General features: G+C 36.3%; 2 long non-coding RNA genes across 2 annotated transcripts; one reads left to right on the top strand and one right to left on the bottom strand.

Annotated features, from left to right (window-relative positions):
- Window positions 1-15508: 15508 nt before the first annotated feature.
- Window positions 15509-24843, bottom strand: LOC116666081. The gene is made up of 3 exons (XR_004322955.1): window positions 24834-24843; window positions 23374-23376; window positions 15509-15595 (listed from the first exon to the last, which is right to left on the bottom strand). It is a non-coding gene; the product is annotated as an uncharacterized LOC116666081 (long non-coding RNA).
- Window positions 24844-35338: 10495 nt separating this feature from the next.
- LOC116666080 lies at window positions 35339-51978 on the top strand. Its single transcript, XR_004322954.1, has 3 exons — window positions 35339-35417; window positions 40107-40113; window positions 51968-51978. It is a non-coding gene; the product is annotated as an uncharacterized LOC116666080 (long non-coding RNA).
- The last annotated feature ends 20111 nt before the right edge of the window (window positions 51979-72089 follow it).

Genomic DNA, 72089 nt, shown 5'->3' with positions numbered 1-72089 from the left:
CTGAGATTAGCTCCCCAGGAGACATCAAGTTTCCGACCTTTAAGAATCTAGCCTTCTGACAAAACACCATGTGAGCATCCTTAGACAACAGAATCTGAAGCCACATTCTTCATTTCCAAAAATCTTTGCTGTCTGGGCTCAGAAATCTGCACTTTTAAAGTGACATGTGGGATTCCAAGAATCAGTTGAGATGTGTTACTTTATTTTTAATTAAAAAATAATCTCAAGGGGGCTTATGCTGAGTTTTTTCCACTGGGGAGAGGGTACCTGAGACATCTTTTATATTTTCTCACAACTTTCCATGAATCAATAATTATTCTAAAACAGAAAGCTAAAAAAGCAACAAAACAGAAAGTTAAAACAAAATACTCATTTCAAAAAAAAAAACAATAATAAAGCAAAAAATATTAAAAACAAAACCTCCTTGTTATCTCCAAATTCCTTTGACTAGGCAACCATCTTAAATGATGACTACAGACAATGTCCAGATTGGACATAAATTAAACTATTATATGTATACCTATTTGTGCTATAATTTTGAAATCCCCAGTGCTGTTGACATCTTGTAGAACTCATATATTCATGTCACAGTCTGCTAATAACTATTCAACTCATACTAATGCTACAGAATAAAATTCGAAGGAAAAAAGTATGCAATTTATGACCCAGTCTTAGACAGATGGTCTGAATGATTATTCCCAAAAGGTTCAGCTCTGTGGCAAGATCAATTGCTGTAGCAAATATATATGGTGTTTCACACCTCACTCAACTCTACTGTGCAAAAATGAATATGGGGAAACCACCTAACACTGAATATGTTGCATGCTTGCCCCCATTAAAAATGGACCTCAACATTTAGTGATGCGAGTCTCTTCCTTGAATTCGGGAGGATAAAGAGAGCTTAATTAATGGCACAAGAGGTGTGAAAATATTGCTGTGTGATGGGAAGCACATGGAGTTTTCAACTGTGCAACCGAAGAATTGGCAGGGATTCCAATGTCCACTGCCAGCAGTTCTCTTCCTCTGTTCCTCCAGATTTTGCCAGCTGGAAAGCACAGGCTGTGCTGTCTTTCTGCTTTCCCCCAAGCAGGTGAAACTGGCTCTGCAGTTAGACACCCGTACAAATTCACACAAATAAACCTCGCCTGGGTTTCAAGAAATCAATAACTCAGCATGTTGAAAATGGTTAAAAGCAACATACAGAACTGAAGGAGTAAGAATTTGTTATTAATTCATTTAAGCATCTTTCCCTTGGTGGTTTGCTCACCAGGAAAACGGACCTACTCACCAGCCACAAAGAAGAGTTTCATAGTAGCAAGAGTTTTACTGCTTAGTGTTAATTTTTCTCAGTAATTTTGCCCTTAACAGTTAATCTTTCTGCATTACTTGTTACAGTTGCTTACTCTTTCTTCTTTATAAATGTTTTCTCCTCAGTAATAGCTTGTACTTAAAAAAATTTTTTTTTTTTTTTAGATTTTGTAGATTTGTACCTAACATACTGGAGTCCTCTGACCTCTTAAATAATTTTTCAAAATTTGCATACATCAAGGATCATTCTTTGTCCGGCAAATTTCTATAGGTTTTGATAAAAGCACTGTGTCATGTTTTCATTTATAACAGTATTATAAAGTAGTTTCACCACCCTAACAATCCCCTGTGCATCACAAATTCCACACCCTTCCACACTATCTCTGAAGTGCCACTTTTTCTTGACTATCATAAAAAACGGAATTTTTAAGTATGTAGCCTTTTCACACTGGCCTCTTCTACAATGGCAATATGTAATTAGGATTATCCATCTCTTCATATGGCTTGATAGCTCATTACTTTTAAATCACTGAATACTGTTCCATTGTTCCCTAACAACCCCCTGTGCACCAAAAGTTGTTGATCCATTCACCTATTAAAAGATTACCTTATTGCTTCCAGTTTTTGGTGATTAGAGAAAAAGCTGCCATAAATATTCACATGAAAATTTTGTGTTGACATAACTTTTCAAATAAGATGAGCTATGAGTGTCATTGCTGGTCTGTATTGAAAATCATGTTTAGTTTTGCAGGAGACTGCCACATTGTGTCCCAGAATTACTGTGCCATTTGGCATTTCCATCAGTAATGAATGAGAGTCCCAGTTGTTCACATCCTCAGCGATTGGTACTGCCAATTTTGAAAAAAATTAGTTATTTTAGTAGGTGTGTACTGGTATTCCACTGTTTCTTTAATCTGCATTTCTCTAATGAAATATGATACTAGGCCTCTTTTCATATGCTATTTGCCTTCTTTATATTTGCTTTGGTGTGGCGTACCTTCAGATTTTTCCAATATTTAATTTTTTTTAAATTGAAGTCTAGTTGGTCTATGATGTGTTAATTTCTGTTGCACAGCAAAGTGATTCAGTGTGATTCAGTGTGTATATATATGTATATATATATATATACATATATACACATAATATATATACATATATATACACACACACACATATATATATATATATATATATATATATATATATATATATTCCTCTTCATATTCTATTTCATTATAGGCTATTACAAGATATTGAATATAACTCCATGTGCTATACAGTAGGACCCTGTTATTTATCTATTTCATATATAGTAGTTAGTATCTGCAAATCCCAAATTTCTAGTTTATTCCACCACACTCTCTTTCCTCCTGGTAACCATAAGGTTGTTTTCTATGTCTATGAGTCTGTTTCTGTTTTGTAAATAAGTTCATTTGTGTCATTTTTTAAGATTCCACATATAAGTGATAGCACATGGTATTTTTCGTTCACTTTCTGGCTTACTGCACTTAGTATGACAATCTTCAAAATGGCTTAAAGACTTACTCATAAGGCAAGACACTATAAACCCTGTAGAAGAAAACATAGGCAAAATATTGTCGAACATAAATCCTAGCAATATTCTCTTAGGGCAGTCTACCCAGGCAATAGAAATAAAAGCAAAAATAAACAAACAGGACTAAATTAAACTTACAAGCTTTTGCACAGCAAAGGAAACTATAAACAAAACAAAAAGACAACCTATTGAATGGAAGAAAATATTTGCAAATGATGTGACTGACAAGGACTTAATTTCCAGAATATACAAACAGCTCATACAACTCAATAACAAAAAAAAAAGAAAAAAAAAAAAAGAAAAAAAAGAAAAGAAAAGCAAAGAAAGAAAAATCAAACGACCCAATCCAAAAAAAAAAATAAAAGGCAGAAGACTTAAACAAACATTTCTCCAGTGAAGACATACAAATGGCCAACAAGCATGTGAAAAAATGCTCAATGTCACTAATTTTCAGAGAAATGCGAATCAAAACTACAATGAGGTTATCAACTCACAACAGTCAGAATGCCCATCATTAAAAAATCCACAAACAATAAATGCTGAAGAGGGTATGGAGAAAAGATTTTTCCAGTATTTTAAACCTGGTGTTTATTTTCTTATTGTTGAGTTTTCAGAGTCCACTGCATTCATTAGAACCCTTACATTTTAAACAGTTTAAATTCCTCCTCTGATAACGTCAACAACTGTGTCATATCTGAGCCTGGTTCTGATTGCCTTGTCTCTTCAGATTTTATTTTCCCTTGCCTTTGGCCTATCTTTGAATATTTGTTGAAAACCGACATATTGTGTCAAGTAATTGCAATTGAAATACATAGACATTTTGTATTTTTATATTTATCTGGTTAAGAGTTGGGATGAGTGCAACATTTTTTTATTACTATAAGAGCCAGAGCCTTGAGCCTCCTCTAATGGCTTCATTGTTGTTTATTCTGTCTGCCTTATATACTTATCTCAAAGAAAGTGTATATGTTGCAGCTCTTTCCTCTGCAATCCACTGTTAACACACTGGATCCCTGCAGTAGTTGTCAGGTGCTGGGGATGGAGCATTCTCTAATTGTCCAAGCCAAGCTCCACCTTTTAGAGGACCTGTGGCTCAAGGCTGTGACCTTAACAGGTGCTTCTACATTGGTATAGCTCTTTCCTCCTGACCCGTATTCCCTTCCCTGGCTACAGCATTCCCGATTTATTTTCTTGACTTCCTTATCCCTATTAACATGTTTTCTTTCCCCTTTCTCTCTATACAGGAAAAGTAGCAGTGGCTGCAGTGGGAAAGGACAGCCCTTTCTCTCTAGCTTGGAAAAGGCTGTGGCGAAGTTTTGTTTGTTTGGTTCTTTCCCCCTTAACAGTAGGCCTTTGATATGAAGAAGGTTCCAGACATATTTCATAAAAACTTCTTTTTTCCATCTCCTTCTACCACTCCCCCACCTCCTCATCATAAGAGAGTCAGCAGGGGATGTTTCTCAGATCTTTACTGTGAAAAGGTGCGGGGAGGGGGTTCCTGGAGATAAAGGATATACAAGTGTGGAAGTCGCTAAGACTGTGGCCCCAGTAGCTTCTTACTTTCAGATTAGGCCACAGTCAGCCTGCAGAAATTCATCAAAAATTATGCTTTAATTTTGCCTACCAGTTTATGGCTCCAAAGGCTTCTGCCCAGGGAAAGCAGATCTCCACTGTGTCTCTCTGGATCCACCTATCCCTAGGTTTTGGTTTGGCAGTTTTCCCCTGTAACCTCAGTTCTCTGACGGGTACAAGAAAAGTTGTTGATTTTCAGTTTGTCCATCTTTTTCTTGCTGTAAGGATAGGAGTGACAACTTCCAAGTTCTTTACATGTTGGCACTGAAACTACAAATGTATTCTCTTTTTCTGGCTTTTTTTTTTTTTTTTTTTTTTTACTTCTCATTTTATGTATGTAACATTAAATGCACGGCATGCTTTCTCTCCTTATCATATACCATATCCAATCTAACAGGTTTAACTCTTTTACCTAATCCAGTGACTCCTATAGCTAAATCTTCATTATTTTCTACTAACTGCTCCACCCTGGCTCTGATTTTCAGTTACCTGATAAAGGATATACATGAGTGAAATCCTAGAGACATCTTTAATGTCCAAAGCTAGACTCTTCTCTTTCTATTTCTACTCAAAGCTATTATTCTTTCCAATGTTATCATTTGGATAAAACAGGATATATATTTTCCTGGACCCATGTTTTGATCCTCAGCATCAGTTCTGGATGTGTGTTACAAAAGGAAGAAGGGAGCCAACTTACAAGCCAGTTAGGGAAGCCTATACCATCATTTCTGCAACAGCTCTACAGGTATGGCTTTTCTACTTCTTTTTCTCAATTTCCTATTCCAATCCCCTATAATGTCTAGTTTTTAACTCTTAGGATAGCCCCAAATTAGCCCTTTGTCACCTTCAGTTTCTCTGACTTTCCTTCTCTCTCTTCTCCATGCTCTTGTCAGATTATTTGCATGGTATTGGAGACGATTGAGCATTTAGATGAGAAGAGGGAGTGACCATAAATGTGGAATCAAAGCTATCATTATAATGTTCAGAATCTCAGTCTTTTTTGACTCCCTTCCCTCTGCTGCCCATCAAGGATCTCATGCCTCAAGGCATTTAATTCACATAATACAAATTGCTTGATTTTTCATGGTTTCCATCCTCTCCTACCTTTATTAGTGCTGTCCCATCATGTGAGGTATGTCAACTCCCCCTTCATATACACAAACTCTAACCTTCTTTACCACTAAATTCAAATGCTTCTCTACACGAGAACTTTCCTGAGTATCCACTCATTAAATAATTTCTCTTTATGAAGATTTATATACTTCTTAAAGTATATATTGTTTTGTGACATATTTCTGTTACTAGTCTTTTTTTTCCTTTACTCAGGAAAGCCCCTTGAGATTAAGGATTATTTGTCTCATATCTGTATTATACACACATCTGTCTCAAATCTCTGTAGCATTCTTGGTGCTAGCACAGTTTCTTATATCTTATACATACTCAAAACAGTTTTGTTTAAATAAATTATAAAATAAAATTATACTTTTGTAAATTTAAAACTAAATTTGAAATTATATATTGTGCTGAATATTAAGTATGGCAGCTGAAATGAAGAAACAATAATAAGAACAAAAACAAAATAATGTAAAACCCAGAGGTTTTCCAGTCTACAAATGCTGTAACCAAATTGCCTAAACTTGTTATATTTACAATCCAACATTAAAAACACTTGGTCTTTTTAATATGTGATCAAAATAAGATATTAAAATTCTGAAGGTGTTTATGGTGACCATTTGTCTTCAAGTAGAATCAAGTGTCTGGGGGTCTACAGAAGGAAACATATATTTAGGGGTGGTGTTGCAGAGGAGAAACAGTGTTTATCCATAATTGGCCAAAACATGTTTAAAAACCCACAAAAAATAACTCTCAATATGAAAAATAAATGCAATTCTAGGGAATTCTTGGAGAACAACGACAAACTTATTTAAAAAACCTACCATGACAAAGACTACGTTCTGTGATTTTCTCATTAACTTGTCTCAATAACCTTGACTCCAGGAGAATATGTCAGTGAATTCTCCTCACCCGTTCTTCAGTACAAAAGTGAGAAAAAACCTTGGCCATATTCCAAAATAACTTTTAAGGAGATGCCAAGCTTTAATTTAGAATGAGTTAGAATTCGATCTATTCAAGTAAAGCTAATGAAACATGAGAGTATGTATGAGTCTGTCAAATGTGTACTATATAAATAATGGTAACTGGTTATTATCAGTGAATCAGTCTGCTGCTCTGATGTTAGCATATGTCTTAAAACTTTTTATCATGGTTAAATAAAATGGAATAATTAAATGTAGTTATAGAAAATTCAAATGGTGTAATCTGTAGAAACCATCTTCATGGCAATGACATTCTTCACATATAACTTAGATCTAAATTTGTATAAAAGGTAATTAGCTTGTCTAAAGAATTAATCTTTCAAAAGAAATATTCATATAAAAAATTAACATTTTTTTTTTTTACTATACCTGCAAAATAGTATCGTAATATGAAGAACTCAGGCAAAATTTCATACAACAGAGACTTTTACAAATTATATATTAAGGGCTCACAAAGCGCATCAGAAGCTTCTGAAGTGGGAAGTTGTGGGTCCTATGGCATAAGTTGGCACAAGGATAAACAAAGTTGAATATTCTTGTTCTCACAACTAAGGTGTAAAAGATGACTTCTGCTCGTTGCAGGGAGTGCCAGAGCCTGCCAAGGCAAATGCAGATATATGAGGCATTGTGAAATTGCACCCGTATATTTTTTCCATGCCTGTGATTATTTGCTGATTTACTGTTGTCAAACTCTGGTGTTCATTCATTTAATCACAAGTCCCTTCATGACATAATTTAAGGTGATCACTCATGAGAATCTGGGGTGTGCCAGGAGCCTAAGGAAATACTGTGAGTTAGTGCTCTTGTGAACTCCTTGAGGAGCAATGAATTTCACTCCTCAAATGGTTCCAAAAAAGTGAGATTAGTAGCCATGTATGCTTGCAGATTTTCAAACACTGGGACACATTTTGGTAGATTGTATAAGATTTCTTCTCAAGAGACTCCTGAAACTAGAATCAGCAGGTTGGTAAAACCCCAAACCCCAAAGTTTCTGATGGCCCATGGCCAGAGCATTGGCAGAGGCTATCCGTTTACCCATGTCAAGCAGCTTTGGGCATCAGATTCATATGCCCCTATCATGTTTCAAGAATGATTGAAAGTAGATTCTCATTTCCAAAGATAAGCCCCAACTGCTTGTGAGATTAAATTGATAGGCAACTTGTCATCAAAATATGTATGAGGTAGAGACCAGAGTTTTGTTTAAGACTTCTTAATCCTGTGTTTGTGGTTAGGCTTCTAAAACCTAAGATTGCAGAGTGTGGCATTTTAGTTATATTTTAAGGATCCATGGTGCTTATAATACTATATTTTCTAATCATTTTCATCTGAGGTCCATCCTCTCAACATTGTCAAAGTCTCATTATAAGCCATCGATCCAATGATATTCTACCCAGCATTTTTGGCAGATATTTTAAGAATTCTCACAAATTCCTTAGCCCATCACTTAAGAAAAAAAGTTTCACAGAATTTAAAATCCATGGGATATCTGAGATACACTGGATAAGTAAGGTTCAAGTATTTGTATAAGCTTCTCAGAATCATTAATATGGCAATATACTTTCTGAATGTCTAAGAGGAAAAGAATAAAGTATACTTAGAAATACTGCACATTATTCTGAGCTTGGAAGGATCAAGTGTTCAAGTCTTACAAGCCAAAGATATTAAGTCATAATTAATTTTTTTCAGCTTAATGAGCCATCAACTAATTAAATGAGATAATATATACAAATCACTTAATAAGTGCTCAGTAACTGTTAACCATTATTATATGATAAACCTCTCTCTATTTTTTTGTTTGTTTGTTTTCCAAAGACATGTTTAATCTTTCTGATTTCATTATAGGTAGCATAAAGTGTATAATCCTTAACTATGGTTTGGTCTCACCCTTCTGACCAGCTCCTTGTGCCTCCCCTCCCTTTCTATCTTCTTTCTATTTATATGGATTTCTTTGAGTCCTTATAATATTCCCAGTTCTTCCTGATTTAGGGCCTTTTTCCATCTAGAGCATCTTATAACCCCAGCTCCTCTTTTTGCCTGGTTAATCTCTATTCATATCTCCAGTCTCAACTCAGAGGCTATCTTCTTAGAGAACACTTCTCTAAATCTCAGCATGTGACCACAGGCATAAGGCACTTCTTCATATCATCATGCCAGTAAATACTAAATAAGTAATTATAATAGTCCTAACACACACACACACACACACACACACACATCATGTATGTGTGTGTATATATATATGTTTTATATATATATTTCCTTACAATCTTGGAAAAGGAAGACAAAATTGTGTTCTGTGCATCATTATATTTTTAATCCCAGCATAAGAGCTAACACATAGTAGCTGCTCTATAAACATTTGTTGAGTTAAAGAATAACTGCAAATAGAGGTAGGTTAACTGGTTAGCAGGAATGATCTAAAACAATTCTAACCCCTGATTAGAGAGAGAAAAACTCACAGACTCTCAAGGCTTGAGGGCTATGAAACCAATATTCCAAACAAACTTTTTTTATAAATAAAACAGTTTTCAAATGTGACAATATTTAAGAGACATTACTGCACTGTAAGTGCCTCTAGAATCTTTCATTTTAACTTCATTGAAAATCATCTTGGTTCTCGGATAGGTACTTTTTCCAATGCTTTCAATGTTTGGCACCTTAATGGGCATCTGCCTATATTTTTTTCAGTTCTGCTTGTCAGTCTGCAGGCCAATTCCTGATATATTCCATACATTTTACTTATATTAACATTTTCAAGTAAAATGTCTCCTTATTTGTGATGACTTTGACTCCTCATTTACTCTTCCAATTTTCTTGCAGAAATGCTCAGGGATATCTATATTTTCTATTTGAAAATGTATTTTATCCATTTAGATAAAAAAAATTTCTTTCCATATCTCCCACAGAAAGAGCCACATTTCCTTTTATTCTGCTTTTGAAGATTTTTTTTCCCCTTGAATCCTTTTGCCAAAAGAAGTATAAAGATTCATTTTATCTTGCTTGGGAAATGACAAAAGATATTCTTAAACCTTCTGAGGTCTGTTTCTGCTGAAATTTACCTGGACAACTTTTTGCTTCATAGGTGAAAAGAATTATGTTTGTCTGCATGTAGGCAATATAGCCTAAAGGGTCTCAGTCTGATTCACAAATTTACAGATTCAGTTTCCTCAGGGGAGTTGACAGTCAGGATCTGCATGTGGTATTTATATACACGAAAATGGGGAAACAGTTGAAAAGTTACTTGGAAGCCATATTGCATGGACACAGCCTCAGGTTCCTATAGTCTGTCCCTGCTGTACAGACCGGATTGCGCAAGTAATTACAGAGAAAATTTTAATAATGTTTTACCTTGGCCATATTCACTGGGAAACTGTCCCCTTGATGATTCTTGGTTCTCAGCATGAAACCACTGCAAGTTCTCCTACTGGCTGCTGACTAGTATTAAAAGCTTTGTAGACAATAATGAAGGGAAATACTTTGTATTTCACTAAAGACGTATTTTAGATTAAAGTTACTGTTTCTTGATTGTAGATAAAGTGGAAAATAAGCTTACATTTATTTACAAATAAAAATTAATAAGGGGAAAACAGTAATCATCCATAATTGATCAATCCACCCACACTGATTCATCAAAATAACTTTTAAACACAGAAGTGCATCTCCCTACACCACTCTCTCCCTTACCCCCTTCACAGGCCATCTTGCATATGTGGTTTTGCATCTTTTTCTTTTGAGAATTTTATCTTGTGAGCCTTTCCTTGTATCAAAAATCTCACAGAATTATGAAACAAAAATGTCCATAGAACTCCAAATCTCTTCAAGTACGATATCCCTATCCTTCACTTATTATGCCCCATTTTTGTTTGAACTAATTGTGAAATTTAGAAGACTTTCCCCATTATCTTTATCCCTACTAAAATTTTATGAAAAGAAAATGCTCACTGTTTATGAGCATTTTTTCCACAAATTTTGAAATAAATGGCATATCAAAGATAATTTGCAGTTTTTAAAAGTACAAAGTGACGATTAGCATTCAACATTTGCCCAGTGAAGACAGTTTTGGTATATGTAAGTATAAATAGTTATATCTTTCCAGTTTCCAGATATATTTCTAAAATGTTGAAGCCACCACTGTCCATATGAGCCACACATGAATTTCTAAATTTCTTAGTGTCTATGCATAAAAATTAAAAAGTAACAGTTTAAGTTCACTTTAATAATATTTAACCCAATACATGAAAAATCCTACATTTCAACATGTAATTTATATTAAAAATTATTAATGAGATTTTTTTGTTCTAAGTACTTGAAAACCAGTGTGTATTTTACTCTAATAACATCTCAGTTTGAACTAGACACATAATTCAATTGCTCGGTAGTCACATGTGGCTAGTGGCTACCATATCAGATGTTGCCTCTATAAATATTTTTCTTTGATGTGGAAAAAATCCAATGGGAATAAATCAGTTTCTAATTCAGAAATAAAAGTTGAGGTTCAAAAAATAAAACAGTTTTTGATGATTCCACCATTTTCTTCTAAGGGGTAGTCCTCTCTAATCTTTGATTTTAAATGTCATGGGTATCAAACAACAGTTGCCCTCCAAGTTGAGTTTGATAATTTTGGAGAAGGGTAATTTGTCTTTAATACATGCAAATCCACTGTAGTTTTTTTTCTTTATAGTACTGTTCTTTTAATTAATATTAAAAAGAGTTCACAATTACTAAAAGCATAGATTGCTGACCAATTTAGCAAATATTTTGTATTATTAAAACAATACAGCTCTATAAAGTAAAATGTCAAAGTTTTAATTTCAAAGACAATCTAGAATCACCATGTAGTTATGGAAGAAATGTTTAGATCTTTAGCAAAAACTAACTTGTCAAAACCAACCAAACAAACATCACCAAATACTGTCAGCTGTCTATGATTATTTTACTAGAATTTACGAAAGTAAAGACAAGAACTGGAGAAGGAAGTAAGTTTGTACTTTTTCTTTTTAATTAGGGAAAAAGAATTGAAACAGTTAATACTAAACTATATGAAGCGTTATTTATTATGTGTTCTTTAAGTCAACAACTAAACATATACATTATCTAACCCTTAAAATTTCTCTCATTCTCATTTTTCTTATCTACAATTTTGTTTGCATTTGCCAAGGTGACAAGGTAGCTGAGGAACAGCATACATAATAAGATGATGGATTATGTCACAGTTACTTGTTACATCACTAGCCACACTTCTCTGAGGCTCAGTTTCCTTCTCTGAAAGGAGGAGGATCATATTCTTTAATTAAGCATTTATTTGATGTCCATAACTTGAATCTTTTCTAGGTGCCTCTTAACATTTGATTAAAGCTTAAAGCTAATTTCGAAATGTCCCACCCTGGCTCCATTTTTTAACTTACGCTTCTTTCTAAAAATCAGGAGGCCTTACCCATTATCTTTATCTATATTTGAAATAAACAAAAGGAAAAAAAACAGGCACTTGGTCCTGATACAGGGCTAGATGCTATTTGGTATGAAGATTTCATGAGAAGATGCAATGGAAAACTCTTTTAGACACAAACAGTGTTGTGCAAATGTGAGGATTATTTTTGTGAAAAATGTGTTCTACCATTTGGAGACCAAGAAAATGTGTTTACTCTTCTGCCTTTATCCTTAGTTTGCCTTCCATCAGGCATCCTGAACCAGGAAGCAATGTGTATATTTCACAAAAAGAGTGAGAAAGTGATTCCATCTTCCCTGGGTGAGTTTTACGTTGTGCAGAGGCTAACACTAAACAAGTTGGTTGTACCACATGTCTGTTCAAGCTGATCAGTGTTAAGGGCTGATTATACCAAAATTTCTTGTTGCTGAAATAACATGTCGGTTTCTGCCTTTCTGGGAAAAAAATGTATGCAGGGAATTATAGTATCCCCTTTAAAGCAAATGTGAAATTCCTTTTTGGAAAGAGAAATTGATCAGCTTGGAAGGGAGGGCTCAACTATGTTCTTTATGAAGTCGTGTCTATTTGCAAAGCTTGTTATTAATGCTACGGAGAGAACAAGGGGAAGCCTGAGCACTCATCTGTATATGTTTACAGTATCGAGTCAATTTGCATTAATAAAGATTTAAAACTAGCAAATTAATTTGCGAGGTGACTTGTTTGAGTGAAGGCCTTTAAACACCCTCGGGAGAGCTATTTTGAAATCACTAAACACAAGGCACTGTATTTAGAACATGTGTTGTGTCTCTGAAAATCTCAGCAGCTATAATGGGCCAATTTCTAAAGTGAGGGCTGCCTCCTTGTGGAATTCCATTGTGAAGAGAAGTGAGAAGGTCCCTGAGTGACAAGGGCATAGCATCAGAGGTAGATCAAAGAGCAGTTTTAACATGGTCTTCATGGTCAGGTCAAAGATCCCTTCATTTATTCTTTCAGTAAATATTTAATATGCATCTATTTTTGTGCTGGTCCATATGCTAGACTCTGGGAAGACAGTAGAGCAAAACAGATCATGTCCTATCCCCACGTAATTTGCATTCTGATAGGTTTTCAAATGAATTAAAAAAAATTCTATAGTGAGAATTACACACAAGGAAATCCACAAGTGGTGTAATAGAGTAACGAGGGAGATTTTACCTTTTATTTTATTGTGTTAAAAACACTTAACATGACATATACCTTAACAAAATTTCAAGTATGTAATAATACAGTATTGTTAACTATAGGCACAATGCTGTACAGCAGATTTCTAGAACTTATTCATCTTTCATAAATGAAACTTCCTACCCACTGAACAGCAACTCTGCCTCCCCCTCCCCCTAACCCCTAGAAACCACCATCTCCTCTCTGTTTCTATGAGTCCCTACTTTTTTTTTTTTTTTTTTTTTAGTAGTCAGTCATCCTGTTTAGGTTAGGTGTGCAGGCCCTGGTCTACTTCGTGGTCTGTGGTTCCAATGACACTTTAGTTTCAGAGCCTTTGTAGTATTGTTTTGGTCTGCTTGGTTTAACTGGTGCTACTGGTCCCTGCTGGTGCTTTCTGAGGGGGCAGAGACGCTTCCCCAGGCTGGGCCATCTGTGTAGCTTTCCTTCATCACTTACTGTCAGTGCGATGCCCGATCCATCCCCCTTGCCAGTGCTGCTCGATTTATCTGGTTTGCTGGTGAGATCTGGTTCAATCTGAGGCAAGAATGAGCCTATCTGGGCTGCCTTCTTCTTCTTCTTCTTCTTCTTTTTTTTATAAATGAGCCTGACTTTTTAAAAGATAGTTCACAGAAGTGGAAACATAGAGTATTTGTCCTTCTGTGACTGACTTATTTCACTGGAGGCTTTATGTTTTCGTAGGATTCGTCAATTAAGGTTTTGCTGAAGAAACCGGAGTGTTATTAAGAAATCAGGCCACCGAATGAGAACCCTGGGAAGAGTTTTACCATCAGAGGTCCTACGACCTCACTGAGGCTGGAAAGAACTTCATGTATTTGACAGTTGGATGACAGATGATCATTTTAGTCCATGTCTTGAAGTTTGAAATTTTAATGTGATTTGTCTGCAGAAACCAAAGTTATAGGTATTTTTCCTCCTTTAGAGCAGTTCCCTCAAAACGATGTTCATTTAGTCCAATGATACCACTTAAGAATACTTGGGAAATCTTTTATTGTTATTCCAGTTTATGAGCTTATTTTATGTGTTTATAATCTTATTGCATCTTCAAGCAAAGAAAAACCTCTTCACATTTTGATTAGCTACACTATTCATCCATATGACAGAGCAGGCTTTTTCCTGTTTCCCAAGGTTACTTCTGGTCATCAGAGAGGGTGTTCTTAGAATAGGGCACGGGACTCAAAAGGACTCAAAAAATCTTACACTGGTCCCTATCACAATCAGCTTGCTCACCTGTACAGTGGAGGTTTACACCGTATGGACCGTCAGCGGTCTTTCATGACTTATGTTCTAAGTTTCTAAAGCTCCTAAGAACATCCTCTGGGCGGGCAATTGTCTACCCTTCACTAATCATCTAGAGGAAACTTGAAAATTTCCAAAAGAAGTTTAAACATGCTTTGAGAGAAATACTGGAATAAGTATATACCAACAAATGGGAAACTTGGATATACTCATTCTGGAGTTTTATTTTTTTAAGGCCTTTATCTTATTATACTATTCATTAATTTTTTTTCATACGAAAAATTGTTATTACACACAGGCACTAAGGAGGAGAATCTTGAGGACTCCAATATTTACTGCAACTTCCTTGCTGCAACTCTTATTCTGAATATAATAGAATGTGCTCATAATTACTCCCCCTTGTTTAAAAAGAAAACAGCAAGTTCTGTTTCTATTATTATAAGCATTAGAGGCTTATACAAAGGATGCTTTAAAAAAAAATCACACCCAAATACAACAACTGACAGTCTGTGACAATCTAATTGCATTTCTGCCACCCCAGAGAAGCTATTTGTTGTCACTAATAACGATGCCGTAAATTAACAATCAACTGGAAAGAGACAGTTTTAAATCCCAACCTCTTCACAATTTAAAGCAGGTCTTGGGGACTAAACACATTACCAGGACAGCTCAGTATTCTTAGAAAGTAAATGTGTCTCTCCTCCTCATTTTGTACTACATGCTATAATCAAAAGGGGAATTGCAAGACCTCCTAAGAAACCCTAACAGTGGGGAAGTGATGGGTGGCATTATCTGCACGTTTTCCTTGTTGGTGAAAGGCCCCTCCGCCTCAGAGAGCCTGGGAAGAGTTATGAATGGAGCAACTCAGATATCACTCCCTTGTGTCTTTTAAGTGATGTGCTGCAAGGCAGCGATTAAAAACATGGACTTTTGAAGACATACTGGTTTGATTCCAATTGTTCACTTTCTAGAGCTGCAGGGTTCAATGGAGAAACCAGTAGTCATGTGTGGTTATTTCAAGTTAAATTAATTAAAATTAAATAAAAACTGTAAAGTAAGTTCCACAGTCGTGTTAGTCACAGTTCAAGGGTTTAAATATAGAATATATCCTTCGTGCCAGAAAGTTCTACTGACTAGTGCTATTCTACAGCTATCATTTTTTATTTTTTATTCCTAGTTAAACTCATCCTCATCGTCCATCTGTGCTAGAGCAATAGCCTCTCTCCTTTCTCTTTTGCCCCTGTGATTACTTCTTCGCTCAGAAATCACTGACATCATTTGAAAACTTAAGTCAGATGATACCATCCTCTTCCACAGTTTTGCTTTATATGAGAATACAAGCCAAGCTCATTACTATAGACTACAAATGTGTATAGCATTGTTATATACATATATATCTTTCTTACATTATACCCTACCACTCCACATCCTACAACTCCGTATCTCCCACCCCTTCCCCACCACCCCTTATGTCTTTCAGGCCACAGTGACTTCTTTCTGGTCTTTGAATGCTCCAAGCATACTATTTGCCTACATATTACCCTCACTAGAAATGGTCTTCCCCTTTATTGCCATATGATTTACCACTTCTGTTCAATCAAATTTCAAATTAAGGTTAATCCCCCTGGAAGACCTTGCATGACACTTGCATATATTCTATCATCTTCGTTTTTTAAAATTACCTGCTAATTTTGATTATTCACCTACTTCTTATTTACTGTTTATCTTTATCTGCTATAATATAATATCCATAAAGCAGGGTTCTTGTATCTTCTATTCTATCCTGAACTCTTGTTTGCTAGCCAATTGTCTGACACAGATGAGTGCTCAATAAATAATCTTAAATGATCAATGTGAAATAAGAATACGACTCTGAGCCCCTGAAAATTTTAGGTGCATTAGATTATGTAATTCTCATAATTTCCTTCTGAAAGAGGTAATAATAATAATAATACCTCTTTGTCCAGATGAAGAAAGTGATTAGGCAACATTTAGCATTCCTTATGTGTTTAATAAATGGTAGCATACACTGATTTCTCTGGAATCCCTAGCTAATGCAGCGGGTGCAAACTCTGTGAAACATAAAATCTGGTAATTGCTAAGGAAGCAGAAGTGAAGTGAATGAACACCAGGTAATAGCTCCTTAACATGAATTACCCACTCTTAGCATCTACCTTATCTGTCTAATGCCTAAATTATATCTACATGATCCCTCATGTCACATACTTACCCCAGATGTTACCTGAGCTGAACAGTCCAAGCCCAGCCACATTGATAATGGAGCTTATTCATAACAGAAAGTTGAATTTTCAAGGTCCAGATCAGAACTCTTAAGTAAACCACACTGTAGGGATAATGGTAAGGGGTGAGATATTGGACCAAATTCTCTAAAGGACTCACTCCTTATAAATGTCTAATCCTCTGTGATTATGCATAGGTGGTCTGATTGGTAAGTTAGGTAAGTAATTCCATCTCTTTGAGTTGCTGACAGTTTCATGTGTGTTAGCTTGTATACACAACTGTGAGATAACCAAGCCTATTAGATAGACTACAAGACATATCTATTTTCGGTCCCCAAAGTAATCCATGTTTCACTATTTACATTTATGAGACAGCAAGGAGATCCAAATGTTTTATAAAGATATGTCAGAGATTAGATGTATGGATCTGCATAATACAAAGACCCAACCACCCAAGCTCATGAATGCTTAGTTTTCATTTTCTGCTGATTTTGTGCATGGAGGGGTTGATTTTGCACCATCTCCTTGATTTATTAAACAAGCCATCCTTCCTCAAGGAATGTACATTCTAAAGAGGAAAGAACAAATCCACTGGTCCATCCAACCCTAACAAGAAAGAAGATGAAAATAAACACATTTGAGGGAACCTGAAGAGGGTCTTTATTGTAAGATCACCAAGGCAGAGCCTCTACTTTGTGCAATATGTAAGGCCCAGAGAAGGGCAGCCACAGACAGTAATCCAGTGATGGTGAGAAAACACGTACCGGAGAAGCAATTAAGGGGCTGTTGGTTGAAAAAAAAAATATATGCAGATTAGTAGATCAAAGGATCACGACTAATAGAACATTATATCCAGAAAAGACATGGGTACCAATAAACCAATTTCTACTTAGAATTGAGTCTCAGATAACAGAAGTGATCTGTCCAAACTCAGAAACCTTAAGGTGATAGAAATTCAGCCAGATTCATGTCTCATGAATACTAATCCTGAACTTAAAAAAAAATTATTAAGCATTGCAACTGTAAAAGTAAAAACAAATCTATATGAGATAGATTTAAAATGCATAAAAAATATATTATTTTTCATTTAGGCATAAGAATTTTAAGGAAACTTACTATTTAACTCCTAAAGCAAGACACCAAGGCAAGGATAAAAATCGATCACATCACAGATGACATTTTTTGTACAGTGAAGAGGCTGGATTTCTTCCACGTCTTTTAATTTTTATAATCTCTTTCCCTGATGCTGTACTATCATCAAAAGGAAATAAGATACTTATATTTTTATGTTTTTATTTTTACTTTTAGTTAGGAGATGTGTTTTTTTTAATCATCACAAACTCTCTTCCTCAATCTGTCTTTATCTCATGAGTTTATATTTGGCTTAATTCTGCCTGATCCCAAACCCCTCTCCCCCCAAACTGCAAACCTACAATCAACTCATCATTTCCTAAGTATATTATACACTTTCCCATTTTTTACTTTACCCAGATGAAACTTTCTGCTTGGGTTTTTCATTTCCATATTTATGGTTGAGGTGAGCCTAGGAGGTATGTCAGATTTCAACATTTAGAGAAGTGAAAGAGAGAGGTATTTTCTGTCCGGGAACATTTAAAATAAGTGACCCCTCCTCTAGCTTTCTCAGTAGTATGGTGACAGTCCTGTTTTGAGTACTTCCTTAACTCATTCAACAGCTGTCGAATGCCTACTATGTGCTAAACTAATGTTATTAAGCCTTACAGTTACCAATAAACTCTTTGTTTTACTCATAGGAACTTATGAAGGTCAAAGAGCACATCTTAGTCATTTTTTTTTATTGCCCACACCTACTAATGCCATTCCATAAATATATAAGGGGCTCAATGTATATTAAATAAACAAAAGCATGATCCATCAGCTTCAAAGTGATTCTTGAGCCAGAAGGAACTCAAAATACCACTTGACAGAAAATAAACAACTCAAATCTTCTGCAAACTCTGGCCAAAATACACGCCTCCCTTTCAGAACTATTGAGTCTGTGTCACATATATGGATAAATCTCAGGCATCAGGAAAGCGACTCACCGTCTTATATCTCTCCTGGAGGTGTCAGAGACAAATCGATTTGACTCCCTGGCCAAACAGAACCATTTCTGAGGGGTAGGAGGAGCTGAGGATTTTGAGAAGATTTGATCAGCACGAGACTCTCCCCAGGAATAGAAATGGGGAAGAGATGGTATTTGTTAGGCAGTTTATGGATGGACGGGTGGCCAAATAGCTTTATGGGGTAAGAAGACATAGTTCTAAGGTGCCCCTCCCCTTCCCCCAAATAAATTTTCCTATCCATATGACAGGACTGGGCTATTTTCCAGTAGCTTGGTTTATCAGACTTGGTGTGTCTTGATTCCTAAATGGAAAAGAAATGCTAAGACTGGAATTTCGCTCAATTTGCTGATGCAGTTATAAATGCAGATGTAGGCTGATACAGCTATTGTCTGATTATCTGTAGAATAGTGACCAGTATCCACTGGAGTGCGTCAGAATCACTTGTGGAGTTTTCAGTACAGATATCAACTGAAGAAACTGATATCTGAAGTTCATAAAATGAGCATTGCAAAGGAGCATCTCCTATAGTTACCATGAAAATTCTTGGAAGCCCTTGTAATAAGCATCTATTGAGGTGACTATAGTTCTCTTTTTTCCCATTTCTCTCCTAAAATAATATTTGCAACTAAATAAACCCTCTAAAAATAAACAAGTACTTCATCTTTTAGTATTTCATACATTTTTAGAGCATAAACATTGTAATTCATGTTGATTTTTACCCTTTATTATAAAACGGCAGTAAATGCTCTTATATATGCCTTGCATGTGGCAACCCAACCTCTTCCTACAGTATACATAAACTATATACGTAAACATTTAGTATAGATACTACGCAGTATAATATATAGTATACATATATACACACAAAAAAGCATATTTAGGTACTTCATTCATTTCCTTTGAAACCTCCAATTTATATGTATATGTAATACATACATATATAGATATAGATAGGTAAATATCTTGCTAAAATCTATCTCTAGACAACCTATGTCTATTGATTTTAATAATTCATTCTTTAATTTTATTTAAAAGAAGTAAAGTTTTTCTTTCATAAGATGGCACATAAAACGTTAACAGACAGCTCCCACCTCTGTATTACATATTTCTACTCTCCTCCAAACTACACATCCCCATTGCACCATGAAACAAAGGCTTTAACAAATAGGTTAAACCGCATGAAATTTCTAGTATTTGATGACCATTTTTAACTTACAAAGGCAACAATTTTATATGTTTCAAAATAATATTTATAACATGTGTAACCATTTTTTACATTCAAATACTAAAGGCAGGCTAAATACACTATGATTGCAAGATGCTCATTTTTTGTATAAAAGATTGTCTTAGAGCAATATACTACCACTGAGTAGGCTTAGAAGAATAGTAATATAATGTTTAAAAAGTATAGAATTAGATTGAAGAAGGAGTTGTTTACATGGAATGGAATGGCAGTCTAGAATGCTTAAGAAGAATACAAGTTTATCAGGGAGGCAGAAAAGGAATGACATTCTAGACAAAGTAAATTACACGAAGAAACGAATTGAAGTATAAGGCAAAGGGGTCAGTTCAGCAAACTAAAAGCAGTTTACTTTTGCTGGAGCATAAAGGTGTATGCGTATGTGTGTATGTGTGTGTGTGTGTGTGTGTGTTCCATTTAGAGCAGCGGAATATGAAGGTGAAGAGATAATCTAGGACCAGATTTTGTAATGTATTACATGCCATCTTATGGGGCCTTGATTTGATGGGGGCTATACCTTTTTAACTAAGGTAGAGATTTTACCCAACAGGTGTCTTAGAATAGTCTAATTGGCACCTCTTTGGGGTTGGTTAAAGAGTGGAGGAAGAGAAGGAGGACAAAATCATTAGAGAATTTTTCTATATAATTTACTTTTCTTTGTTTCTTTCTTGGGGGAGAAACATGCAGTGGAAAGATTAATTGATGGGTTTAAGTAATATGAGAAAGTAAAGTCAGCAGAACATGATGTGACTGGTTATCAGGAAAAAAATGGAAGAGAAGTCCTGTCCCAGTTTGAGTGACTCAGCAAAATGATGCTGTTTCATGCAATAAGGAATTCCCTGGTTGGGGGCATCAAGAGCCACTGGGTTGACAAAGTGATGACATCACAGTCTTTGTTATCAATATCCTGGGATTTTCTTCTTCATATCCTCAACTCTTCCACAAAGGAAATCATATTGGACAGAGCCATTCATTTAGATTTGAATCTTACAACTGCAGAGTTAGTAAATATGTCCATTTTGCATGGATAAAAGCAAACTATGTAGTGAAGTTAGGATTTATTTATAGATTTAAACAAGAAATGAATGCTAAAATAATCATCGTTGGGATAATCCTCATTCTTTTGAACTTTATACATTTGTACATGAGGATGACACTGTGACACTGATTCCTTTCTTATTAAGAGAAAAGACAGGCAAAAATAATATTTATTTTTACTTTGGATGCAGAGAATGAGAGGGTTAGGTCAGACTGTTAGAAGGATCACTGCAGATTCTGAAGAATGGAATATAAAAACATTTTAAGATCAAGGAATACTGAGATTTCAGGGAGAGAAGATGGAGAAGAACTAATATTCATTAGTCACCTACTACACACCTTCAACTTCACATAGAAAAACTGACATAAACTAAAAAAAATTGCTAAAACTTATATCCATTTTGCATGTTAGAACAGAACTGTAGAAAACCATTTTAAAAGTGTTTTTAGATTTCAAGTGACATTTATTGGGTATGTCTTATATGTTAAGTGTATTACGTGCCATGATAAGCAGGCCCTAAAATGGACCAATGGTCCCCATCTCCACGGAATTCATGCTCTTTTATCATTTCCTCCCCTTAAGTGGAACCTGGACTCAGTGACACTCGTAATGAATAGAATATGGTGGAAGTGACGGTATGTCACTTTTGAGACTGGGTTCTATATAAAGACCCTTGATCTGTCTAGTGTGCTCTATGCATGCCCATTCTCATTCTTGGGGCCCTTCTTCCTCTCCTGGAATATTCACTCTGGGAGAAGTGTGCAAGCTTGCTGTGAGTAACCAAATGAAGAAACCCACATGATGAGGAACTGGGGTTTCCTTCCAATACTCAGCAAGGAAATAAGTTTTGTCAACAGTCACACAAGTAATGTTGGAAGCAGATTATCTAGTTCCAGTCAAGCCTTCAGATGATTGTATCCATCACCTCAAGAATCACTTATCTAAGCCATTCCTGGATTTCCGACTCTCAGGAACTATGTGAGATAATAAATGTTTGTAGTGGTTTAAGCCGCTAATTTTGGAATAATCTGTTGTGCAGTAACAAATCTCTAATACACATAAATTAGTTTATTTTATCCTCATAAATGTCGGGTACAGATATTAACATCCCCATTTTACAGAAATCACTGAGTACTACAGAGGCAAAACTATTACTGAGATCTGAACTCCAAATTCTGTCCATTACACCCAAATGCCTTCTGGGAATTTAGGGCTCTCTAGAACTAACTATGGTAATTCTGATGTTTATGCAACATCTATTTTCTTGGTTTTATTTCTGGCCATTTTCTGATCATTCTTGCAGGGACAATCTAGTTACAACTAGGTGCTAATGTATTGTACAGCTGCTTCAAGCAACCTGCTGCTTTGGCTGCAGCTGGGAACAACTGACTTTCCCAGCAAGCTCTGATTAGCATTTTGATCTTGACAAGCACTTTTCTCTTTGAATGTCAATGCGGGAGTGATTGTTGTCACTACCACACCTTATGGCTTCTACTGTATGTATACTCTGTGGTTTGCCTTTGCTTACTGAAAACACACGCTCTGTTACTGACACACTCCAAATATGAGCCATTTCCCTTGATTTTCAGGCATGTGTGACCTTTGAGGGGAAACAATACCATGCAGATTCTGCTTGTTATTGATTTAGAAAATATCTGGGGTTGGAATTGGCATTATTTTATTCCCTTTAATATCCTTGGTACTTAGGATTTATTAGCTTAATACTGACATAACAAAGTATGTGAGGATTATTTTACTCCGGTCCCTCATTTTTTAAAAATCTATGAGGTGGAAATAGAAACTTGTCTGTGTTTATAGCTGATTGATGATCTAAATTTATCTGACTCACCTCTAAGGTAGAAATAATATCATCACTTATTTTTTTCCTGTGACCTATGAAATGTAGCACTGCACAACACTGTGACAACATACTGTGAATACTCACTGCATGCTTTATTTTTCTTCCTTCTTTCAAGAGGTGATAAGGAGTGGTCAACCTATTTGTCCCAGGAATGTAGATATCTTTTATAACTTACCTTCTCTCAAGGTCTTAGAAGTCCAAAAAAATAATAATTTCAACGAATGGCAATAGATTCTACTTGGTTATGAAGAGATCCGATTCACCTTTCCATAAATAAGTCTGTTCTACAGCTAAATGAGTCTGACCACAATGTGTATATGAGTTGCAGCATATTGTGTGATTGCTACAGGGGAAGCGGGCTGAGGAAAATTAGTTGAGGGGCTGTGATCCCAAGGCTGCCCTTTAAAACAGATCCCTCTTCTTATTGAGTGGTATAATAGCCATTATTTTTTGAGAACTCACCACATCCCAATTACTTTATCTCTTGTTCTCACACCAGCTCTTCCAGATAATGTATAGGTTCTCAGTCTACAAAATGGAGATGAGGATTTAGATAAATGCCCCAAGGTCATAGACCATCAGTAGTACTTAGGATATAAAACACTGTTGGTTTTTTCCCTTGATCCCCAACACAGAACTCTGTTCTCTATGTTCCTTTAGCTGCTGTTAGTAGTAGTAATAACAGCCATCAGAAAGGATGAAGTCATAATGGAAAAAGTAATTTAAAGAAAAAAAAAAAAAGAATGAAACAAGGAGAACATATTCCAATAAAGTGAAGGAATTAATTAATTGATTAATTAAATGTTGTGTTCATGAGTAAATTTGACAGAGGGGTTCCAGAAAAGTAAATTCTGCTACATAAAGTATAGGTAATAAAAATCATAATCATAAGTACTTACTATGTAGTGAGTATTTTTTCCATTAGGATTGTTGCAAGAATTGTAAGAGATAATCTATAGTAAGTATTGTCTTTTTGTCTATTCTGTATATGAAACATCTAAGGTTTAGAGAAAGTAAATAACTTGCCAAAGGCACCCAAAGAGAAAGCAAAGGGATACAGATTTGCCAAGTAGTCAGACTTCTAGGTCACCATCTTAATCTCTCAATAGTACTGTTTTGTGTCAAATGTTGATGTGTCTTACTAAGGAATGTTTTAAGGGAACAATGGTTGACATAGTATTTTATTCCAGGTGGAAACAAGGTCCCCAATAAATCTATAAGTTATGTTATAATTCTAAATTAATATATTTAATAAGTAATAATAATAAATTAATGAGCAACACAAGATAATGCTGGTTCAAGTTGGTTCCCAGGGTAGTCTGCCCCAAAATACGCCTCAATGACTTATTGATTATTTTGAATTAAACTTAATTGAAAAACAGGCAGTGGAGGAAAAATGTTAAAAAAAAAAAAAAAACCACTCTGACCTCCCCTTTTTACCTGTGAAAACGGAAAAAAACATCTCCCATGTGGAGGTATCCTTCCTATATCAGGAGGGGAGAAAGCATCTTTATCCCCAGAGTTAGGAAATTCAAGGCTAAGAAAGCTGTCTAAACAAACGTTGTTACTTCTTCATTAGTCTGCTACCCCAAGCATAAGTCCCTTTGTTTCCTTAAATCTTCACAAATAATTATTTCTTTGCCTAAAAATGACCTATAAACAGTCTGCTTTGATCACTTCAGGGGTCCCATTTCCATGAGACCTCAGTGAATATGAATTCTTTTTTTCTCCTGTTAATCTGCCTTGTGTCAGATTAGACCAGCCAAAGGAACTCATGAGGGGTAGGGAAGAAACTTGCCCTCCCCAATGAAGGGAATTGTTTTTTACTTAGATTTCAATATTTTTTAGTCGAGTTCTATACTAACTTAAATAACTGTATCAGTTAATGGCAATGGAGTACATAGAACATACACTCAGGCTGACAAGAGGTGGCAAATTGTGGCTTGGAGACATCACATTGGAAGAGGGCCTGCTCTGAATCTTTATGATTATTCTTCTTTGGATGAAGGAAGTATTGGTTAGGTAGCTATACCAATGGCTTCTACTTTACCAATTATGTAAATTATAGATATTGAGTTATTTTAACCTTGTAATTGGAATTGCTGTTGGCTTAAGGTTACCATTTCAAGCCAGTATGACACTATAGAAAGTATGTTGGATTTGAAATCAAAAGATATGCTTTTGAATCTTATAATTCAACCTTGATGGTATACATGGTTGCCAGATAATATACAGACTCCTAGTTAAATTTAAACCTTAGATAACATTAGATAGTATTTTTTATTTATTTCAATGTAAGAATATTCCAAATATGGTATGGGATTTGCTTACAGTAGAAATCACTCATTGTTTACTTAAAATTCAAATTTAAATGGGCATCTTCATTTTTTTTTTTTGCTAAATGTGAGTTTGAGAAAGTTCCTGGACTAAATTTTTTTCAACTGAATAGTGTAAATAAATAATTATTTCTTGCTTACTCACAGATATGTTGAGAGGATTAAGTAATAGATCAACTTCCACCATTCATGTCAGTGGCTGTGTCAACAACTTTTGAACTTATTTCAATAAAACTAATATCCCATTATATTAAATAACACATTAAGTAATCCTTACTCTTGACTATGACATTCTTTATCCCACTGATATAACCTTTCATTTAATTTAGATAAATGTTTCTATGTTGTTTATTTACATATTCTTAGATGCATCTAAGTGTGTAAAAGGATAAAAATTAGATTGGAAGGATATTGACCCTTTATGGATGGCACATGCCAGTGGATCTTAGGGATAATGGTAGTTCAAAATATCTCTACCTTTCAACAAAGTTCCCTGCACAGAAGGTGATGTGTAGTTTTACCAGTGAAAAATCAACTAACAGAGATTGCAGGAGATATCTGTTCAGTGATGTGGATGTTAGTCCAAGCCTATAGACAAAGTGAAAAATAGTGGTTCCTAAAACAGATATGCTGAATTAGCTCAATACTTCTATTAACAAACATATGGGCAAAAAATCAATCTGAGATCCATAGTCATCCAAAACCTAGCATATTGCTTACACATTTAGGTGTGAGGGAGCAAATTCAACTCAGCTTTGTGTGATGATTCAGTTGGTCCACATTTACATAAATAGAACCAATGGATGGTGCAGATGTCAGCAAATTTATTAAATGATCTCTGACATAGATTTCCACCTCAACTGTCATTGGAATCCTGGGACTATTTCCAATTCTAATTTCCAACAGTCACAATTAAATCCTTTAAAATTCTATCAGTCTGAACTGTTTTGCATGAACTTTAGATTTAATTTTAAAGATTATTTTTGTGTGTGGAAAAATGCTAAAGTCAATAGACATTTTAAATATTGAAGAGCAGTAAGAGCCAATTGGTAATAGGAGTTTAAGTTAGTTTTCCAGTGGACCTTGCAAAAATTTAAATAATTGAATTTTATTCTTCTTTGATCAGTGGCTTCCATGTCTCAAACATGCTTGTCAGCTGAAATTCATTTTCCAAGTAGGGCAAAAGACCAAAAAAATGTTATTCATTGCTAGAACCATTTGAACACTTTTCAAGCACATTTGTAAAAATACAGAGTTAATTCAATAATTTATTGAAATTATCATAAAAGTTCAGCAAATCATGCATTGTGTTCAGATCCTGATATATGCTAGATTTCCTGTTTTTACGAGTCAGCAGCTTTATAACTATAACCATTTGAATTTCAAATGATAAATTTATATCTACCATAGCCCTAGAATGCATAAAATATAAGAGGGCACCTTTTAGAGAAATTTAAAAAGAATTGTGCATTTTGTAATTTGATATATGTAACATAATCCATTATACACCAGGGCTTATATTGTGCCAGCAAATGTAAAAGGGAATGCAAACTCTCGTCTGTGCTCAGCACAAGGCAGCACAACAGAGACATGTTTCCTTGAGTTATGAGCCACTACCTCCATTGAATGCAATGATCTTTATCCTCTTTGGAAGGGGTGCATATGTAACACACTGAAGGGCTCTGTGGGCTTAATTACTACGTTAGAATTTGGCAGAATGAGAAAGAAGGGATGCCAAGGAAAGTGAGAAAAAGAACTCTGTAGTCGTCTCCACAGAGGTGGAGAATCCACAGAAATGTTATTCCACAGCCAGGGCAGAAGTCTATATTTTCTGTACTTTGGGATCTCTTCTTTCCATGTGTCTCTCTCACCAAGCCCATTTACCTACTACCTACTTGTATGCATCTTCACCCAAAGTAATTGCTATCTTACTTGAATTTTCATTGAACTCTCCCTGCTGAGAGTCAATAACAAAGACATGTACAAACAGCTACTGACAACAGGATGCTTTTCAGCTCTGCTACATATTAAATTTCTCAGGAATGGGGACTATATCTTATTAGCACAGTACTCCAAGTATTTTTAATTTTTATTAGCATAGTACTCCAGTATTTTTCCAATGACTAGAAAAAAAAATGGCAAGGGTCAATAATCATGTGAGAGTGACGTATGGGGCAACAAATATGGGGGTTTGAATCCCAGTGAACTACAAAACTTCATGTGGTCAGGTTAACTTGAGTTTCAGTATTCTTGTGTGTAAGAAATGTATGAAAAGGAAGACATTGGGAGGATTAGAGAAAAATAATACAATGAGAGCACATCATACACTTGTCAAATGTTAGTATTGTAAGATTTAACCCTCTATCTCCTGCCTCTCTTTTCTCACTTCCACAAATGTTATTGTTGTGATTGTTTACATAGACTCTTAACAGCATATAACAATAAACCCAAAATTCATGCTTTGAGAGTTTGAAGCTCTTGATTTTAGGCTATTAGTTCATCTTGGATTAAGTTATGTAATTCCGACTTATTTCATACATGAATGTGCAGCCCAGGTACATTAAGAGCTCTATCCATTGCCACCTAGTGAGTTAAGAACGAAATGGAATTTAGAACTCCGTCCTCGAGACACCACTTATTTTTTCTATATAGATGTTTGTTCTATGAAAAAATCTATATTCTATTCTAGCTCTTCTATCAGCTGATCGTTAAGCTAAATGCTTGGCATCATGAGCGGCAAAACTGCCTCACATCACTTTGTGAAGTTATAGGTACGTACATGACAAATTTAACCATTTAAAATATTTACTGAGGTGCTATGCAAACTCGTAGGTATTCTATATTGAATTTTATAATCAATTAATCACATGGAACAGTCTACATAACTCATCTGTGGTGCAGTACCAAAAGCTGAAGTCAAACAAATCAGATAATGTATATAAACACCTAGCACAGTGCTTCACAACTAATAGGTGTTCAATAGTTAATAGCCAGGTTGAGTCTTGGCTTTTCTTCCATCCTTGTTAAAAACTGCAATCACCAATCGAGCAATACAAAAAGAAACAAAAGGTAAAACATAAAAAAAATATATATCCTAAGAAAAGAGAAACCATCAAGATAAAAGTCTTCAGAAGTGGCAGCTGCTGTAACTAAACTGAACTGGAAAGGAAGGGCAGACCCTGACATTCTGTCTGTGCATGCACCAGTAATTCAGTGTCTGTGTGGGGCTAAAACACCATGCAGTCTGTTCCAGGGTTAAGGCATCCTGGGTAAGGAGGAATACTTCTGTCTCCTTCTGTTTTAGATCACTGGTGGTCTTACTTTATTTTTCTCACTTCAGAAATTCTTGTTCTCACCCACTCCCCAAAGAAGCCCACTAAGCATCAACAGGGAAAGAAATATTTTCCTAAATTCTGGAAGATCTGTATGAAATGAAAGGAATCACACTGCCTACTGATGCTGGAGAGAAGGAAAAAAGCATTTCCACATTAGTACAAGCACATAGTTGATAAAGATAAATCATGAAGAGCAGCCAAATGTAGACAGTTTGCTGTGATAGCATTCAAATCAAAGTCACCATTTGTTGCCCCCAGGGTTTGCCAAAATTTCCATCTTCCCCTTCACCTGCATTTGTTTCCCCTATAAATAGATTAGGTTGTAGGAGGTGAGATGATCACCTATTGAAACCGTCAACAGCTTTTTAAAATACATGCAAAAGACACAAGGTTTTCCTTAAGGAGACTGGCGTCACAGCTTAGAAGTGCAAAGAGGGCTAGCTGATTAGAGCACCTCATATCTCCCCTTCTGTAAAAACAAACAAACAAAAACAGGGGCCTCTGTTATGAATGTGCTTATTATGCCCTCAGCCAAAGGCACTAAGCATATCTGGGAATTGGCCGCCACAGTGTCCCCATCTGCTGCAGCCGTCACAGGCTAGCCCGTTGAGGCCACTGCCTGGCAAGCATCACGTGGGGCTGTCCGCTGGAACCTTCATTGGAACTGTCAGCTGGTAAGACACTCTGCAGTCACCTTTGACCTCTGTCCCTAATCCACCCGGACACATCCCAGGCTGTCGCATTGGATCATTCTATCTGGTTCATTGCACATCATTCGAGCCAACAATCGACATGTTCTTTTCCCCATCTGTGTGTTCCAGTTTAGGCTGGGTCAGGAGAGATGCCACTGTTTCTCTACTTTACTCCTGATCGCTCTCTGACTTTCAGCATTTAACTTTATAAACACTAACTTGCAAAAACCTGAAGTCAAGTGACAGCTATATTGGTAAATTCAGGCTTGTGAGAATATTTGTGTGTGTTTATTGGTTTAGCAGGGCACAAGAATGCCCTTTTAAACATGGTCTACCTCTATTTCATCTAACCACCTTTTCCACCTTTCTGAGCACTACAAATTACTGTTGTTATTATCATTATCTATTCTTCAAGGCTCATTTCCAACGCCACCTGCTTTGAAAAGCTATCCCCAATTGCCCCACAGCAAATGAAGATCAATCATTCCTGTATCATCTCTAAATACTCTGCATATCTCCTTTATGTAATCCTTCCAAATAAATATAAGGATTTTCTTACTTAGAATATTCTCTATTTCAGACATCTCACTAGGTACTGAGTTACTATACTGATGAACAAGTAGTCTGAGTGAACTCTCAGTCCAGTAGGAAACCCACATGATAATACATAATTTAAAAAGATGAGTATAAAGGGAATCAAATAGCTGTAAGGAAAGGATTATTAATTATTCCACAGAGGATCAGGAAAAGTCACATGGAAGGAAGGCAATAATTACAAATAAAAAGAGACTTGAGTTTGGTATCCCATTCCAACAGTTACTAAATGCTCAGTCTTGAACAAGATGTTTAATCTAGTTGCCCAGATGTATAGTCATCATCAAAATGGTGATGACAATAACTAACCAAGATGCACATCCTGAGGATTAAATGCCACAATTAAATGAGATACTGTGTATCAAGCATTTAACACCACAACTAAAACTTAAGATGGTATATCCTTCACTGGGGAAAAGAAGCTACAGCAAGATACAAGCCACACTGAAGAAATTATTAATAATTTTGGTGTAGCATGGACAGCCCATAAGTGTGTTAAGTCAATGGCACTGGCATTAGCAGGTCCAAAATGGATTAAATTAAATGGCCAAGATATTTAATAGTGTTGGAAGAACAGTCGTTGTCTGACTTAGTAGCCCTACGTTATTCGTCATTACTCTGAATGAAAGACCTTACTTCCACACCACAAGGAATCAGTGTGTGTGTAGTGAGAGGGCAGTAGTGGCGAGGGTTTATCACGCTAGCGAGAGCGACCAACATCCAAAGATGCTCCGTTGGGGAGTACAGGTGTGTGCGGTGGCGGAGGGTGGTGGGATATGCTCTAGATGATGCTGTTATGGCATCTATCATGAGGAGCTTTTCTCCCATTTTATTAGCCTTTTTTCCCCATAGTTTGGAATCATTTGTCTGCTAAAGAGCTACATTTTTTTTGTTTTAATGCTACCTGTAGGTGAGGAAGGAGCTAGTGAAATTATCATGCTGGCAAGAAAGAGGCAGTCCCCAAGGCAGCCCTTTCCCATGCCCAACTGGATTCACAATTGTGGGCCTGGAAGAAGTCAAAAGAATCTTGACTTCACCATGATACTGGTATTCGGCTAGAGTATGGCAGCCATGAGAAAGATGAATAAATATCTGGTCTATTTTTTCAACTAATTCAGACACATGGACTCATTCCCTCTTCCAGAATGATAGTTTGGGCTGTGAAGAAAAGCAAAATTCTTTTCTTACTTGTTTATTTTTTATTCCATTATGTGTATTTCAAAGCAAGGATTTAATCCTCTCCATATTCAGCCTAACTCGTATATTAAAACTGAATCATATAAGGGGAAATAATATTTGAGAGAATCCTAAGTCTAATGATTAGAAACCTTACAAAGTTAGAAAGGAAGCAGAGGGGACTTGGAACTAAGTTCTGACAGCAGACTTTTTTTTGTTTTGTTTTGTTTTACTGAAGTATAGTTGCTTTGCATCTCTTGGATCTAGCTGTCACTTCTGGCCAAACTGTTTAAACTCTTCATATCATATGTAATGCTACTTCCTTCACGGGTAAAAAAGGAACTAGCAGCACCTGCCTCATTGGTCTGAGGTTTAATGCTATGTTATGATGTCTGATCACAGTCAGAACTTACATATTTTGGTATCTTAGGTCTTTTTTTCTTGTTCCTTTCCTCTCAGATCAGTGCCAAATATGTATTCTTCAGGTAATCTGAGGCACAAAAGTATAGTATGATAGCATAGAAAGAGTGAGAAAGACCATGGAGCAATGAGTCAGAAGAAGTAGCGCTCCAACCTCGGAAAACACGTTGTTATCCTATATTGGGTGGCCCAAAGAGGCCTCACTGAGAAGTGATTTTTAAGCTGAGAACTAAGTAATATCTGGAGGCACAACATTCTAAGGATGGTAGAAAGCTGGTAAATTGGACTTACAGGAGAGCTTAGTATAAAGAAGACACAGAAGGCCAGCATGGTTAAAACTTGGAGAGGTAGAGTGACATCAACTCCAGCAAAGAAGCTACATCTTTAATAGCAGCCACAACTAGAACACCCAACTGATAACATTTAGGGTAATCCACCATCAGTTTCCAAGATGTACTGGTCTTCCACATAGGCCAAATGGCCATGGTGAATAGATGTGATGGATATTACTGGCCCTGGATGAGATCTTGGTTGTGGCTCTAATCTCTACAATTCATCCAAAAATGCAGGAGTGCTTTTACTTTACTTTTAACATAGAAAAAAAGCTGTGTATTTTTTGTTCTTGGAATTAACTACAATTGTTTTTAAAAAAAGGCTCATGAGAAAATGGATATCTAGTTAGGATCACATTTTCAGCCTGGTCTCAAGTGTTTATACATTTAAAATTTATTTAACAGGCAATCTATAGCTAGTTAATTAGATAGCATGCTTAATATCTCATTTTCTTTAGTTGTATGGGTAAATGCTAATTAAATTCCTGAGCATTCCTCACAAGTGTAATGTAATAAGAGGAACATCGTCTCACACTTATTGGTTCTGCAGATTTGAATTAATTATATTGCAAGTAGATTTATCTTTCATATATTTATACCTCAATAGGTGCTCTTCCCCGACAATCATGGGGGATTTAATTTCCATACCACCACCTTATTAATTCTAAATTAAATATGTTCAGTAGGAGTTTAATACTTGCTGAAGCTCCAGTTAGTGATACTTCTTCCCCACATCTGGATTTTGAAATTCATTTTGCCTTATGCTGCTACAAACAATAGGGGCAATTAGTAAGGTAATACCAAAGACTACAAAATGTAATCTGGAGACAAGCCAAGGAATCTACTACTGTGCTTCATCAGCATCTTGGGGGAAATTCTGGCAGTTTGGTCGACCATCATCCTTCTTTTCTACCTCTGGACATGAGATGATACTTTTACAAATAGCAAAATACATATTTGTGTCTTTCACTTTCATCCATTTTTTTCCATTGTCACTGATGCAGCTGCCTTAATTCCAACATGATCATCTCTCACCTGAATCAATTTAAAAGCCTTCTCCTCATACTCTACATGTCAAGTCTAGCCTTCTTCCATCCTTTCCACACACAGCCACCAGAGTGATCTTCCACATATCCAAATTATGAGCCTGTCATTCATCTCCTGAAATGCTTTATTTCTCCAATATAGCACAAATTCTTTATCAATGACAGGGAACATCTTCCTGATTCCCCTGCAATTTCTTTCTTCACCTGTGTTCCCATTACTCTCTAAACCAGACTGTTACACGAAATTTCCAGTGCACAAATGCTTCCAAGTGTCCACTTGGACTTTCCCTTCCCTTTCCTAGCTAACTCTCATCCATCACTCAAAACCCAGTTGTATGCTGATAGAGTGAAGAGTTAAATATTTGTGTTGACTTTGAATTATCTAATGCCGAATCTATTTTATTTTCCTGGGACCATGGCTTCCAGGATATAGATTGTGAAAAGAATGGGAAACTTATCCATTCTCTCATGATTATTTTCTCTTTAATGTGTTCCCAGAGAACTTCCCTCCAGCATAGGAATGACCACACATGTCCTGTTTCCTAATTTGTCACTCCCCTTGAATCCAGAGGCCATCTTATAAGAATTTCATACATTTATTCAATATTCATTTACTGAGTCCCTACTGAATACTAGGAACTATGCATGCTGACTGCTGGAGAAAACATGTATCACATTATAGAAAGGAAGCAATGAATAAACTGACAAACAAGAGGCATAAGATTAACTCCATACAAACCATTGGATAGTGCTTAAGAGTAAACACTGTAAAGTCAGAATGCTGAGCGAGTTCTTTAACAGTTCTGAGCCTAAACTCTTCATCACAAATAGGAGCAGGGAAGTGCTCAGTGGTTCTATGGGGAAATAAAATAACCCTGGTAAAGCGCCTGGAAGATCTACTCACCCAAGCTACTTCAGAAAGTGCCTACCTCAACCACCTGATGAGTTTGGGAAACATTAGATTTTAACAAAGGTAAGTGAGTGTACACGGTAGGTACCCATAAATGTGAGCTCTTATCATGATAAACAATTTTCTTAGACTATAAATGAAAAAACAAAATTCAATGTTTTCTTGCAAGGCAAATAGTGTATAACAAATAAAACAATGCTTGTCCTTTCATTTACTTATCAATAAATAATAAAGGCATAGGACATATAAATAAACAAGAAAAAAAATTATGTAGAGCCTGCAGTTTCATCAATAAATCATGCATTTCTCCCAGGTTGATAGAGAATTTACATTTTATTTGGTGATATTGATGATTGTGATAGCCTGAATATTTTGAAGAAAATTACAGTTAGGTATTTCAAAGGGAATTACTGTGAATGAAATGATAATAATTTATAAAAAGAGCTAGGAGAGGAAAAAAAGGAAGATTGCTTTCAGACTAGTTTTCCCCAATAAAGCTATACCTGGCCTTTCGCTATTGTAAAGTAACTTTTTCAAGGGTTATTGTACTTAACACTGAGGCCTAGTAAAAAGGTAAAGGCCTGCACTGTAATGAAAGAGGAAACAGAAACTTAAAGAGAAGGAAAAGGACTCACCAAAAGTCACAGAAATAGAGACAGAACTGGGGCTACCACTCTGTGCTTCTATTATTTAACTCAAGGCTATTTCCACTCCACCATTCCTATGCTTTCCACCCTCACAAGCTCTTTGGAAAGTATCCATTTCAGCCATCTGCTGAGTTTGGGAAACATTTGGGGCTTATGAATTTAAATAATTTAAATAGTAAGACTCTCCTGTCTTAGCTTTTACTAAAGACATTATTCAGAATTTAAAACAACAAAAAAGCCCCTGTTTATACTTAATAAGAAGATAACAGTGCTTTATGTCCTTTGATAAGTGATTTTTCATGTTGTTTGCTGACAGATTTGTTGTAGAGAGGAGATCCTGGCATTTGAGTATGGAATCACAGGGCTCACTGTTCTTCAACAACTGAAGGTCTCTTTAAGGTCAGGAAGACTCCTCCTCTCCTGGTCACTCTGTCTGCATCAATGATTTTAGATTATCAATTGTCTTCAGCGCTTCTCTGATTTCTTTTCCATCTTCCTGGAATCGGGCTAATGTCTGTATTCAATCTCTCCAAGATCCATTTCTTGGCTTGGTTTATTCAGTCCTCCCCCATCTCTAAATCATGTCTGGTTCACAGTATTTCACCTGAGGCCATCCTTGCCTTTACTCAGCTTCAGTTTCTCCCTGGTCTAAATTAGGCATCATCATTCTGTAAATCCAAAATGAGTCAAGAGTCTTTGTGGGAAACTTCAGATGCTTCATGTATTGAGAATGAGGGGAGAGGAGAAATAAAATCCTTTGTCCTGTCAGCCCTGTGACTAGAATCAATGGAATGCTTGAGGTATCAATCACATCCTTGATATTATCATTCTTCTTTTAATATATACTCTAAGATCCAGATAATATAAACTAGCATATGCGTTTAAGCCAGTGGTTCTCAAACTTTACCGTGCATCAGAATCATCTAGAGGATCTGTTAAAACACAGATTACTGGGCCCTTACTCCAAGGGGCTCTTATACAGTAGGTCTGGGTGGGACCTAAGAATTTGTATTTCTAAGAAGTTCTCAGGTGATGTGGATGCTGCTGGTCTAGTAGATCCTACTCTAAGAACCGCTTTACTCAAGATAACTTGATCTCTTTCAGCTCTATGACTTACGGTCCTCATCTGAGATATCTTTGAACTCTATCACCATCATGTCAAAGCAATCCATCCACTCAAACTCATTAAATACTGTCTCCACTCATAATTATTTACTGAACATGTATTAAGATCCTAGTATGTATTAGGCACTGAATTTGGTCTATGGCCACAGGAGGATTAGATTACAGACATTCTTAACCTCTCCTGCTAGAAAGGACTGATATCTTCTTCCTCACAGCTGAAACTACTGCCTTCTACTATGTTGTGACTCAAAGGATTGTCCTTAGACCTGTCATCACTTGGACCTTGACAGAAATGTAATCTCAGACCCTGCCTCAGAAGTACAAAATCAGAATCTGCATTTTTTTTACGACCCTCGTTGATTCATATGCAAATCTGAACTTGAGAAGTATTTATTAACTATACTATGAACTTCCATAGATCAGAATCCAGGTTGTATTCACTTGTGAATCTCCTAAAATAACCTAGCAAAATGTCACACCCTGTGATGAAGGAAAAAGAGAGAAGAAGCAGGCAAAGATCACTGCCACTTTGTCAAGATTTACTTAGTGTGTGTAAAGCTTTAGCACTGTGCCTGACACAAGCTCATTTAATCTTTACAACTGAAAATAACTAATGATGACTTGTTGTATTGAATCAAATTGACTTCACTAGAGTTTATTCTGGAATAAAGGCAAATTGCATATATCCCATTAAAATTGTAGACGCAGTAGAAGATATTTAAAATCCTTATACAAAAGACATTGCTTTCAAAATTACATTTTGTTCTCTTAAACAGCATAGTAGTTATTACTGGCAATAACCATCTTTTATTGAGCAGTTTGTTAATAACACTGTTAGGTGTTTTATTTGAGAGGGTTTTGTTATCATGGTTAATTGAGGAAATGGTATTATTTTCCCTGTTGTTTAATAATGAAAGTAAAAGGACAGACCCAAGATCATGCAACTTTAGGTGAGAAAACAAAATAATAAAATGACCAATATATGAATGCATCAAAGGAAATTTCATTTTCTTGGCTGATTAATATTCAGTGTCAAGGAACCTATGGAGGACCATTTAATTTTTACTATTCTATAAGATAATCTTTTATCTAAAATCCTGGTTATAGATACCCTCCCCATTGCATTCATTTCCTTAAGAATAAGCTTCATAAGACATATATATATGTAAGTCACTTGTGTCTCAAGTATCACATAGCTCAATAGTTATTAGTTCTTAATGAGGATGGGAGGATGGTGTTGGCCTCCTAGGGACATATGGCAATGTCTAGAGATATTTGTGGTTGTCACACTGAAGATGGTTGTTCTACTGGCATACAGAAGAAAGAGACCAGGGATGTTGTTAAACATTCTTCTATGCACAAGACACCTATTCTCAAAATGTCAATAGTTCTGAGGTGGGACACTATGATCTAACTTAATGCATTACACAGAATAGATATAAGACAGTATTTATTGAATCAAGTAATTTGACAGCAGAAAAGAGCTTCTGAAGGAATACAACATGAATAAATTAATAGAGAGTTTAAATGACTTGATCAAAGACACAGATAAGTGCTAGAGTCATAACTTAAATCTACCTTCTAGCTTAATGGCTTATGCCTTATCCATGATAGGACACACAAACACACAGTTCTAATAGACACTGATGTTATCTTTCATTATGATACATCACCTCTCTGAAACCACACTATAATGTATGGTTGTGATTAAACCAGGTATGTTTTGGAGTCAGATTATTTGAGTTTTAATCTTGATTCCACTACTTACTCATTTGATGACTGTCCAAATTCTCCTTTTCCTCCTCCTCTTCCTCTTTCTTGTTTTTCCCTCAGGATCATGACCTGTTAAATGGGGATACTAACAGTTCAGTCTTCAGAACACAATAAAACTCATAACATTGTTTCTGACACATAAAAGTAACAAATACTTATTGAGCACAAACTTTAGGCTATTTAATGTGACCAATGTACCAAATACTTCTTGTGCCCAGTGCGTATCTTCACTGTGAACTTTTCAATTCCAGCCTTGGCTATGGACAGTGGAATGCAACAGCATTAAGGTGCAAAGGATTTAAATAAACCTCGGATAGCCTTTGAGTAATAGAGCAGCAGCCAGTGGGTAAAACTCGTATTCGGTCTTTTGAGCTGACAATTCTGAAGCATATTCTGCTCAGCTCCTCAGAGCCCTAGCTGCAAACAATGTAGACCAACTTAATACCACATCTTTGAATTAGATTTTCCTCCTTCATTGACTGTTAATCCTTTTCTTCTACTATTATTCTTTGGAATCACTTCTCAAATAATAACCTACTGTACAAAAGCCCTTATCTCAGAAAAGCTTTATAGAAAAAAAAAGGGGGGGGTGGGCTAAGAAAGCAAGGCTGCACCTTTTTCTTTTTACCATATTAGAATTCAGACCTGATGACTTAAGCTTATTGAATGCTGCAGACAGCCATGAATCGGAAAAATGCTGTAACATGGCTGAGGGCAATAGCAGCAGCCCTCATGCTTATATTATGAAGCCTGTTTTGTTTTACTAAAGGAAGAAAACTTGGAGACACTGCAAATGCAGGTATTGATGAACACCCCTGTATTAAGTGTCACACAAAACTGTAAAAACACACACACATGCACACATTATTTCCCCACCTATTTAGCAGAAAGAATAATAGAAAATACCCATTTCTAGGAACAGAAGAAGACACTGTATAACAAAAAATATCAGGTGTGTGTAACTAGTACACAAGTAGTAAAACCCAAGTTTTCCATGCTTCAGTCACTTTTGTACGATTGTGTGCATAATATTTGTGTATTTTCCTCCTTACAATGGTGACTGGGGAGCATTTATTTGTCCATTTGCTGCGAGTTTTAGCCTAACAATACAAGTTTTTCCTTAGGTAGACTGAAAAGCAGCATAATTAATTCATAAAGGAACCCAGATTTTGTTTATGCTCACTGATTTTCAGGAAGTTCCAAGGTCATTGAGAACAAACATCTCTTCACACTCAGCCATAACTTAGGGAAATGGTATGGCCAGACCATCATCCCATGTCTGGCAAGAATGCGCTTAACCAGTGTCAAATAAAATAGATGTATCTTCTTGCAGAATATTGGTGGGAGGATAAAAATATTCAACATCAACAAAATCCAGACCTTGCAATTAATGTTAAGTTTTGGAAATGTGATTTTAAAAAGCTTCTTAAAATTATTTATTGTAAGAACATGTTTCAGAAATTATAATAAAAATCACAGACTTTGGTTTGATTTAGAAAAGTTTGACTTATGAGCACAAAACAGAAATACACCAATGGCAATACTCATCTGGTTCTTTACTGATCATTAATAAATATTTGGAAACTGAAAATCAGCTGTGTTTGAGCCTAAACTTTTTTAGAAGAATGTTGACTTTTGCAAAATTAAGGAAAGAAACTTATAAGATAAAATCAGACAGTTGATGAGTGCCTAGCCTGAAAGAAATCTGGAAGAATTATCTGGCCTGTTTATCTCATTTCATTTTACAGGTGAGAAAGCTGAGTCTACCAAATAAGAAAGTGACTTTCTTGAATTGACAAGAGATGGACTGGGACTAGTACTCAGGTCCTCAGTGTCCCACTTCAGTGTCTTTTCTGTTACACCAAACCTACTAGGTTAACCCGAGACACTAAGCAGGCAACTTTCCATCACCCTCTGCTGCTCCTTTACCCTAACTCCATCCTCACCCTTCCAGCTTTCCACCCAAATCTTCCCTACTACTCATACTGCTGTCCACTGCTGTGTAGAACACTTGCTTAAAGACCATTTCACAAACCCACTTACAGGAAATTGCAGGGCTGAATGTTTCAGAGATGCCTCAGGGATATATTTGGTTATTGAGGCTCTGAGAAGCATGGACTGCATTCTTTTGAAATGGACTAATGATGACAAGCTTTTACTGAAGAGGCATTTTCCTCCTTGAGAGCTTAACTGCAGGAGGTATGTGAAATACGGAAGGATTACTTCATTTGGTTTATTTATTTATTCAGTTTTTTTACAATCTGTGGCCATTGCCTCCTCTCATCAAACTCTGACCTACAGATTCAATTAGAGAGCTTTCCTGGAAGTTTGCTCTTTCTGGAGGTTCACCTGCAGGGTAAGAAAGAATATATGTTGGCCAGAAATCAGAGACAGTGCAAACATCCTCTGCTCAAATTACTTTGAGTCCATATTTCTATTAAATTTCCAGTAAAGTGTGCTCAATAAATCATAGCATTTGAAATTAATTGTTTCAATGAGGCATTTAATTTTGCACAATCCATTGCTCTGGGTGTATATTAGCTAAATATTTATGAGTTAGTTATTTCCAAAGCAGTCAGATTTGTTAAGGACAGAAGATAACCATCTCCCTGTATGATTTGCTAAAGATTCTTTTTTCTAAGTGATTACTAAAATGTCAAAATTGTAAAGAACATTTGTGCATTTTACACAAAATGAAGTATAATGTGTTAGATTTGCAATTAATGTTCCTGGTTGTTTCATAAAGCATGACAGTTTAACGCTATCTTAGACATCGCTATCCATCAAGTTCCTAGAGCTCAGCAATTAAGTGTGTCCTTCTGCAAGCAAAATGTTGATCGTAGGGACACAGTCAAACAAACTAAACCTGAAGTAGTAACCCCACTCAACACTCTGAACAAGCAACGAGGTGTACTTATCATAAAGTATTTCAAAAATAAAAGAAGTAAGGAAATAATTGTGCACAAATGTATCCTTTGCCAGCCATTGATAGTTGGTAGACATATAATAGAAAACATAAGGCAAAGTTAAAGGGTTCTTGGTAAATCTGGTATAAACTTCTGCTGGTAGCTCCTTCCTGAAATTACAGAGGTCATAGCTCTTTTCTCATTCCTTCTCTTTTCTCTCACTGTAAATTCGTCTAAGGTGATCAAAATGTTGTCTGTCCAACACTCTAATTTATATTGAGAAATATTTACTATCTGGACTTGAATACATGTTTAGGAATTGATGGTTGGGGGGTGTTTTAAAAGGGTGGATGGACAAAATCATGGAAAAAAGATAAAGGTAGATAGTGAATTAGAAATTGGTGGCAAAATCATCACAAAAATTTGGAAGGGGAAAAAAAAAGCATCTCTCATGTGCATAATTCAGACTGTCAATTCATAAAGGTGGACATAAAAATTTACCTAGAAAAGCAAATTTTAAAAGCCAATAATAGTGTTTAAGTTTCAGAATAAAAAACCTGACAAGAGCTAGAAAGGTTTCGAATTTCTTTTCTCTCTTCTGCAGAGTCAGAGATATTTGATCACCACTGACAAAATGGTTTGAAATATCTTACACATTCTTGAAAGATGAATGTGCACTTGTAAACATGATCTGAATGCCAGGATATTTTAACTTTTGACCTGTGCAGTTCTTTCTAATAGTGAGAGTTCCCACTACCACCTGTATAGAAACTCAAGGTACATTCTAACTTTCTCCTTCCTTTTATTAACCACATAAAAGTGATTATTAATTCATATCAAATTTATTTCCTAAAGTAATTTCCCATTTGCCCTCTCTTTATCCCACAAGTAGTACCATTGTTCAGATCTTTATTATTTTCTTGTGTCAATTTTTCACCCAGTCTTTTACAATACCCTCCTAACTAATCCCTTTATCACCTCATTTACCACTATTCCTCCATCTAGGCTACCCATGGTACCGGAATAGCCTTTCTAAAATGCCAGAATAATTTTCTCAAAACCTTCAACTGACTCCTCAAGGATAACAAAGTCACATGTGAAAAGTTTAGCATGATGTAAAAGAGCCTCTGAAATTGGCCCTACCTCTCTACCCTCCTCCCCCACCATTTATCTGCCCACTCTGTGTTTAAGGTAACAGAACTTGAGAAGTTTCTTAGCTCTCCCTTGATCCTATGCATTCATACCTTTTCAAAGTATAATTCCTCTGCCTTGAATTCCTTCTCCTCATTCTTGTTTACCTGGTGAGTTCCTTCTTAACCTTTTGGATTTATCTCATACATTACATTTGTCAGCTATGAAGTACTTACTGATCCTGAACACACTGTAATTCCTCTCTCTCCCTCTCCTCTCTGTCTCTCATTTATCTTGTCCCCTTTTGTACCTATCTTTATTGTCTTTATTGTGATACCCACACAGACCTCTATTTCTTATAAATTGTAAAACCACAAGCAAGTCACTTAATTCGTCTGAAAACCTTTTTTTTTAATCCATACATGCTACAATACATGACTTAAGTTGGTTACCTTATTTAAAGACCAGTGATCATGCATTAAAGCACTAAGTAAGGTGTCTGTGATATGAAGTAATCATTATTAGTGTTAACTTTGGTAAATAAAAGAAAAGCCATTATTATTAAATTCCTCTCAGTCTCCCTTGAAACTCATTTTTCTTTCAAAGTGAAATAAGTATTTAACTGTTCACATTTCCTAAAATAATATATATTTTAGGAAAGATATCATTTTAATATTTTGCATATCAGAAAAGATACATGGCCATCTCCTTGCTATAAATAGTAATGCTTATATGTTTAATAGTATTTAATCTATCATGACCTTTGAATATTATTCCATTTCTTAAAGGAAAAAATGGTATCTGTTGTTTAGTCTGATATCTGTAGTGATTAGAACTAAGCTACATATCTCACTCTACATAAGAATTTTTTTAATTCATTTCTTCATCCATTCATCCATCCACCCAACCATCTACTCACCTATATATTAATCAAAATACATTCATGTATTTGTGTAGGGCACAGTTTTTTGACTTTTAGATACATTAGAAAACATCTAAAATGTCCAGTCCATATTCTTGGCTACAAAGTGGGCATGATAATTAAAGTGAGAATGCATCTAAATTTCTTATTGCCCACATCATTTATTTAGAAATTGATCTCTCTTTAACTGCAGTTGTGTTTTCTTCCTTACTCAGCTAAAATCTTTATATATAAATATATTTATACCAGAGATATAATGAGCACTATAATATTTAAATTTAGTATGAGCTAATTATTAATTAACTCATTAAGCAAAACTTAATTTAATGACAATGATGTGGCTGACATCTTACTAGGTACTGAAGATTAAAAGCTGAATAATACACGGTCTCTTCCCTGAAGCATCTTCCAGGGAACTTTGGGAGGTAAATAGCTTGTTATACAATTGTTTAATTTAATTCAGTATGTTACATGAGAGGTATATATGTGGTGTATGTGTGGGTGAGGCAGTAATAAACTCTTCTTACAAGGGTTAGGGAAGTCCGTCCAGAAGGAAACATGTTTCATCTGGGTCATGCATCTGGATTTTGAATGAATGAGAGTTTTCCAGACAGGCAAAGTACCAGAAAAGGATATTACATATACGTTTATGGAACTTAGAACTTTAGAAATTTTAAAATTCTAAATTTTAGAATTTAAAAATTTTGTGGTACACATGTGGTACTATGAACAAAACATTATTTTTAAACTTATCAAAAATTCTTTAAAAAAATCACTTAGAAACCCATTAAAATATTTATATGCATCATCTAGCTTGGTATAATAGAGAAAGCATCTCTGCCTTCAATAATGATAACATGTATAAAAAGTTGAGAAACTTTCATGACCTATGTGAGTTACATTTCCCCCATCTAAGCCTTATTTTCAAAAATCTGATAAAAAAGCTTTATAGTGACACTTAACTTGCTTAACTTTCATCAGAATTAAATGAGGCAATCTACGGAAACCATTCATAAAGTGCAGCATCAAAGTGAGCATTAAATGAATGTCAGTCCCCTTCTCCTCACTGCTTACAAGCAATACCAAGTGGAATTCATTACTAAACAACCATTAAAGTATGTCCCCAGGAATGTTACTTGAAAATAACTGTTCTTCTTATTCACGTGTACTTCATACCTTTTATATCCTAGATTAAACTCACATTCAAGACCTCACATTTAGTTAAGGTCTTGGTAATTTTTGGTTGGAAGACAAACAGGTTATCTTAGACTTCAGTGGACCAATATGTCACCAATGATTTTAAGGAGGAGAGTAGCTGTAAATGCAATTGTGATGCTAATTTCCTCAGTGTTTAGCAGTATGAGGTATAAACTTATGGGTGGTTAATGAAGTTAGATTTCTGGATGGAAATTATAGGGTAGATAACCAAAGTAAAATATTCTGAATCATCAGTCAGGGAAAAATTAGTTTTATTGTCATCGTAATGTGAAAGGCAACTTTGGCCTTACAGGATCACAGCCCTCTAAGGAGAGGCTGACAGTTGTTTATCTCACAAACACACAGAGCTCACCCAGCCTTTCACCTTTCCACACTCTTTCTGTCAACAGCAGACATTTATTATCTGCAAGAAGAAAGAGATTACCTTAAGCATGCTTTTACTATGATTAATGTGAGAAATAATCATTGAAGGGTACAGTTTCACAAAGGAAACAAATGTCTGTCTTTATGGATTATTGAAAATCATAATGTTTCATCTTCTGTATGAAAATGAAACGATCAAATACCAGTTCGCAGTATTCAAAGGAAAATAGATACCATTTAGATATAGTCGGTGTTCATCCATAAAGCAGGCAAAGCATTATACAGTGTTCATGTGTGCATTAAGACTATTGAACAAGATGCATTGTGCTGTAGAGGACAGAATTGGAAGCAGAGTTGAGCAGACCTTCGAGGTCTCGATACGTCAGTAGACATAAAATGGCATGGTATTAAAGAAAAACCTTTATATTTATAAAGCCCTTCACACCCCTTATTTCATTTCACCCTCTTAAGGTTCAGATAAAAGTGGGTACTTTGCAGCACATCCATTTTATCACCTAGTCCTGGCTGCTGTCACTATCTTCAAGACATATCCTGAGTCCATCTACTCTGTGTCTCCATTAATACCACCTCAGCCAAAGACTCCAGCTCACCTGGAATACTACATTAGTCTTCTAACTAGTCTATTCAATTTGAATTGATGAAATCTATTCTCCACATGAAAGCTAGAGTAATACTTTTAGAGTGTAAACTATACCACAGCACTCCACTGTTTAGCTGGTGGCTTTGCACTGAACTTAGAATAAAACCTATATTCTTAATTAAGGTCTAATAATTTATCTGACTGGAGTCAATGCGCCCATGTCTTTGCACCTAGTATACAGCTCTTGATCCAGTGAATGATTTCTGCTCCATCCTAAGCCTTATAGAAGATCTTCAGGGTTCAACTAATAGTCATTTCTAGTCCCTGTATGTATTTTCTAACTGCTTCCTTAAGGTCCTTTCAGCTTGTACTTATCATCCAGGTTTCAAAGTATGTGTTTTAGTTTTTCTATGGTGACATCCTACTTTCAAGTACTAAAAATATCTGCCTGTTATCTAATGCTGTATAACAAATCACCACAAGATGCAGTGGCTTAAAACAGAAACAACAGAGACCAGGGAGGCTTCAAACATAGAAAGATCCTGAACTCATCTCCTCCCACAGACACAACAATCTGCAACTATGTATGGAATAGTTCCTTGCAAAGGGACTTGAAAACTGATGAATAGAGTTCCCACAACAACTGGTAAAAAGACAGCATTGAGATGTGAAGGACAGAGATTCTGATCTCAAGGGAAAACAAACAAACGCCCCAAGTATGATGATCCACAATTAGAAAGGATCACACAGGTACTTTTATTTTTTCTCAGGAGCAAGGGATTCAAGCTCCATATTAGGCACTCCAAACTCCTGCACATAGGGAGATGAGCCCCCAAATACCTGGCTTTGAAAACCAATAGGGAATATATCTTGGAAAACTATAGAACAACAGGGAGCAAAAAAAATCTCAAACAGCTTGCATGCAGATTCATTCAACCCCCAAACCAGTACAAAACTATCAGATTGAAAAGCACGTGGACCACAGGTGAAGGGACCTACATCCTAATCTTGAAGCATCTGCTGCTAGAGAGGCAGGAACTAGTTGGGATGCTCCCCAGGGACGAAAAAACTGGTGGGAGCCATTTTTGCCATCTCAGGCTACTTTGCTAATGCCAGCACTGGTGGGTGCCATTTTGGAGTTCTCCTTCTAACCCGTTAGCACCAATGGGTGTGCCCCACTGAGAACCCTGCCCACCCCTTCACCTCAGCCAGTCCTCATAGCTAGCTGGGTGATACATCTTCTAAATAAGGCCACTCCTTCAAGACTAGGAGAGGTGACTTTCCTAATACACAGAAACAAACACAGAGAATTAGGCAAAATGAGGAGATAGAGAAATATGTTTCAATCAAAAGAACAAGACAAAAACCTCAGAAAAAGAACTAAATTGAGAGGAGATAAACAATCTATGTGATAGAGTTCAAAGTAATGGTCATAAAAATGCTCACCAAACTCAGAAGAATGGATGAACACAGCAAGAACCTCAACAAAGACATAGAAAACATAAAAAAATACCAAAGAGAAGTTACAATTGAACAAAAAAATACACTCGATCAGTTCCCAACATAAGCTCCCCATTCTAAGTCTTTATGTGGACATAATTTTGTTTCTCTTGGATAAATACTTACATTAAAACAGATAGATCATATGGTAGACAACTGTTTAACAGTTTGAGAAACTGCCAAAATGTTCCTCAAAGTAGTTGTATCAGTTTACATTCCAACCAGCAGTGTATGAGGTTCAGTTCTTATTAACAGTTGACATGGTCCTTTTAATTTTAGCCATTTTAGATAGTACACAGTGATTTTTTTATTTGCATTTCTCTAATGACTAATTATTTTGCATGTAATTTCACATGCATTCCTATCCATATATTCTGGGTTCTTTTCTATCCATATAGTTATTTAAATGTTTCAACCACTTTTAATTGGATTGTTTGTCTTATTTGTTCTAAGTGTTTATACATTTAATGTGCAACTCTTTATGAATAAATATCTTTCAAATGTTATTTTTCCAGTCACTGTATCAAAACTGGAGAAGTAAGAAATGCTAGTTAGCATTTACTAAGATCCTGTGCTCAAGCATTGCACTAGCCATTTTATGTACATTATTGGCCTTATCTCTGATGACAAATTACAACCACCAGGAGAAAATGTACACCATACTGATGCTCAGTAGCCATTCAGTTCAATTTAGTCATAATCTCTGGAAACGGAACACATATCTAAGTCTTTTTTAAAAAAATTACCCAGGCATTTTTAATATACCCTCATGGTTCAATGCTGCCAGTAAGGATGGATGAGTTGTTGTTGGTTTTTTTTTTTTACAGATGAGGAAACTGAAATTCAGAGAAGTGATAAAAAAATTGACAGAGGTAAACAGAGAAGAGGAGAGGCTAGGATTCAAGTCAATGTCCATTTACAAAGACTTTGCTTTTATTAGATCTCACTACGCTTACAGTGGGGTAAAAGCTGCTCTGTGAAAGGAAGGAAACACATCTAAGGTCAGTATTAAGAATAGCAGGGGGCATTCAGATGTAGCTAAAAATGTTGCCCAAAGTTGGCCCACAGTAGTCCTTCAATAATTATTTGCTAAATACTGACAGAATGTGGGACGTGACTGTGTCAGGAAGCCTCATAAACAGCTTATCCCCACTCTAACAACATCTTTCCCTTGAAGATTTCCTGGCTGAAGCCTTTCTTGAGTTTAACAAGAAAATAGACTTTTCGCTGTTGTCTCTTCTAATCTGCCCATCACTTGTTCAATCTGTGGAACCCCCCTGACAGCTAGGGAGTCCCATTTGTAGGGCTGGCTGCATAATTCGTTTGAGAGAGAATCCTATTGTACATTAGATACAATTTATCATCTGCTTAAAAAGGTAATTTCAGCACACAGATCCACCTACCAAAAATGCCCCCTCTTCCCTGTCATCCAAATCCTGCCTGTATTTTCACATCCCTCTCCAATTCCATCTCCTTTTAAAAGACTTCTCTGACCCTCTTCAAATCCTGTTGTAATTATTGTCACTGCCACTCACATAGTAATCTATCAGGAGTTGCCTGATAATATCTCTTCTACTATTTTCTTCAACAGCTATTTTATATTCTGCATTATTTTTAATTGTCAGAATATTTATATATCACCCCTCCCTTAATCATTAGATGGAATCTACCCTTGCTGGGTGGTGAGGGCTTGGCCACATATCTATATGTGAGTAGAAAGGTCATGCATGCAAAAGGGGCTGACTTAAACATAACATCAGATCATGTATATCAGGGAACATTTTTAGGGGGAAAATATAGAAAACTGCCCCATGAAATAGATGATTTTAAAAATTTTCAAGGGAAGTTTAAGTTTAGTGACATTGGCTTGACAAATTGGTTGCTGGAGCATAAATTATATCACCATATCTAAGAAAAGAATGGGTCAAACAGATGAAGCATGGAGTTCCAGAGGAGTATATTGTCTAGTCCAGGTTTCAGACCTGTCTCTATTATGAAGATTTAGGGTATCATTTTGAGAGCCTGATGCAACCAACATCCCTTGCTCTGATGCCAGGCATACCAAAGCCCGGCTTCTGATAATGATATGGCTTCTCTTGCAGTTGGTCTATAGGTAGAAAGTCCACCCAAATAAATAACTTCAATGATCACACTATCTTTTTATCTGTTTCTTCAAATGACTTCTAAAACTGTTCATCATCTGTCCCCTATTTATGTCAAGCTTTACTCCCCATCACTTCTGTCATTATTCTATAGCACCACAAGGTCTCTTCTTATTGCCTGAAGATGTTCTGCAATTCACAAATCCAAGCTGTTACCTCAGTCTGAAACATACCTCTATAGTTTAGCTGTATTTCTAGACTATGAGATTACACAAAATGCACTCCTTGATTTTATCCTGAGTGGTGAAGTTCTCTGAGCAGTAAACAGAAGGCAGGCAGTGACAGGATGAGAAAGGATTGGAAGGCAGGGCAAATCCCAAGGGCCACTGTGCACTATAGGTGAGATTCTGTTTTTCCCCACTAAAAAGGGAAAGCCACTGAACAACTCTAGGCAAGGGAAGAATGCAAGTTAGAAGTTCTTTGACTTTCTGTAGAGCACTCTTGGTGTTGTCAACACTTGAGATAAGAAGTTAGTTACAAGGTTGTTGCCACAGCTGGGTGAAAAGTAACAGTAGGCTGAATGAAGACAGTGGTAATAGAGATAGAGAGCTGGTATGGATCTAAGAAATATTTATTAAGTGAACTCAGAGGCACTTAATAATTGAGTATATTCAGAATATCTGGGTTGGAGCTGATGCTGCACAGGACAAAAACAGACCCATTCTCTAACCTTTTACCTTGAAAAGAGAAATTGCACTATTCAAACGCTTGTGAGTCTTCACCAAATACAAACTCAAGTGTTATTTCTTACATTGGTTTCATCAAAGGGTAACAATAACAGTTTCTGATACATCTCTTTCTTTACCATTGTTAAATAAATAGGATGCCTTACATCATGCATCATGTAATCATTCTCACAGATCCTAATGTTCACATCCTTGAGATTTTTAAGTATTGGTTAAATATTTTAACTGTCTAAAGTAATTGGCTTCAAGAACTTGAGCATATCAATATTAATAGAGAAATTAGGCTTTGACGTTCCTTTACAGAAAGAATAATGATAAAAATAAATCCAAGGGGTATAGTGTAATGTGTGCTAACGAGAGAAAGAGTGATGGTCTGAGCCCCATGCTCACTCTACTGTGATGGCTGATTAATGGATGTGTGTGAGCTTTTGAATGAAATGCAGATTCAGGCGTGTCCCAGAAAATGAGATCTATGGTAAAGAAATACGAGGCTCACATGCTCTAATGGCTTGGGTTTCCTCTAGAACTAAGGACTATCAGAGTCTCTCTCCAGTACTCAGTGATTGGGGAGATCAGAGCCTGTCAATCACACTATAAAATGCACAAGAGATGGTTACAAGCATGTGGTTAATTACTCTGACGTGTGATTATACTAAGTCAACAATCAGAGGCCAACTATAGGATTTTGAGGGAAAACTGGTAAAATACTTAAGAATAAAATTTCAGAGGTAGAAAAAGCTTAGATATCATTTAGTTTATTTCTTTCTTTACCCAATAGAGAAATTGAGTCTCAGAGAAAATAAGACACTTACGTAAGATCAGATAAATCATTTAATTTTGAAGTTTAACCATGGTTCTGCCACAAATGCCAAAATATTTTCCTATCTCTTTGTGAAAAGAGCCTCCTTTTTCTGTCACATTGTATATGTGGAAATTAAAATAGAAGACATATTTAAAGGCTATATAAAGGGCTAGAGGCTCAATAAGTGATTATTTCTTCTTTAATCAATCTGATATTGAGGAAGTTATAAGCATTTAACAATGTCTGTTTCACAGTTATTTTTCCTCCAAAACCTCTAGGGAATTTTAATGGGAGGTCCCCTGATATCTGGCATTCCCTCTTTGTCTCATGATTTTACCTAGTTTACAGGACTCCATTCCATATCATTTTCTCCACATCTGTTTTCACTCTTTCTCAGAACCACTAACCCCTTTTACAAGGTGACCACAGGAAGCTCCTTACTGGGCTCTTTGCACCCACTCCTCCCCTTCTCCATAGTAGCTCCAGATAGCCCAGCAAAATGCAAATGTGATCATGACACAGCTGCAAAGTTTGAAATCCTTCAATGCCTCCTCAGTGCTTTACAATATACTCCAAAGTCTTGCTAGTGCACTCTTTCACTAGTTCCTTGCACTCATCTTGCCTTTTCCTTTGTGATTCATCTACTCTGGTCTTTTTGTTAGTTATCAACTCTACAATGCTGCTTACCACCACTAAGTTTCTGCCCTATCTTCTGTCTTCCTGAAATGTATCACCACCCCCACTTCCTTCCCAGTTACCTCCCGAACTTCTTCCTAGATTTTCTTACGTGACAATCCTTCAGTGTCCTATATAGCGTAGGCCAAGTCATTATGTCACATACTCTTACAGAAAAATTGTTTTCCTTTTTAGGAAATAATAATTATACTGTAATTTATTGCTCGTTTCCTTAAGTTCCATGAGTGCATGGACAATACATTTAATTGGGCTTACCGCAATGCTGAATCACGTAAGATACTCAACGTTCATTTGTGTGGCAAACTTTAGAACAAAATAATTTAGGTACAAGGGTCCTAAGATTCTTTTGGTTTGCACCTTAATTATAAGGATAAGAGAATCAAAGTCAAGAGGTATAAAGAGACGTGTCAGAAAGCCAGATATATGGGGACTGTATCTAGGTTTCCTCATCTAACGATGCTTCTCTAGTTCAAGTCCTTACACTTCTTATGTATGTTAGGTGATCTATGTGTTCCTAATAAATTGTCACTACTTTTTGTCTCTTTCCATGAACATTTAGTTAAAGATTATAAAAACAAGGAATGTGGGTGTCCAGTATCTCTTAATATAGAGTTTCTTGATCATATCAGCCAGGTTTCTATTAAAGCTCCCCAAGTAAAAGCCTGCCAGGGCATATTTCAAAGAAAATATTAAATAATATAAGAATGATTTCAGTTTGCAGGTATTTTTTGGTGTGACTCAGAATTCACTTTAGATATTATTATTCCTTACTCATTCCTTTATACCGGCATTTGAATAAGAAAATTAGAAATCATAATACTCCAGAGACAGCTGGGTACATTGGAAAGCAGTTTAGATTCCTTCTATCCTTCAGTTCTTCTTGGCCAGACTCTAACTAACTTCCTTAGCATCTTCATTTATATGTACAAGAAGGATTGGAAAGGTTCACATCTTTCCAATCAGAAGTGCTACATGGATCACTGACTTTGAAAGGGAAGTCAGGTACTCAACCTCTTTCTTCTCTGTCAGGGGAAGGAAAGCCTTTCAATTCCATTTCGAGTTATCTGGAAATTCTTCTCTGCAGCATGTTAACTGGCTGCTTCAAAGAACACTGGTTTAGGGGGGAAAAAAAAGAATAAATGTTCTAGCTGCTGACCATCTACACATTATCACCTTAAGTTTAACCTAATTAGACTGAGTCACTAGTCAGAAGTTTTGACCTCCAGAGAGAACATGTTACTGTCTTCAGTCAACCATATATATATTTCCTACAGAATATTAGATCTTAAGGTAAATTGTTCATACACAGCATGTAGCCTGTGAACACTCTTGACTCAGTCATTGAGGGTGGGGGAAATAATAATCTTTATATTAGTATTCTAATATCAATGCGCATTTTTCTGGTTCTTTAAAATTTACATAGTGTTTTCAAAAACATCATGAGGTCTAGTCAATTAGTAAGGCCTGAAGCCTCAATTTTCTCATTTTTAAAAAGGATAGGGCGACCTGACTATAGAAAGAAGAAGAAAAATGTACCATCTCAAACACTGCAATGCCACAGAAAGGTCAAGGAAGAGCAGAAACATGCACAAGACATAGCCTAAAACAGACAGGGGAATACTGAAGTTCTTTTATGTTATTCCCAAATACGTCACGGAGAAAATGACACCATTTTCCCAGGACAGTGGGTACCTTGTGGCTGGGGCTGTTTGAACAGAAGTTGGGCAAGTCCATGATAGGTTCTTGGAGAAGGAGAGTCTCAACAACTAAAGTAGACAGGGTAACTTCTAAAGCCCAGGCAGGGTTTGGGAAGGAAGTTCCTCCTGGAAATCCTGTCTAGGACGAAAGATCCATCCCCAGTGTTAAACAGGCTTCAGATCAGCCAGCTCTGCTTCCTACAGCTGAGCCTCCTTTACATCTACTCTTTCTCCGAGGGCTCCGTCATGCTTAGAAAACACTGGGTGAGAAAACAAGAGGATTAGAGGAATGGAAAACACTATCATCTGTTGAGTATCATGTCATGTTTTAAGCCAAGTGCAGAACAGATTAGTGCACAGTGCCTTGCACATAGCACACAATAAATGGTAATTATGTTGTTATTGTTGTTGTAATAATTATTATATCCTTCGGTGCCAGTGTTTCTGTAAGCATGGCCCTGCTTAGCCTGCACTGCTTGTTAGGAATGTAGATTCCCAGGGGCCAATCAAGACTTATTCAATCAGACTCTCACAGGGCAAAGCACAACAGTCTATTTTTAATAAATATGATCCTGATTGAAATGAACAGTGGAAAAGCAGCATTTTATATACTAGGCATTTTACAAATTTTGCTTCATTTAATTTCTGTAAAAAAATCTGATTTTACAGAAGAGAAAACAGAGGCCCAAATAGTTCTTGTAAATCCACATACAGTTGATATTCCAAAACAGTTCTGCTTGACCTCAGACCCTGTGTCCTTTCAACAATTTGAAGCAGTGAGTTGTGAAAAAAAAAAAAAAAAAAAAAAAGGTGCTCCTGGGAATGACATTTCTGGGAGGGTCTTGGGTATTTCTTTACCCTCATCACAAGGAGAGGGGGAGAGAAATTAGCAACATTGAGACTGCTCACTGCACTAGTGCTGAGGAAGACACTAATTCAGTGCTCATTAAGGAAGAAAATAATAGCTGGCTCTCTCAATCCCCCACATTTACATGGTAAGCCTTACTTCAAAGTCACCCTGGAAAATTACATGACAGTTTTATCACAGTCATTTTCAGACTGGGTCATTATCTTTAACTAAACATTTGTGCCACATTTTGAAAAGACACATGTATCAGGCAGGCAGTAGACTGAGCTAGCAAATTCAGGGGGAGATGTTTCCACAATCTTTTTGGGGTTGTCAGTCAAGAGATGATGGTGATAAAGGGAAAAGTGCAACCAACTGACAAGCCCAGTGAGCAACCCAAGGGGATTGAGACTGGGGACTGGAATTTCAGTGAAACAGGCTTTTCCTCTTGGTATAAATGGCTAATATTTAAGAGATAATTCTAAATGTCTATCCCAAACTGGAATCTCAGGTCTCAGTTGTATGACCTTGAGAAATTCACTCAATCTCTTAGTATCCCAGTTACTTAATGAGGACAGGACACAGCTAAGCTTATCTTTGGGCTATGTATATATTCTGCTCACTGGATTGAAAAAAATTTTTTTGCACAATTTGTCAATCAACTACCTAGTAGATGTCAAATGCTTGGCCTGGACCTTTGGCCTTCCTGGGCTTGACCTCCACCTACCTTGGTGAGTATCAATCAGATCTTTCTAGGCGAGGCTGACACCCAGCCCAGGATCTGCTTGCAATTCTAGTTTACACTGATACATTTATCAGAAGAGTTTAAAGCAAAAGATACTATAGGTAGAGCCAGAAGGTCTAATCTCAGAACTTGCTTTTACCCATTCTGCTCTGCGCTAGTTTAAGCAGGTTCTCTGAGTCTTTGTCTTCTCAAAGTAAAAGAGAACTAATAATATTGAAATGCAGGATTTTTGTACAGTTAATAATGGAATACCACAAAATTGTTGCTCAACATAGTGCCTGAAGTGTAAGATATGCTCAAACTGTCACGTGAGCATGCATCTGGCAGTTCTCTTCTAAAATAACAGTCCATAGTTACTCCCCAGAAGCAAAGACGTTTTAGTTTTTTATTAACTCAGGTGAAAACAAACCTCCTTTTCTGGCCTACCTGGTCTCTCCTAGCAGGGTTTCAGCACTTTTCATCTGTTTTTTTTTTCCTCTCCACTGGATATCGCTGCAACCTATTGCAGTGGTGACATTGTACAAATGATTCCAAGGTGGTAATTTATGGTGCACTGGGCACAATTTATCTTTAAATGTCCAATGAAACAAGGTTTCAACAGTTTATCAATATCAAACAAAGGGATATAGATCAAACTTTTAGGAAATGTAGCTGTGTATTCTTAAGGTGGACTCAAGTAGCAGTATGAAGAGTGTAGGAGATAGGGGGAGGGTATAGCTCCATGGTACAGTGCATGCTTAGCATGCATAAAGTCCTAGGTTCAATCCCCACTACCTCCACTAAAAAAATTAATAAGTAAACCCAATTACCTCCCCCCTCAAAAAATGGGATAAAGTAAAAAAAAAAAAAGTTAAAAAAAAGTGTGGTTGAATGGCAGAAGCCTAGAGAAGTTCTGTGACTACACACTGGGTTTCCATATTTCATACATAACTTGTTACTTCATTCAACAAGCATGTGATGATGTTTACTTCGGTCTGAGCAATAGCCTAGTGTTGTAGGCTAGGACTATAGATGGAACTATGACATGATCCCAAACATCAAGTAGATCATATTTTAGTAAAGCAGATAGGGTTGCGAGCAAACAATTGATTTGAGATTGAGTTCTAAATAGAGGAATGTATGAGGTAAATCAGATGAAAAGGAAGAAGGAAAGATGCTTGCTAGGCCTTATTACTGGTGCTAGAAGGACAATGATGGACACAAGGGTTATGTTAGTTACGCTTGCTGCTATCAAGGACTTTATCATTAGGAGTGAGACCTGGTATCAAACAAGTAAATACACAAATAACATGATTTCTAATCACTTGAAGTAAGTGAATAAAACACACATGGGTTGGAAGGATTAAATACTTTATATGGAGTGGTCATGGAAGGCTTCTTTGAGAACATGGAGACCATAAGAGGCTAAGGCTATAAGAGGTTTTCATTCAGTCTTCTTGCAGATTCAGAACAAAATTGCTTTTACTCATCCATTCTGTTAAAACAGATGAATGAACATGCCCTGATATCTTTTTCCCCCTTTCTCAAAGAAAAAGGCTAGCTAAGTAATTCTGGGTCCAGGTAGTTAGGTATAAGAGTGAGGAAGCCCAAGTTAATTAAAATGTCCACTTACACTCAATAGTTTATTTCATTGAGATTTATTAAAACAGATACTTGTCATTAATCAAAAGTCAATTGATTTCCCCAAAAACATTTATTGAGACTTAACAACTCAGTTACGTGTGTTGTGTGGTTGTTAAGATCTCAATAAATCTGTTTTTTCAAATCAATGTGAATTTAATTAAAATGCAAAAAAAAACCCCTTATCTGGTTTGCTTCAAATCCTTATTTTATACAATTAATAGAATGCTATTAAGAGCCTGATTTAGTGACTTTAGGGTTGGAAGATTTAGTGTCCATTAAAGCAGGCTGTGAGTGCCAGAGCAACAGGAGGAGAGGCTGGGAGAGAGAACCAGCAAGATGTCTGCTGAGGCAGTAGGGGTTAAACTAAAACATCACAAGGTTTTGACAGACCTTAAATTCCAATTAGTTAAGATACAGACATCCCAGTACAGACAGGTCACGTGATAGGTAGGTCACACTGACCTCATTCAAATCCTTGCTCTATTACTGTTCGAGTAACCACATAGATTGCATTGGCTTGAATAGTCTCCCCTCTTCCTCACATTTCTATTTGCCTAGAACCTGTGAAAGGACCTTATTTGGAAACAGGGTCTTTGCAGATATGATCAAGTTAAAATTAAGTCATACTGGATTAAGGTGGGCACCAATCCACGGACGGGTGTGCTTATAAGAAGAGGGAAATTTGGATATGAATACACAGAGGAGAAGGTCACATGAAGATGGGGGCAGAGACTGGGGTGATGCATTTACAAATCAAGGAACACAAGGGATAGTTAGACGCCAAGAAAAACTGGGAAGAGGCGAGGAAGGATTCTCCCCTAGAGCTTTCGCAGAGAGCATGACCCTGCCAACAACTTTATTTCAGACTGCTAGCTTGCAGAACTATGAGACAATAAATTTCTATTGTTTGTAGTAATTTGTAATAGCAGATGGAGAAAACTAATACAGGGGGTAAATAGATCTCTTGGAATAGAGACAGCCTTTATTATATACCTGCGACTTCAGTCATATGAGGAAACTCAAGAAATGTGAGCCCATGACTCCTCTATGTCTACCATCTGGAAGACCTTTGCCATCAAATCTTTATCACTACTTGCTGAACATTTAGTCTTAGAAGTCAGTGCCTCTTCTGCCTGTTCCATAAGGCATTCCCTATTGATTCATTCAGAAGGGATCTCTCCCTGTGAACTCCTGACTCAAAATGTCCTCTTTTAAAAGACAAGTTCATATAAACATTGTAATTTAGTCATGCCATCACTGACTATTTTAAAAATAGATCCTAAAGGCTGATTTGGGGCCTTCATGAATTCATTCAACAAAATGGTATGAGGTGTACACTGTATGTGAGATACTATGCTGGATATGTAAGGTTACCATAATAAATAAAACAGTCACTAAATGATCTAAAGCTTTTTATGCTTACATTATTCAGACTACCCGCAAACCACAGTTACACGCACATAGGAGGCACTAAATGATTATTTTTGCTCTAGCACTCAATTCTTTCTGCTTCTCCATGAGCATGAAAGTACAGCACAAGGAGTTAAGAGGCCTGTTCAAAACTAGGCTCTGCCAGATCACATTTTGTGACTGAGAGCATGATGCTTAACATTTCTGATTCTCATATCCCTGATTTCTAAAGCAGAGATCATAAAATCCACTTTGTGGGTTTGACGTGAGGATTTTCTGATTAACAATTGTAAAGCAATTCAACAAATATGAGTTGCCCTTCCGAGTTCCCAGGAGCAGTCAACCCTCAATCACTGAATGGCTTTTTCCTGCTTCCACTAACTCCATTTGACCCTGTCCCAGCAATAGAATTTTTTCTTATAAGAACATCCTAGAAAGCCGGTATCAGATACTGACTTAAAAAAAAGGTAGATAAGACAGGTGAAAGGGAAGGATGATCTTTTGAGCAAAGTCAGCTGCAGTCATTAGACTGGGTCACAGGAAAGCATTTAACTTCCAGTTGTTCTTAAGTGTATTGATTCCCCCCACCCTGGAGCTCCTATACCCAGGCCAATGGGCAGCTGACCTCCAGTGCCCTGCCAGAACAGTCTCTTCTGCAATTTAGTAACTGTCAATTTCTCACATTTTGCTCAAAGCATGAGTTTTGGGGATAGAGACTGAACACTGAAAAACTCTCCAACTCTTCCTTCTTAATAACCTAGCGTTGCCTCTGTAGAGGGAGCGCATGTGCACAGGAATCAATCAAAGAGGAACAAAGGGCATCGTAAATAATCCAGAGGGTCAAAAAGGGTGGGACTACCTGCCATCGTGCCTAATTAAGCTTTACAATGGAAGAAATCTGCAGTCATTACAACCATGCCTTCTTCCACAAATATACATTGAATTTATGAGTCTCCCCAAGGCCCTGCTTTGCGTCTTTGAGGTTCACATACAAGTTTTCTATTTTCTGGTGTTCATGTTCTTTATTAAATCATTTTTCTTCTTCTTATCTTTGCTTTCACATTCTGTTCATTTTAAGACAGACATAATAGGAAGAATAAGCAAGTTGGAATCTCCTTGATTGTGGTTGTAATTATGTTTCCGATCATTTGGAAACTCTGGGGTTTCCAACTGTTTTCAATAGTTTGTTGAACTTTTCCCTCTTTCAGTCATTCAATACTTAGTGCTGACTACATTTCAGGCACTGAGCTTTGTGTTGGACACAAAGAGATCAAAGTCCCTACCCTCAAGGAGCCACCAATCTGGTGGGAAAAGATTAAAGAAATCATTTTTGGAAAGTAGCATAAGAGTTTCACAGTAAAAATCATATTTATGCAGTTTTTCATCTTGTGTTAGGCATCCACTTTTTTTTTGGCCAATGGTCCTCTGAGGCAAGAGATTATTATCCCATTGTATAGATAAGGCACCAGAGACTCAGAGATGTTAAATAATACAGGTTGAGTACTGCAATTAAGAATGTGGACTTAAAGTCATATAACTCTGAGTGAATTTAAATCCTTCTGTACCTTTTATAAGCTGTAAGGCATTGACCAATTAATTTTCATTTATTTTCAGAAAGGAGTTAATTTTTCTCAGTTACAATGAAGGCACAGAATTTGAGGTCACTCTGTAAGCTCTCAATTTCCTTCTGGACATGTTTTCTTATCTCAGTTCCATCTTCACTGTCATCCTCCTCTCATCTATGAGTATCTCTGCGTATGGTCCACAGGCCAAGAATGGCCACTTGTACACTGGGTGTTTTGTAATGCCAAATAGGAGTCACTGTGCATAGCCTTTCAGACTTGGTCCCTGCTCTTCTGTCTGGAACTGAGACAACAGGACATCTTTAACCCACTAAAAATATAGGTGTGTGCATGAGGGTGATGGGTAGAATTGTGTTCCCCCAAAAGATACATTGACATCCTAACCACTGGTATCTATGAATGTGACTTCATTTTGGAAATGGGGGTCTTCAGACATGCATTCAAGATGAGGTCTTCTGGGTGGGCCCAAATGCAATATGACTGGTGTTCTAACAAGAAGAGGAAAATGCCATATGGACACAGACACACATAGGGAGAATGTCATGTGATGGCAGAGGCAGAGAATGGCATGATGCTGCTGTGAGCCAAGGAATGTCAAAGATCAGCTGTTATATCCAAAAGCTGGGAAGAGGCGCAATATGATTTGACCCTGAGTCTCAGAGGGAACATGACACTGTTGACACAATGACTCCAGACATGTCACCTCTGGAACTATGACGGAAGGAATTTCTGTTTTTTCAGCCACCTAGCTTGTGGTACTTTGTTAACAAGGACAGCTGGGGACTAATACTGGAGGTCTCAAAAATTTCTTCAGAAAATGCTCACTTGGACACAGATCCACTTCACACAACCACCATCGATGTTTCCTTGAGCCTTTTTGTGCTGCATATGATTTGCCAAGAAGCACTGTTACTACAGAATCATAAAATGGTTGAGCCAGAAGGAACACACTGGTCATCATCTAATGACTAATGACTAATTTGTCTTAGCTGTGAAGGAATTTTGGTCCTGAGGAAAGCAGTGACCACTCCAGGATCAAGGGTTGGGATATGAAAAGATTCCATTTCTTCCTTTCCTCCTGCCTGTGCTCTTTCCTTCATTAAGCTGTTTCTTTAGCTCTTCTAACCCCTCAAGTTTTTAAAATAGAAATCTGTGGGCAAAATCCAAACATAGCATTATACTGTCTTATTCTCCAAGTGTATAAAATGATTCTTGGGTAGTAATAGTTTTGATTCCAGGAAGGATAAATTTGGCAATTCTGCCTTTAAGTTAGAATACTTTTGAACAGAGAGATTTTTCAAATGTTTAGAACTGGTGAAACATCTGTACAAAAGCAGCAACAAAAAGAAACTTTAGATAATCACTAAAGCTATTAATAAATTCATAAAGCTATAATTCCAGATGCAATGAATATTCTTAATGTTTGTGTTAAAGACTTGTATAAACAATGTACTGAAATCCCATTTGAAATGGTAATTGACATGTACAATTCAGAAGATAAGAAATGAGTGCTTCACAAATGTATGGAAAACCTTATAAGAAAATAAATAAATGCAAATTAAATAACATGATCCTCATTCTTCTATCAGATCATTGCTTAAAACAGTAATATAAAAGTCTAGCAATTCTATAGCAAAAACAATTTTGTACATTATGATCAAGACTATACATTAGAAAATAATTTGTCATTATGAATGAAGAATATTAAAGTGTTCACATATTTGAACCTGTAATTCTAGCTCTAGGAATTTATGTCCAGGGAAAAAGTTTAAATATTATAATTCCTTGACCCCAAAATGTTTAAGTGATTAAGTATACATAAATATTCAGCAATAGGGGGATTTCTAGGTATTCTATATGATGGGATATTATGTGGCTATTAAAAACATTCACAAGATATTTTAATAGCATGGAATGCATTAAGTCATGGCACCAAGTATAGCAAGGAAGGGTAAAAATATAATAGTTAAACCATGAATATTTAAAGCCATTACAAAAAGATGCAAAAAAGTCAACTTTCCCAAAGACACTGCTGTACATTTGGTGTCATCCTCTTCCCAGATCATCACCTCACATGCATGCTCAATGAATATATATATATACATACATATAGGAATTGAAAAAAATAAATGTTGTGGCCCAGTTTCTTTTCTTCTCTCCATTCCAAATGCATGCTATTGTTAGAAAACAGAAGTTACCAAGCAGTGACAAAATAGAGAATTATGCAAGCACAGAAGAGAGAGAAGAGATCTAAGCTAGCCAGAAGAGCTGGGACATGAAAAAGTTATCTGTGTGGAGTGACACCCAGAGACGACACTGATGGATAAAAAGAGTGTTTCTCTTTGGGGTATAAACTCTACACTCTGTTCCTCACTGCTCACCCTCTCTTGGCTTTGGTAAACTGTTCCTCTCTCACTTCAACCAAAAGTTTTCAACTGGAGCTCCCACATTTTATAAAATCTTGATCTCCCCCATTGACAATTAATCTAGTAGTAATAGACACTGATCCAAATTTAAAAATAGAACTGTAGAAGAGAGTCCCCATTTCTAGTGACAGAAGCCTAAGACTGTGACGTTCTGCATGTTTTGGCAACTCTGCTTCTCAGTACAACACAGGGGAGAAGCCAGTGTTCAGTGAGACAGGATGATGCCAGCAGACAGTGGGAGGCAGAGACTCATTCCAGAAAGAGATCTGGCAGGATTCTCATCTCTGGGTAAGTTAGTATATTTGCCCTTTGTATGATTTAGTTATTGAATCTTCAATTCAGTCAGAAACTCTAGAATCTTTCTGATCGGAACCTCTGTCCCCTTAAACTAACTTGTCTTAGTTTCCTTTACAAAATAACAAAGGGCGGGGGGTTATAGCTCAAGTGGTAGAGTGCATGCTTAGCATACACAAGGTCCTGGCTTCAATCCCCAGTACTTCCTCTAAAAACGAACAAACAAACAACATAATAAAAGAGACAGGTTCCATGAAGAAACAGAACATTTGCAAAAGATAACCCTGTGTCCTGGAAAGAGCAGAGTACACATACCAGCTGTAGAGCAAGAGATGATGTTAATAGACAAAACTAGAGCTGGATCAGGACCAGATGTTACAGGGCTCTAACGGCCTTTCTTAAAAATGAGGAAGGGAGCCTATAACTAACACGGAAATCCCAGTGGACTTTCATCTGAGGACTGGCATGATCAATTTGTGTTCTCAGAAGCACCACTCCAGCAGAGGTGTGGAAGAATTATTGGTATATGGCAAAACCAAATGCAATGGTCCAATATGGACACTATTCCAGTTATTGTGACAGACAATGAAGGCTAGATGTGGTGAGGTACAATAAAAAATGTAGAAGAGGCAACTGGAAATAATAAATAACTTTGGCAGGCCATGTATATTTTTGAGTCTGATCCATGTATCCCCAGTGTCATATCTTAAGGGAACAATCCAGGGATATTCACTTCCCTTAAGTTGCATGTTTATTGCCATGTTTTAAAAAGTTTTCATTTCAGACACAGAACATAGATTCCTCTCCCCGACACACTCACAGTAAGTCTGCACAAAGCATGCCTGGGTCGATACATATGAAATAAATAATCATTTTTGAGGGGCTGATAATTAAGGAGGATTGTTACCCTTTATAAGCAGGAAAATTATGGAAACTACAAGAGAGCTTAAATATGGCTCTAAAGCAAATTAGAAAATAATGACAAGAGAAATCACATTCCTTTTGTGGCCCATCTTCCTCCACCTGCAGATAGCTCTAAATAACATTGCTGAAGGAATCACATTAGTTTCTAATTTAAAGGGACTTATTCTAGCAAAGTAATCACTAAACCTCCAGTAACACCTGTCTCCAACATCTTCCTAATTTTTCCAAGTGAGTAGGAGGGGCAGCATCAGCCAATGTGCCCTGGCTCTTGCCTGGCAATTCAGAGAATTGCATGATCTTTGTTCTTGAAGAGGAAATTGCAGTTTTTAAAAGCACATCTAAGAAAAGGGCTTGCTACTCACAGTGCAATCATACCTGCCAGGTCACTGCTGTTATCCATCTTTAATAGCATTGATTTCTTGGAAGAAATGACAATAACCAAGCAAAATGGTTGAGAAGACATTTTGCTATAACATAATATACCCAGCTGCACACATAATCTCTATTACTTATTTATCATTAGTAACTTCCTTCCTGTCACTTTCCGTGGATGTACTCAAGGCTATAAATGCCATAGAGACATTTATTTGGATTTCATATTTTCTCAGATATTTTTGAAACAAAGAAGAGTTTGTATCTTAAATGTTCATTAAAAACTAATAAACAACAAGAACAAAAGCAAACTTTTGCTAGCTTCCTGATTTTCTCTTTTAAAGTACTGATGTCTCAGGCAAAAGGCAACTGGATTCAGGAATCTACTTATGTGCATTTGAATAGCGATTGTGAGCAGCAGGATCTGGGATGACTTTTTTTCTGCGCCTGTTTTCTCCTCTGTAACAGTAGCATAATAATTGTGCCCATATCATAACATAATTGTGGGGATGCAATATGAGGTGGTAAGTGAAAATCATAAGCATTTTTCCTGCATTCTGGGATTGAAAATGGTTACTGGTATGGCATTCAGAGTTTCTATTGTTAACCACAGAATTGACACACAGTGGATTCTCATTACACCTTTGATAGAGGCCAGACTGGGGAGTTTGAATCTCATCTGGTAGGTAATGAAAAGACATCTTACCTCCTAAACATAGATATTTACACCAAAATGCCCATGATTGTTTCCAACTATAGTAGCAAAACCTGTCAACTGGAGGCTTAGGGACTGTCAACAAGGCGCTGTAGCAATAATTCAGGTAAACAGATTTGAAAGACCTGGAACAGTGATACAATTAGATATCAAAGGAAGAACAGACTTAAAAGATCATTTGATAGAGTTTCATAGGTTATTTCACAGAATCAAGGGAACTTAAAAATTAACTTCAGTATACCATTATGCCCTCAGCAACCCCCCTGGTGCCTGGTCTACGGCACCAGGAACTCAACTGCATGCTAAATTGTGCAAGTCCTCAACAGATGTTTGGTTGGGTGAGTCTTCAGCTGGAGAACTTTCTGAACAGTTCCTTTACAGTATATGTGGATTTCAGCAAGATGCCATTTCTACCTGCATTTGCTACTTTTCTTTTCTTAGAGGGGAACTTTAAAAAACCAGGAAGAAGATCTGCCTTCAGATAAGGTGATAATTTATTATCCAAGTTTTAATCAAATTAGATTTTTTTTTTTTTTAGACTGGAAATTTAATGTCAATCACAATAGATCTCAGCAAAGGAAGGTGGGGAAGAGAAGTCATACCATACAAGAAGCAATTCAGAGAGGATTTCCTGGAGATAAATATTTGTAATGTAATTATAGATCTGTCATCAACACCACTATAATTTACTGTCAATCACCACACTGATGATAGCATCTTATCTTCCAAGGTATAACTTTCGTTCACTGCAATTATCTCCAGGATGAATCTTCATACTCAAAGGCCCCCAACTTAGAATTATTTTGAAATGAGATTCACAAACTGGTATTTCCATGCCAATACCCAATGAAGGGGATTATCCAAAGGTCTCCAAATCTATTCCTTGTGTGGCTGAGGGTTAGTTGCAAATTGTTAGAGACAGACATTGGTGTTTTTACCACATTTTGCCTCTTCCTGACATAACTTGCTTAAATGACCAATTTGGGATAGAATTGGGGAATTTCAGTTAAAAGGTCCCACACAAGCCAAACTTTTAAAGGTTAATTAAAAACAATTTAATGTAAACATGCTGGGTACTGGATTTAAACCCCAAGTCCTTTCAATTTTCTCAACCCAATCTCTCTGTAAACTATCCTTTCTTTTTCATTCCCTTTTGCTGCTACTCATTATCTACCACCTGGGCTACTCAGCAGCTTCTGTAAATTACTTCTCTGCCCATAATGTTTATCCATCCACTTACTACCTTTTTGAGGGGGAAAGGATAGAATACAAAAAGTTGTCATGTCATTCATTTGTATAACAATTAGTCTTCACAGACTTGATGGGCACATTCTTAACCACCTCATCTGTTCTCCAGGCAATGGGGATTTAGGGAGGGGACAATGGGGGATTTTAGAGTAAGAGCTAAAGAGAGGGCTCTGTTTCCAAGGACTCTGCGGAAACCTAGAAAAGACATGCTCAGACCTTTGCAAACTGTGCACGAAGCAGACAGACCATCAGCGAGGCATGGTTAGCCTGTTCTTGGCCCCACTAGGTAGCACATCCGTCGAAGCCAAGAACTTCAGAGAATATGTTATGAAATTTTGACCTCCTGTCTCATCTTCAACATCATCTTTTTCATTTAGTTAACACTACTATGTTCCAGCAATTATGCTAAGACCTTTATAAGCACTATCTTATTGAATCCTCAAAATATTTCTAAAAGTTGACACTATTATTAACTCTATTTTATGCAGGACTAAGCTAAAGCCAAGTTTGACCCCATAGCCTATCTTTTGTTAAAAACTAATTTTATTATATTGTCACCTAAGTTAACAAATTATTAAGTTGTCTAAGGTAGAGTCAATTTGTTAATCCTGAGAGTATTTATTACACAAAAACAAAAACCAAATTTCTCTTCAACTCACTTTCATGATTTTTTGATCAATCAGACACTTTCCCAGAGGCGGGAGTATGGAAAAATACTATTGTTTGAAAAAGAATCCTCTAATTTAAACTCTATAGCCTTTTCTCCAGGCAATATTTCCAGGCAAAATCACTAGCCAACATCTCATTTGAGTAGTTTGTGATATCTTTAACAGAGATTAATATAATAAAGGTAGTTTTCTTTAAAAATGAGAACTTAAGAATTTGAAATTGATCTCAATGCTGCGTTTAGTCTTCCAGACACAGTAAATGTGGTTTGCCGTATGTTATCTTGTTCCCAGGAAATGGTTCATGTTTTCTACATTCTGCGAGAACAATAAGATAGAAAAACTAACGGATAAGGGAGAGGAGACAAAATGTTTGAGCAGCATAGAGGCTGGAGTTCAAAATTGTGTCACTCTAACATTATTAAAATCACCATTCCTCTTAAATAGAGTAATTGCATTAGCCTATATGCTTGTGAAACCATAATGCTTTATAAAGCACATCTGCAAAAGTAATGTGCTATGTAATGATGACAGAGCTCATTGCTATCAGTCATGTGGCATGTTCATGAAGGACATCCGAATTTTAATTAGCTTGTGCTAAATGGCTTTAGTTACCAAGTTAGGTGAAACACAACAGTTGGTAGAATTGTTTGGATGGCTGCTAGGAATAATAACTCAGAGGGCAGAATCACCAAGAGAATACTGTTTCATTACAGGACAGATTCTGATAGGAATCAGGAAACAATCTGAAAATGGGACAGGGGAAAAAGGAAAAATCACTTGCAAATACTGCACAGAGGTAACAATTGGTTGTCCTCTCAGTGTGAGCAAATTAAAGCATCAACCTCCCATATGAAAGAAAATAGTGACCACTCTATAATCACACATGCTCATTGTATTTACAATAAATGTGATTGCATACAGACCTACTGCACGGTGAATACTGCAAGAATAAGTACCATATTATATGCATATTTATATTAATCACGATGCTTTGGACAATAATATGCTTCTTGATGAGGACATCACATATGCAAAAAGTCTTTGCATGCAGACAGGGTAAAATTTATGTGGTTCCACCGCTAGTTACTAGGTACATAGCTTTGGACGAGTTACTTCATTTATCAGGCTTTAATTTGTAAAGATGTCATAGTCGTTGGGAATAATAAAGAAAAAGAAAGTGAATGGAACAATGCATGCTTTAGAAAGCCTTATATAAATTAAAATAGTAGATGGAAATGATTATGCCTAAAGATGAAAAGTGTATGCACATTAGTATGCTTAGTAAAATGGTATAGGCACTGTGGAAAGCAGTATGAAGGCTGCTCAAAAAAATTAAAAATAAAAGGCATTGTTAAAGAGACTTCTATGTTGTTAGGTTCTCTGTGGCTTTCTCTTCATATGTTGAGTGAGAGCAAGAGAAAAAGAGAGCAGATGAGGGAGATGAGATAACAAAGAGAGAGGGTGGTAAGGAGGGAGGGGGAGAGAGAGAGAGAGTGATTGAATGAATAATTCTTAATTGGTATTTGGATCGTCACTGTTCTAAACACATCAGGTTTATGAGTTCAAGTTGCTGCTGAACTTCTTATTAGCCATGGGAATATAGACCTGTCTCACAGTCTCTATGCTCTCGTTTACCAACCCCGAGTGAGGATGTTAACGATTGTACTTCTATGTGCTCTTTGGATGATCACATGAGATAAACCCAGTGCATTCCTTCTGTGATGCAATTTAGTGTTTACAAGGTCTTTTTTTATATGCTATTATTATTCTACACCTGCTTGAGTATATTTTGTAATGGCAGAGACCAGCCGAAATAATCTATCAAAGGTTTCCTTTTTGCCTGCATGAGGAGTTAAAATATGACCACTGAGATTGCCTGCTGAGACAATCAAAACGAATATTTACTTAGGCTAGTAATGATCAATGTCTTCTGAGTAATATGGAAATTGAGTTCAACACTCGAAGTAAAGCCGAGGCTGTGAAACTAAGCAAAACAGTATTACCTAATGTACTCCCACGCATAATTGCTTGTCTTCTGCTGCAATTTTCACAATACAGGGATCATTTATGTGCACTTACACATTTTACTGTTGAATGCATGACTGTACAACACGTCGGGGGAAAAGGAAGCCACAGTAATAAGAATTCATCAAACATCCACAATTGCTCCTTTAAAAAAAAAGCCTCTAAGGAGAGTCTGAACACCAAATCCATTTATGAGCTGTCAGAAACTGTCAAAGACAAAGCCTGGAAACCGGAATTGGGGCCAAGTTCAGCTCTTCCCTCAACCACCGACTATTCAGGGATCTTAAGCAAATTGCTTTATAAAATCTCAAGGGACAAGCAGCAGGACAAGGGGAAAGTGTTATCACCCACATTCTCACAGGGGAGTTAAAGAACTCCTGGAAAAGGTCACCGGTCTCACACTGAGTGAAGCAGCGAGCCCTTGTAGATAGAAGATATACTGGGTAGATTTGCTTCAAACCTCCCTTTGGGGAGCCTGATCCTTAATGAGGCCCCCAAACCAAAGGCTACTAAAGATTCTGAAGATGGACTGAATTCAGATAGATAATGAGCCCAGAGCATCGTCATTTACTGCTTTTTTCCCCCTACTTCTTCACGTGGAACTAGTATGGTATTATTGAGTATTACTGTTAAAATTACTTGATAAAGATGTCAGTGTGTCTCCTGCCACTGACTTATTAAATTGTATGTGTTCAAAAAGGCTGCTCCAAATTCAGTCCTGAGACACTTCAGTTCAGAAAGTTTCAAGGCACAGGAAGGATAGTGGAGGTTTAACTTTTGCTGATTCTTTCATGCGAAAAAATTCTTTGATAGGCTGGACCCCAATGAGTAAGTTACTCCTTGTGTTAAAATATGTAATATTTATTTCATAGAGCTATGCTAACACCACCAGGAAGGTGAAACACAAAATGACACAAAACCATAAGAAGGGGTGCTTTTGTTTTCATTTATCCTGTGGCTGGTATCCTATAAATAAATGAACTCATTAATATCAGACATTATGCTTATTAGTTTTTTAAAATATGTGTAAATTTTAAAAAACATTTTGAATGCCAGGTGATTCTTAACAGTGAAACTAATTTTAAGTTTTGTGTTTTTTCTTGAACAGTATATTTGATAACAATTAAAGTTAACAGACAAAATTTATAAAACAATGATTTCTGAAATACAAGGCAGTAAGCACTGAAGGATTAAAGTCCATGAAAGAGAGAAAACAAAGGAGGTGAGGCTTCAGATAACCTGTCTAAGGCCTGTAGAGTTTCCAGGTGGTAGTGCAATAAGAGGAAACTCAGACAAAGCCCAGAAGATTCTCTGAGTTGAGGAGAAGGAGCTAAGAGACTGGGGAGAACAAGACAGCTGGAGTGTATGCAGAGCACAGTATTGGAGGGAAGAGATATGCAAAGAGAGAGAACCCTGGAGATGTGCAGAGGATTCAAGAGTTTAGCAAGGTCTGATTAGACCATGGGAGGATTTTACTCAAATACAAGGAAAATATGGTATATACACAGAGTCAGAAATAGTGCCTGTTGCAAAATTAGAAAAACCTTGTAACCCACTGGGTATTGGTAGAATGGTCATGTCTCAGGAGTGGGGATTCTTCTAGTCACTCTTAGCAAGAAGAGCAAGAAAATGAACATGTGCACACTAACCCAGATATATACACAAACCCATAAATACTTATGTATGTAATCACTGCAATCTATAGTAAGCTAACAATGGGTCCATAGAGTCTCCAACTCTAATTCATTACCAGTTAAGTCATTCCAGCCTCATCCTCTGCCTTGCTTGTCTTCAACCTCCCACTCCAACAGTAAGAAACCTGGCTGGCACCATAAGACACCTAATTTCCTTGTTCAATTCCGTTTTATATATATAGCCTTTCAGAATTGTTAACTGTATCCTCATGGGAAAATGTTTATGGACTGGAATACAATGCTTGGAGAGTTGCTTTTAACCATGAGTCTTACAGACATTTCATTTCCAGAGTTACTTAGGTCAGCATCCTTTCCCACACCCACTTCTGGGAGATTGTTGCATATACTGTAATAGAGTTAGATTGAGCTGTAATAGTCTGCACTTCATCCTGGCATTCCCTGTATCCTAAATATATTTTTAAAATTTCCATTGATTAAGGTACATTCTTTACGCTGTAAATTTCTATGAGTTTTGACAAATACATAGCATCATATATCCAACATTACAATGTCATTACAGAATAGTTTTACTGTGCTAAAAAGTTATTTCACCTGCTCAACTCTGTCTCTCCCAATTTGAACCCCTGGCAATCACTGATCTGTTTTCTGTCTCTGTAGTACTGCCATTTCTGCCATTTCTGGAATGTCATAAAAATGGAATGGTGCAGCAAGTAGCCTTTTCAAACATGCTTCTTTCATATAGAAATATGCATTTGTGCAGCCTTCTTTCCTTTTTTCTTTCCTTCCTTCCTTCTCTCTCCTTCCTTTCTTCCTTTCTTCTTCTGTCCCTCCCTCCCTTCCTTTTTTCCACAAGATTTTTAAGTAGGCATCCAATATCTTTAATACATATGGGGTTATCTGGATTATCTGTTTTCTTCTTTGGTGAGTTTCAGTAGTTCTTGTATTTTGTGGAATTGGTCCATTGTGTTTAAGTATCAAAACGGTAGGCATAGAGTTTCCTGTATTACTGATTTATTATCCTTTTAATGTTCTGAAACCAGGAGTGATGATCCTTCTTCATCTCTGAATTTGGCAATTTATATCTCCTTTCTTTTTTTTTTTTTTTTTTTTTTTCTCGGTTGGTCTGGCTACAGGTTAATCAATTTAATAGACCATATCAAAGAAATAGTTTTTAATTGTTTTGGTTTTCTCTGTTTTCTTATTTTCAATTTCATTGATCTATGTTCTCATTTTCATTACCTATTTTCGTCTGCTTTTTAAAGGTTTTAGTTGCTCTTCTTTCTCTAGCTCCCAAGTCTGAAGCTTAGATTATTGATCTGAGATTTTTCTTAATACATATATAAGAAAAATGTATGCAATTATTATCAGTTACATTAAGTTGATTGAAAGTACTGTTCAGAAACACTATATCCTTACTGATTTTCTTTCTGCCTGATCTAACAATAGCTGAAAAAGTTGTTGAAGTCTCCAACTACACTGGAGAATTAATCTACTTCTCTTTAATCTAGTTCTATCAGTTTTTACCTCAAGTATTTTGACACTGTTATTAGGTGCATACATCTTTAAGATCATTGTGTCTTCTTACAAAATTGATCTCTGTATAATTTTGTAACGTCTTTCTTTATCCCTAACAACTTTCCTTGTTCTGAAGTTTGCTTTGTCCGAGGTTAACACAGCTACTCAGTCTTTTTTTGATACATGTTAGCATTGTATATGTCAATTCACTGTGTGCTTTTAACCTGAGTGTTTACATTTAAAGTGCATTTTTGTAGACAGTATAATGTTTTGAAAGTTGAAACAAAAATCTAACAATCTCTGACTTTCAGTTAAAGGATTTAGACCATTCACATTTAAAGTGATTATTAGTATAGTCAAATAGACATCTACCATGTTTGTAACTAGTGTTTATTAATTGAAATTCTTTCTTTTCTCCTCTTTTTCTTCTTTTTGCTTTAATTGAGAATTGCATATGGTTCCATTTTATCTCCTCTCTTAGTATATCAATTATACTTCTTTTTTTTTCACCAAATGTTTTACTGGTTTCATTAGAGTTACCATATACATCTTTAATCTAAATCTAACTGTTTCAAATGAAATACAGGTACCTTATAACAGAGCATTCCCATTCCACCTGATAGTCCCCTGTGATTTGCTAGCATTTATTTAATTTATTCATATTCTATAATTACCCAAAATGTTGTTATTCTTATATCTTTAAGCAATAATTTTTTTAGATCAGTTAAGGGTAGAAAAAATGATTATTTTATTTTACATTCCTTTATTTTTTTTCTCTAACACTCTTCCTTTATTTACATAGGTCCAAGTTTCTGACCTATATAATTCTCTTTTGCATGAAGAACTTTTAACATTTATTGTAGGTAAATTCTGATGGTAATGAATTGATGGAGATAATTTTGCTGAATATAGAATTCTATGTTGGTATTTTTCCCCCACACTTTAAACATATATCATTCTACTCTCTTTTTGTTTGCACAATGTTTGTAATTCTTTCTCTTGTTCCTTTATAAACAAGGAGTTACACGCACCCACCCACCCTTTTTTTTTTTTTTTAAAGATTTCCTCTTTGTTTTTGGTTGTCTGCAGTTTGAATGTGACATAATTGGGTGTGTTTATGTGTGTGTGCATATATATATATATGTATATATATATTTTTTGCATTTATCCTACTAGTGTTTCTAAATTTTTTTCCCACTTGAATTTGGAAAGCTCTTGTTGATTATATAAGCTCACTGACTCTTTCCTAGGTAATGTTGGGTCTACTGATAAATTCACTGAAAGCATTCTTTACTTCTTATATCAGTTTTGGCTTCTAACATTTTTTATTCTTTCTTTTTATTTTTCTCTCTCTTATACTTTCCATCTGTTCTTGAATATTGTCTACTCTTGCCATTATAACACTTAACATATTAATTATAGTTATTTTAAATTCCCTATCTAATTATCCTAAGATTGTGTTATATCAATTTAGTTTTGAGGCTTGCTTGCTGCAACTATAAGTGGGAGAGGCTTACAAGATTTGTTTCTTGTCTTTCGGCCTCCCTTTTTGTGAATGTGTGAAAACTGCACATATTATATTAGGAAATGAGAACTGAAGAGGTCTTTAATGTGAGAAACTTATTTATTTATGTTCATCTGGTTATAAGTTGGGCTGTCACCTATGGCTGTAAGTGACAGATGCTTCAAATTTATCTTATGTCCTTGTTTTTAGCCCTATTTTTTTAAATTAAGCTATTGTCAGTTTACAATGTTGTGTTAATTTCTGGTGTACAGCACAATTTTTCAGTCATACATGAATATACAAATATTCACTTTCATAGTCTTTTTCACCGTGAGCTACTACAAGATCTTGTATATATTTCCCTGTGCTATACAGTATAAACTTGTTTATTATCCCTGTTTTGATTGTGGGCTTCCTTCAGATCTCCTCTTCAAGAGATTCTGTGTCTTGCAGCCCTATCAACTGTAACTCCGTTATTATTATACTGAAGCCAAGTTGGGGTAGCGATAAAGTGTAAGGATAGGTAGCATTCTATAATCGTCCGATTAAGTCTCAGTTCTTTAATGTGCCTGTGTCTCAGGGTATGAC

The sequence above is a fragment of the Camelus ferus genome, chromosome 9 (genome assembly GCF_009834535.1).
Source record: "Camelus ferus isolate YT-003-E chromosome 9, BCGSAC_Cfer_1.0, whole genome shotgun sequence".
NCBI lineage: Eukaryota > Metazoa > Chordata > Mammalia > Artiodactyla > Camelidae > Camelus > Camelus ferus.
Note: the sequence above shows the minus strand (reverse complement) of the source record. Positions and strands in the feature narration are given on the sequence as shown.